The sequence below is a fragment of the Neophocaena asiaeorientalis genome, unplaced genomic scaffold, assembly GCF_003031525.2.
Source record: "Neophocaena asiaeorientalis asiaeorientalis breed wild unplaced genomic scaffold, Neophocaena_asiaeorientalis_V1.1 scaffold196, whole genome shotgun sequence".
Lineage (NCBI taxonomy): Eukaryota > Metazoa > Chordata > Mammalia > Artiodactyla > Phocoenidae > Neophocaena > Neophocaena asiaeorientalis.
In genome coordinates this window covers 2,752,645-2,814,503 of record NW_020173929.1, presented here as the reverse complement: position 1 = coordinate 2,814,503, position 61,859 = coordinate 2,752,645, and the positions used below count along the sequence as shown (strand labels likewise).

General features: G+C 41.1%; 2 protein-coding genes across 2 annotated transcripts; one reads left to right on the top strand and one right to left on the bottom strand.

Annotated features, from left to right (window-relative positions):
• Window positions 1-1,173: 1,173 nt before the first annotated feature.
• Window positions 1,174-40,565, bottom strand: CAT (catalase). The gene is made up of 13 exons (XM_024752613.1): window positions 40,394-40,565; window positions 24,522-24,693; window positions 23,372-23,482; window positions 22,262-22,392; window positions 21,696-21,800; window positions 20,970-21,095; window positions 15,184-15,375; window positions 14,576-14,728; window positions 11,574-11,712; window positions 8,733-8,863; window positions 3,764-3,871; window positions 2,177-2,260; window positions 1,174-1,861 (listed from the first exon to the last, which is right to left on the bottom strand). The coding sequence occupies exons 1-13, from the start codon at window positions 40,457-40,459 to the stop codon at window positions 1,796-1,798; spliced, it is 1,584 nt and encodes a 527-aa protein (XP_024608381.1). The 5' UTR covers window positions 40,460-40,565; the 3' UTR covers window positions 1,174-1,795.
• On the top strand, window positions 18,094-18,767 carry LOC112404580 (non-histone chromosomal protein HMG-14-like). Its single transcript, XM_024752614.1, has 2 exons — window positions 18,094-18,238; window positions 18,478-18,767. The coding sequence occupies exons 1-2, from the start codon at window positions 18,094-18,096 to the stop codon at window positions 18,636-18,638; spliced, it is 306 nt and encodes a 101-aa protein (XP_024608382.1). The 3' UTR covers window positions 18,639-18,767.
• Window positions 40,566-61,859: the final 21,294 nt, after the last annotated feature.

The window sequence follows — 61,859 nt, the reverse complement described above, 5'->3', positions numbered from 1 at the left end:
GCTGAGCCCGTGTGCCACAACTACTGAAGCCCACACGCCTAGAGCCCATGCTCTACGACAAGAGAAGCCACGGCAATGAGGAGCCTGCACGCAGCAATGAAGAGTAGTCCCCACTCACCGCGACTAGAGAAAGCCTGCGTGCAGCAACAAAGACCCAACGCAGCCAAAATAAATAAATTAAGTAATTTTTTTAAAAAAAGAAAAAGAGATCAGATTTTTGGTTACTATCAGGTGGGGGTAGGAGAGAGGGGAACTGGAAAAAAGCAGTCAAAAGGTACAAACTTCTAGTTATAAGATAAATAAGTACTAGAGATTTGCAGCAACAAAGACCCAACGCAGCCAAAATAAATAAATTAAGTAATTTTTTTAAAAAAAGAAAAAGAGATCAGATTTTTGGTTACTATCAGGTGGGGGTAGGAGAGAGGGGAACTGGAAAAAAGCAGTCAAAAGGTACAAACTTCTAGTTATAAGATAAATAAGTACTAGAGATGTCATGTACAATAAATATCATTAATGCTACTGTGTGTTACATATGAAAATTGTTAAGAGAGTAAATTCTAAGATTTCTCATCACATGAAAAAATTTTTTTTTCTAGTTCTTTAATGTCGTACAGTATCTATGTGAGATGATTAATGTTAACTAAACTTATTTTTTTTGTTTGGCCGCAACACGCAGCTTGTGGAATCTTAGCTCCCCAACCAGGGATCGAACCTGGGCCCCTGGCAGTGAGAGGACTGGGTTCTAACCACTGGACCACCAGGGCATTCCCATTAACTAAAATTATTGTGATAATCATTTCATGATATATGTGAGTCAAATATATACAGTGCTGTATGCCAATTATATATCAATAAAACTGGGAAAAAAAAAGGAAAAAAAATTTTTTTAATTAAAACTCATAATTAGATAAAGAAGTGAGCTAGTGAACAAGAGATCTAAGCAATTTTCAAAGCTGGGAAATTTGCTGTTTTCCCAATAGAATAAAGTTCTGGTCCCCTGTATCTCAGAGGCTATCTAAAGGCTATTGGTTTAAACAAATAACATACTACCCTTGTGAGGTCGATATTTTTAATTATACGGGTAAGTATCTGATAACAGATGACACTCAGATTCACAGTCTTGAGACATTCCAAGTTATATATGGAGCCTAAAGAAACCAAATACCAGTCTTCTATTTTTATTTACAGATTATTTTATTGTAAAAAGATAAGCAATTACAGATCAGCCTGTTGCAAAATCAATACTATATTAGCATAAATGTAATTCCAAGTTTTAAAAAATCTGATCAGTTCCAAGCAGGAATAAACATTAAGCCATGATGGTACTGAAGTTATTTTCAAAAGACACCAAATTGTGCTTCCTATAAGGAACTTAGAAAAATTTAAATTTCTGAGTGGATTATCTTTATCTTTTCTTCTTATATAATTACAGCCATATTTTTATATAACAGGCCATGAGATGATATGTAAACATTAATTTCACCAAGATTTTTTCTTATCAAATAAAATCGTATTTCTGCTAGAAACTTTCATTCTAGTCATTTTAAGTAAATAATCAGCTGTCAAAAGCAAATACACGTTTCTTTCAAATGACTGTTAAGCTCTAACGTTCATTTACCCCTAGGAAGATAGCATTAAAAGCCATTATTACGTTATTTGCTATAGAAACCTGGGATTATCATTGTACAGACATAAACTTGCGTTTGCATGTCTAGCGCAGGAGAATCTTCCATCCAGCGATGAGTGGGCATGTGTGTCAACATTACGCTTTGTTTCATAGGCGGACAGACGAGCCTCACAGATTAGCTTTCTCCCTTGCAGCCAAGTGAGACCCGGGATTTACATAGGTGTGAATCGCGCTCTGTTTCGAAAGACCAAGACCAGCAGGTTACTTAACTCACTTGGGCAGCAACTCAGTATTTATCTTAGCTTTAATCTGTGCTCAAATGAAAATAAGCATTCAGAATTTGTTCACCTTCGACTGTCTTATACTGCCCAGGGCTAAAACAAGGAGCATGTGCTTTCCAGGTGAGTTCTTTATATCTCAAATGAGATTCTGAACAGCTGCTTAGGAAACGGAATAGCTGTCCCTGAGGAGAATCATCATAAAAGGAAACCCAACTACGCCCATCCACGACACACCCCCTCTGCCACAGCCAGGATGCTCTGGGCTCACCTTAGGTTTCTCAGCATTGTATTTGTCCAAAAGAGCCTGGATGCGGGCCCCATAGTCAGGATGGACATCGCTGAAGTTCTTAACCTGTAACCAGGTGAAAATAATGTAAACATTACCCTAGCCCTCACTACACCAGTCCCCAGAGTCCGCCTCACAGGGTCGACTCCAGAGGGGAGGACAGACGCTTCCACGGGAGGCAGAACCACACAGCATTTACCAACACGGAGGAAGGCTTGCGTCCTGGACATATACTGGCTGAGCAACCTTGCCTAAGGCACTCATCTGAGCTTCAGTACCCACTCCTCATGAAATCAGTGAGATAACTAAATCTACCTCACACAGTTCATATCCACTCCCCAGAAAAATAAGTGGGATGATTACGTCTACCTCGTAGAGTACCGTGAGAAAAACGCGTTATGAGGTGAGCTACATTTACAGCAGGTAAAGAGCTGACCTCGGAGGAACACAAAAAGTTACAGCGATTTGCATTAAGAAACAGGCCCAGACACTGCCTGAATTTAAAGTGAGATGCACAAACACTAACCCCTGCTGGGCAACTAAGCACACTTCAAGCAGGAATTCCTGACCGCGGGCTGGTCCTGAGGTGGGGCATCAAGAACCCACAGGGGGCCTTGCAGCTTCAGCATATGTGAGAGGAGAAGGCCAAGGGTTCAAGCCCAGCCCTCTACTTACAAACGGTCTTATTCATTCTTATCAGTGAGATGAGAAAATACCCGCCCCACCTATCTCACAGAGCGACTGTCAGGCTCTCTGCCCCAGACAGCAAGAACGATTAGCGCCCAGGGACTTAAAGGGTTATCTTTCATACACGCCCTGGTGAAACACAGTTATAGAACCTTGCCTGCAGACAGAGCATCCAGCCTGCTGGTACATATCTCCGGGCCTTAGAACACATCCCAGACAGCTGCCCCCATGAACAGAGAAGCGGCAACCAAGAGACAAAGAAATAGCCAGGGTTCCTAAATCTACGAGAGGCTAACTCCCCTGCGGCAGGCCGGGAGACCACAGCAGAGCACACAACACAACGAGCTACCATCAGAAATACCCTGGGGCCTCAGCTCAAAAGTTCAGCCTGAGTCTTTGGAAGCAGCTCAGTTCTGACCCCAGAAAACGTGCACGTTTCTAGTTTCTTCCAAAGGAGGGTCAGGCCTCATAACATCAAGTAGTCAGGCTGACTTCAAATCACAAAAATGTAATCTGTATTTCTTATCACCTGAATTCTAAGCAAAATTGTGGCAGGACCCACATTTTGACATTGGACATTACCCTCTTACACAGAACTTGGCTGCAGTCAGACAACAGCATAGGAGACCATTCACCCTAAACTCAACTAAATTATTATACACTGGACAAAGAGCTAAGGATCAATGGACGTGGCATATATACTGGAGGTAAAACACAGAGAGAAAAGAATCAGAGGTTGATTGGGGATTCATACTAGTTTTTTTAAGTGTGCTTAGCTCAAGTGAAATAGAAATGACACTTCATGGAAGGGTTTTCTCACACAGCTGCACTCTCTTCCCCTGCCAGCAGGTGTCACCCTTCGGCTTACAAAGTATCACTCACCGCTTTCTTCTGGATAAAAAGTTGCGCATCTTTCAGATGGCCCGCTATGTTCTCACACAGGCGTTTCCTCTGCTCCTCATTCAGTACGTTCAAATAGAAAGCCCGCACCTGCTCATTGAAAATAGAATGCAGGGAATCAAATAACCACTTTAGCACCAACAAAACCCACCCAAACACCACTTTTGAAATGAAGATGCAAGATTTCTCATTGGTATAAGAATGAAAAAAGGTTTTAGAATTTAAGAATAATTTAAAATTATAGTTGAAACTGTCACGTGTTGAGTTCCTCACTTTTTATTTTATTTTAAGCAAAACAGGAAGATAATAGCTCATAACTTCTTTTTAATAATGTCCTTTGCAGTCACTGCTTATAAATCTCTTATAAATAGAAGGCAGTGTTGCCTACAATTAAAAATGCCACCACACCTTAATACTGACAAGTGCAGAATGTGCAAACCGTCATTAAATGTAAGCTTAATGCAATACAATCTTTGTTCAATTCACCCAGAACCAAAGGGGAGGAAAACACCCCAATTTATTAATTAGGTCTTTAGTTATTCAGAAGCCAAGATTTCTTGGAGAAAACAGATGTTAATAGTGATATTTTGCTTAGATTATTGGGTTTAACCTCTAAAATGACTATCAAGAAGTTAAAATAAAAAGTAAGAGCTTAGTATTAAGTATATGAGTCCTAACAGCCTCTGCTCATTTCTGAAATTAACCATTTCTAAGTTATGGCTATGATTCTATTCTACATTTCTTTCATTCACTCATTGAGCAAATACTTATTTCTCATGTACCTATAACACACCAGGCACTACTCTATGTACTGTTCTACTAATGTTTATAAAGTCCAAAAATATCCAATTATCCAAAGTAGCAAATTCATAAAATATCAAATATTCATAATTTTTCTGTTATCAAATATCAGAATATAATAATATTTCTTAAAATCTGAGCAAAGTCTAAATATAAGGGACTTCCCTGGTGGCGCAGTGGTTAAGAATCCGCCTGCCAAGGCAGGGGCCACGAGTTCAAGCCCTGGTCTGAGAAGATCCCACATGCCGCAGAGCAACTAAGCCCGTGCGCCAAAACTACTGAGCCTGCGCTCTAGAGCCCACAAGCCACAACTACTGAAGCCTGCAAGCCACAACTACTGAAGCCCATGCACCTAAAGCCCGTGCTCCACAACAAGAGAAGCCACCGCAATAAGAAGTCTGCACACCACAGCGAAGTGTGGCCCCCGCTCGCTGCAACTAGAGAAATGAGACGGGGTCTTCTCATTGTGGTGGCTTCTCTCATTACAGAGCGTAGGCTCTAGGTGCTTTACCCACTCCAACACTTTTACCACAGACCTTTAAGAGCAGGACCAAATTCCTCTAAAAGGAAAAGTGACATTTTTACCAGTCTATACAAAGTTAGAGAATGATTTTTTTCTTTTTAAGTGTAACATGCCTACAGTAAAGGGTACTAAACATAAGTGTGAAGTTCAATTATTTTTCAGTGGACACAAATGTGTCACAACCACCCAGATCAAGACAGAACATCACTCACACCCCAGAAATCCCACCATACTCCCCCACCCAGTCATTATCCCCTTTCTCCAACTGCCTCCCCAAGGGTGAATTTTTTGACTTCTAATATTATAAACGTTTTTTACTTCTCTTTCAAATGTACACAAATGGAATCATACAGTCTATATTCTTGTTCTTTTGCTCAATGTCATGTTTGTAAGGTTCATCTATGGTAATGTTTGTTGGAATACTTCTTTAATTTTCATTGCTGTACACTGTGGGAATATACTACGGTTTATTTATCCAAGCTTTTGTTGATGAACATTGGGTAATATGAATAAACAGTGCTGTACATGTCTTCTGCTGCTCATATGTACACATTTCTATTAAGAATCTATATAAGAGTGCACTTACTAGGTCAAAAGACACGTACATGTTTAGCTTCAGTGGATATTGACAAACAGTTCTCCAAAACACCTGAACCAATCTACACTCAGGTAAGAGTCAGAGTTGTTTCTCATTCTCGCAATACTTGGTACACAGTCTTTTTCAGTCTAGTCATTCTGGTGTGTATGTAGTGGTATCTCTTTTTAGTTTTATTTTGCATATCCCCGATGACCAGTGAGATAAACTACTCTGTGTGTTTTTCAGTCATTTGGATATTTTCTTTTGTGAAGTGCCTGTTCAAGTCTTTTGCCCATTTTTCTATTCATTTGTCTGTCGTTTTCTTATTGCTCTGCAGGAGTTCTTTACATGTACTGTATATGAGTTGTTTGTTAGTTAGAGGAACCGCAAATATATTTTCCCACTCTGTGGTTTGCCTTCTCAATCTCTAATTGGTTTCTCATAACAAAGAGAAGTTCTTTTGCTCTCTCTTCATGACTGAGTCTTGATAACATCTACTGCTCTATCCGCCAATTCAGTAATCTTCTCTTTGGCCATATTTAATCTCCTTTTAAGCTCATTTACTAAATGCTTAACTTTAGTTGTTGCATTTTCCAGTTCAGTATGTCCATTCAATTCTTTTTCTTTTTAATTTAATTTAATTTTATTTTATTTTATTGGCCGCATTGCACGGCATGCAGGATCTTAGTTCCCCAACTAGGGATGGAACCTGTGCCCCCTGAGTGGAAGCACAAAGTCTTAACCACTGGACTGCCAGGGAAGTCCCTTCCATTCTTTTTGGACAGATTCAAGTTCTCTTATTAAATTCTCCATGTTGTCAACTGTTTTCTGTTTTCCTGAACATATTATTTGCAGCTATTTTAAAACCTATATCTGACAATTCCACTATCTGGATCTTCAGTAGGTTTGTTTCTATTGCTAGTTGTTTTTTTTTTTTATCCCCCTCTTGCTTTTCAGATATAAGGTCTTATGTGTTGGGTATGCCTGATAATTTATTACTGAATGCTGGGCGTTTGCATATGAAAAAATACAGTGATAATTTGAGGCTCTATTTTCCTCCAAAGCCTTATGTTTGCTTCTGGAAGAGAGGATAGAGGGAGATCATCTTAATCCAGTCTGAGATTGGACTGGTATAAAACTGAGTCTCATTTTTTGTAAAGGCAAGTTGATTTCAGGTTTGCCCTTATTTCTAGGATGGCCGTTCAGGGATCCAACTGAGTGCCTGGGATGTTAACTAGAGGCCCTCTTCCTTAGCAGGTCCTGAACTCCAATTTTTATTCCCTCCAGACCCATGAAAACGCTGTAAACTCTGCTCAGTATGTTGGCCAATACTTACAAAGTAATAAATGCCTCATGAGAAAAGAAGAACGAATATCAAGCTCATATCTCTGCACTTCTTTTCTGTTCAAAATCTTGGCCCCTCAAATTCTTGCTGCTTTTATAGCTCTCCACAGCCTTTTTGTATCTTATCTAGCTTTCCAATGCTCTCCATGAGAGGATAGGTCTGACACAAGCTTGTCTGTCACAAGCCAGAAGCATGAGTCCAAGTGAATCATTTTTAAGAGTATAAACCTGGATCTTCCTATTTATATTCCATGTGACTCTTACAGTTATAGGATTATGCTATGAAGCTATAAACAGAATCTTGACTGCTTAAAAACTTGAGTTCTATATAGTGATAAGAAAATCTCTCAAAATAAGAATGATCATATAGTAAATTTTAATGTGTGAGCAACAGCCTCATTATCTAAATTAATTTTTACAGAGGTTGTATTAGCTAGCTTAACACTGGAATAGACTTCAGGTAGGTAAAATTTTATGAGAAGCAGGAATTGTATTGTAATATATTCATACTTGGTAACCTACATCACCAAGAATAAGGCAGTTACTATAAAAGGCTTTTAGGAGACATTTAGTTTCATCTAAAAATGGTTTATAAGGTACAATAATTTCTTTTTTATATACATGTATACATATAAGTGCCTTTCAAATAACGCTATCTTCATAGTGAATTAATTTATGTATTTAAGTATATTTTACTGGGAACACACATTTACAAATTGAAAGGCTAGAATAGGTCCCATTCTAATTTAAATATTGTTTAACACCAACTACCCAAGCAGAGATCTAAGACAACTATACTTTTTAACTTTATCCTTTTCTTACGTGTGGTATAAGTTGCACTGGGCACATTAATGAGGTGGCTGCTCTTCAGAGTCAAAGGGCCTCTTCCATGGCATCTACTAAAAGAACAGCCCCCAGGCAGCCATAGGTGATTAGAAAGAGGATGGGCGCTTCACCCCGGGCAGTTAACTAGAGGCTGGCCAAAGGCCAATGATGCAACCCACAGTGAAAACATTAGTCCATTCAATCCAATTTCCTCTCTCCAGAATCTGACTGTAGAAGTATTGAGAGAAGGAGTAAAAAAGGACCAAAAAGAAAAAAAGTAATACATGGAGAAAGAAGCCATGAAGAAGAAGAGTTAGGCCATGGTCATAGCAAAACCACAGCAATGTTAAAACACAAGCTATGAGGCAAAGAGGAGAAAAATAGGGAAGGACATGGTAAGAATGAGTAATTGGTATTGGAGAGCAACAGCAGACAGATGGAGAGTAGCTGAGTCACATGAATGGGGTGCCGTGCAGTGGAAACACGCACACCGTTGCTACTGGGCCTCCTAGTGCTATTCTGAATCCAGTTCTAGTCCCTTAAATCTGGACTGCCTTTCTCAGATTCTTAGATTCAGCTGTACTTAAGCTTTACTTGCCCATTTCTTAGATTTCCACGAGATCACTGCTTCCCCAATGGCTCCCACTTACATCCCGTCAATAAAATTTGGAGGAGCTGAAATGAGTCTCCATACCTTGTACTAAAAGGGCATAGTAACACAACTCTTCAACTCCATTTAATACAGGCACTGATTTATGAATAGAGATGTTGTCCCTGAATTCAAGTTAAGACGTATTAGACACTTTAAACGGGGGAATATATGCAGACGTTGACAAGGAGGATAACCAAGCAACTCGCACAGCAGACAAAAGAGCCACTACCTGAGTGACATTATCATCGTTGGCACTGTTGAAGCGCTGCACATCCCCAGAACAGTGGGTCCTATGTTCCAGGGCAGAAAGCTGCTGCTCCGGAGCACCAAAGCTGTTGGGGTAATAATTTGGAGCTCCACCTTTAACAGAAAACCACACAGATTCACTTGGGGAGATGAAAAATGAAGGAAGATTACAAACAGTCAACAAAATAAGAAATAAATTCAAGTGACATTTATACATACGTGTATACACACACATATACATGCCATGCACATATGATTTTTAACACCCCATATGTAGCTACAGGCAGTACTTGGATTCTTAGAGAATATGCCATCCGCCAAACGCTTGCGGTGGCTGTCTCACTCTGCGTCTTAATGAAGAGATCTCAAATTCCCTTTGAACACTTCAGACGGCCTCATCTCTACAATCTCCTGATACCTTCCGGTACGAATATATTTATATGAGCTTGGTTTGGTCGCCATAGAAGAAGAGACTCAAAGACATATTTCAGGTTGGAGGGTTTCATTGGGGCTTGGGCTCAGTTCAAAAACAGAATCACAGGGCTTCCCTGGTGGCACAGCGGTTGAGAGTACGCCTGCCGATGCAGGGGACGCGGGTTCATGCTCCGGTCCGGGAAGATCCCACATGCCACGGCGTGGCTAGGCCCGTGAGCCATGGCCGCTAAGCCTGCGCGTCCGGAGCCTGTGCTCCGCAACGAGAGAGGTCACAACAGTGAGAGGCCCGTGTAATTAATGAAAAAAAAAAAAAAAAAAAAACAGAATCACAGAATTCTTGGGAGCAACTCAAAGTTCTAGCTCTGCTCCAGCTCTGCTCCTTCAATCGCCAGACAAATGAACAGAGCCCTGAGATGTTCACTGAGTGCTGCAGGGTGATGTGGTGGTCAGTGGTGGATCCGGGATCTGGGATTTTTGTCCTCTCCATTCCAGCACGTACTACACTCCTATCACAGGATTCTACTTCACTATTTATTTCTTAATGGTGTTTTAAGATTCTCGGGATATCTATCCTTCCTATTGACCAAGACTTTATTCAGTTCTAGTTTCACTTTCACTTCTCTCTACAGATAAATTTTTAACAAATTTTTCTAAAATTTGATATTTCTAGTATGTCAGCACTCATTCATCTGGAATTAGGAAAAATAATGACAAATGCGATCAAAACATTTATTAAGATTTCTGGAATAAGTTATGAGGCTCTTTTTTCCTTTTGGCATGTTCATTTTCCCAACTATACCCTGCTTCGGCTGATGTTAGCAGAAGCTTGCATTACCTGAGTACGTGCTGCCTGAACAGGAAGGATGAGCTGGAAGCACAGTAAGTGGTTTGAACAAACCAGTCGGGATTAGAATTTTACCCAGCTCACTGCCAGAACAGATTATTCTGGGTGGATAAGCAGGAGATGCCTGTACATCACATTGACGAAGGAGCCAAATGCATGTAGGAAGAGAGGGGGCACCCTACTACCATGGAGCCCAGTTATCCACCTAAGAAATTCATTCCAGCTCAGCCACGTCCATGCGAAAAGCAAAGTGCTCCAATAACGAGCCATCACAGTGGTTTTCTGCACTAAGAATTAGCTCTTTGAAATGTGCCAATTGAGTAATTTTAAAATTTGATTTCCAAATTATCTCTACCTTTACTCAAAGTCGCAGCTGTCTTCAAGTCATTGACTACTGGGAACAATTAAGCTCTTTCATCAAACTGCAAGGGCACAGCCCAAATGGTCTACTTTTAAAATTAGGCAAAAGGTGTGTCAAAGTAGTTTTTTTCATACATATGCCACTATAATAGTAAACAAGAATGGCAAACACAAAGCATTTACTTATTAATGACGTTCCAAAATATACATGAACTGCTCTGATACAGCCAGTCTCAATAATGAAAGGACCGAGGGAGATTAATGAAAAAAAATCACTTTAGAATAAAAACGCAGAAGACAGACACAGAAGTATCAGTTACTTTGGGCAATAACACGCTCCATACCTTTGTAAACCTCAAAGAGCAGAAATATGGCAACAACACAATACAATCATTCAGTGAGCATGTAAACTTGTTAAATACTTGGAAAAGGCTTAATGATAATGGTAACAAAATGCAAGGCACAAAACTATATATACAAACTAATCTTAAATGTATAACAAGTATTCACAGAAAAGACTGGAAAGAAATACAGCAAATTGCAACAGTTCTGGCCTTTGGACACTGTGACTATATATGGGTTTTTCTTCTTTCTTCTCTTCTTTCCCTTATATTTTCCAAATTTCCTTTAAGGTACATGTATTATTTTTAGCATAGAAAAAGAAACTTTGTTTGAATATAGACATCTATGGCTATAAATATAAATCATCAGTAAAATTTCTGAAGGGATCATGTGTCCTTCAGACACATGTAGTATGGCATGTGTATGGCAACTCTTGGCTTTTGCATTTCCAAGAGGCTAAGTCCTGGTGACTTAAGAGTGATTTCAGGAATCGTCCACTTTGTGAAGAGTCTTTAAAACCCACTCCCTAAGTTGGATGATACCCTACAACAGCCAGTGTGGAAAAACCTTTCTCCCTGCCTTTCATAGATGCACAGCAAGTAAAATCTGAGGAGGGAACTCTCCATAAAACATATAAAATAGATTCAAGTATGGAGAGTCCTCAGGCAGTTTAAACCTTCATTGCTGGGCAACAAATAGGAGGTTGGCAGGAGCGGCTGCGGGGCCTCCACAGAGCAGCAGGTGCCTGGGCCAGCCTGGCGACCCCTGGGCTGGCGGGGCCTCCCGCGCCCTGCCCAGCAGTGCCCTCCACACCCGTGGGGTGAGCCACAGTCCCAGGCCTACCCTGATTGTCCAGCACGCACATGGGGCCGTCACGTTGGTAGCTGGCCACTCGAGCTCGGAAGGGACAGTTCACAGGTATCTGAAGATAGTTGGGTCCCAGGCGGTGGCGGTGAGTGTCGGGATAGGCAAAAAGGCGGCCCTGCAGTTACAAATGAAACAGACTTTGACGGTGTGCAGTAACATACGAAAGAGGAGTGGCCCGTGAACATCACTGTAAAGTTTCAAGCACAAAGCATCACAAAGCCCTGCCTGTCCTCCCAGTAAAGAGCAAAGTCTCTTCTCTCTCATGAAATGAGTTCTCCCTAACTGAACGGTCCTTACTCTTCCACCCCTTGGGGCCAAACAGCCACAAATCTTCACATCTGTTCTAGGTCATAACTCCTTTTTTCCTCAAGTAACAAGTTAGTGCCCAGGCTTGAATGATTTCCTATTCCCAAGGACACATTACATTGTGAAATAAGTTTGCTAGAACCCAACTAACTGGAATCATGAACTAATTCCACTCCTCCCTACTCTCTCACTCTAGGGGAGGGGTCAACCATTTGCTCTTAACAAAAAGAAGATTTCTACAAAACCAACCGTACGGGAAATCATTCCGAAAAAGCACCTCCCATGTTGCATTCTGGTGTATGTCAGATACACTTTGAGCTCTGAGACTTCCTAGATTTAAACAAAATACTACACAAAGAAAGCCACAGTGCAAAACGATGGCCCTACATTGCCACAAGGTCCTGAGTCAAAGATTAAATTACATATTTACCAAGGCAGGAGGTTTTGCCTCACACATATTTACCAAGGCAGGAGGTTTTGTAATTTCTTTCAGTTAGTGTTGAAACAAAAAGCTTTATGATTAACTCCGCATCAATCTTAGTATCCAATTATTTAAATATTCCCATTATTCAAAGCTCTATTACATAAGCAGAGAGAGTAGGAGTAGTTTTCTTTCATTACCTTCATTACTGGCCTTGAATCTGAATGAGTATTCTTATGTCCCTAATTCTATGGGCCAAAATACAAACCAAGTTGAACAGGACAACTGATGTGATTATTTTGTACCAAATCACGGAGGCCAACGTGCTCAATCCCGTCTCGCCATTCTGTCGATAATTTGCTCTGGGCTGAGCGACCCTGCCTCCCATAATCATTTCAGATAGCCCCTAAGGTAACGTTCAGATGACTGGTCATGCAGCCGTGCCCAAGACCACCTACACTTTGGAAACTGGTTGCCTCCTTTTACCCAAAACAGACTAACTTGTGCTCTAACTTTACCAATAGGACAGAAGATACAGTTGAGGCAAGAGCAGCTCCTGGATGTAGCCTCATCATGTAATTCTGGCCTTGTGTCACCTTAGGTTTATAAGGCATCACTACCCCACCTGCAGGTGGAGACCTTCAAAGCTAAGGCTGTGAAATGGGCACAGCAAGGCCATACCCTGACCCCAACTTGAATGCAGGCCTTACCCAAGGCCCTGTGTCCAAGCTCCTTGCTGGGCCGGGGTGAGAAAGCAGAGCAAAGCTCTCCCACTCAGTCAGCCAGGCCAACTTCTCCTCTCCCAGTAAACTGTGGAGTGTGGGAGAGAAGAACGGCTGCACCTGCACCACCAGGTACTCAGGGGACAGTCTCTGACTTGCTATTATACTACTGCCTGCTTTTCACCATGGTCTGGCTTACACTTTGTATCCCAAAGTTTTAAAAGTTAATAATCTGACCTGGTTGAAAGGCAACTGAGAACACTGTTCGTTACTGTACAACCACTACCACCTGAACATGCATTAGTTCTCATCAGGGTAGTTTCCAAGCCCTCCGAACAGGCCCTCCACTTCCAATCCCTCCTCCAACGACATCCTACATATTCCTGCCGAAAGACTCCTCCTAAAGTCCCATGCAGATTCTATTTCAAACCTACTCAAAAAAGCTTGGACACTGGTCACCAAATGGCTAAATAAGTACAACAGTCCTTCCCTACTGTATGGCCTCCTATTTTAGCAGCCAGGACAGTCTATCAATAGATAGGTATTCAATTTATAGTAAACTAAAAACTAATATAAACTTTCTTTCTATAAAAGGTTCAAATGTTCCCAATGTCAAAGCAAAAAGTTATTATTTAAAAAACAAAGAAAAATAAATAAATAAAAAATAAAAAAATAAAAAACAAAGGAAACAGCTTGCCTCCATGGAGAGTGACACCTGAACTGGAATCGGACACTTACATAAGAAAACAGCTGTCAGTCACTGTGGTCTTTAAACTTTGTATCATGGTCAGTCCAAGAACATGAAAGATTGATTTACTCAATAATTATTAAGCCAGTTATTTTCCTATTAATTTCTGATCCAAATAAGAGTTTTTCTCTCTTTGTACTCCTGAAAAAGCATACTGGTGAGTGGTGAAAAAATACTGAATGCCTAGGAACATTACCAAAACAAATGGTTAAATTAACCCACTGGCTTTAATCAATGGACACATAAACTGAGTTTGTAAAAATCATCTCTGGGGGGCTTCCCTGGTGGCACAGTGGCTGAGAGTCCGCCTGCCAATGCAGGGGACACGGGTCAAAAAAAAAAAAAAAAATCATCTCTGGGTCTCTTTCTACATGTGGCAAAATTCAAGCATCACCATAGAAGAGGAAATGAATAAAGTTATGCTGACCAAGCGTTACAATCAATTAGTGACAGTCCTCCATCCCACTGATTACAAATTGAAAAAGAATATTTTACCCCACAAATACCTAAGGTATTTCTACTATAACTTCTTTTAAATTAAGAGCCTAAATGTCAAAGTCTTACCATATTGAGGGACCTACAATGAAATTTGTTTTACACTGTAATGCTCATTTAAGGATGTTTCAGTCAGTCCCACAGGAACTAAGGACCCAGACAAAAGTTTAAGTGATGTTCTAGTTAATTCTTCATATAAAGGTCATGCCAAATTACACTCTGCGCGCGCACGTGTGCGTGCGCGCACACACTCCCGCCTCAGAACCTCTCAATCCACCAGGTTTACCTGAAGCATTTTGTCAGGGCTGGGCTCAATGCCAGGCGGCATGTTGCTTGGGTCAAAAGCCAACTGTTCAACCTCAGCAAAGTAATTAACTGGATTCCGGTTTAAGACCAGTTTACCAACTGGGATAAGAGGGTAGTCATTGTGAGGCCAAACCTAAAAATAATGCCATATTCACAATTACCAGACAACCAACAGAAGGAAATTAAAGTACCCATAAAAATATCAGCTTTCAAATACAATGAAGCCAATGATGATAAGTGAAAATAACATTTTTGAATCCAACAAAATGATAAGAACTTAAGGTGAGTGCGTTGGTTAAAACTTTCACAACAGTAAACATTGAGTCTTTCCCTGGGCAAAAGTACATCAGCTCATCAAAATTTGTTCCCTGCTAATAACAATATATCAGGCCACCCAGATGAACTTAGTAAACTCATCAAACAGGAACTGGAAGGGAAATGCTGGTGAGCCCTCACGCACAGGCTAGGAAACTCTTAAGTGGTACCACTGTGTTTTGTATACAACTTGCGAATGCTTGACCACAATTTTTTTTAATTAGTTGCAAAGACACTTAAAAAGGAAAACAGTTTAGTTGTTAACTGACTCACCTTGGTAATATCAAATGGATTAAATGGGAAGGTTTCTGCCTGTTTAAATGTCATGACCTGGATGTAAAAAGTCCAGGAGGGGTAGTTGCCTGTGGCAATGGCATTAAAAAGATCCCGGAGGCCATAGTCAGGATCTTCCTGGGCAAGTCTTGCTGCATCTTCAACAGAAAGGTTTTTGATGCCCTGGTCAGTCTACAGAATGAAAGAAAAGAAGCTCAAACTGAAACTTATTAGCAAAGTTATCGAACTTTAATCAATAATTCATTGAAGGATTATGAGTAACACCAACCAAAGACTGGATTTTCCTTCTAACAGTAATCCTACTGTTCAAATCTGATACAAGTATGAATTTATCACTAAGAAATTCTACTTGATTATCCTGATTCTTCTCAATGTCCAGGGAATCTGTCTACACATTTTATATTTAAAATTAGTCTTTCTTTCCCTTTATGTATTCTATATTATTTGAATTTTTAAAATTGTTGACACAGTTTATTTTCAATTTTTCACTCATAGAGAATGCTACATTACTGTCTTCAGACAAGCTAAAACAATTTTTGCTATAAAATATACATAACAAAATTTATCTTTTAACCATTTTAAAGAGTCCAATTCAGTGGATTTCTTTGAGGACATATCTTAAAATGGAACTGTTGGGTCATATGGTAATTCTATGTTTAAATTCTTGAGGAATTTCAAAACTGTTTTCCAGAGCGGCTATTATTTGAATTTTTATACTCATGCCATTTTCAGATCAGAAAAAAAAATTAAAATATATATATTTTTTTCTTGTCTGTGTTGGGTCTTCATTCCTGCACGCAGGCTTTCTCTAGTGTCGAGCGAGGGCTACTCTTTGTTGCGGTGCGCAGGCTTCTCATTGTGGTGGCTTTTCTTGTTGCGGAGCATAGGCTTTAGGTGCCCGGGCTTCAGTAGTTGCAGCACGCGGGCTTAGTAGTTGTGGCTCACGGGCTCTAGGGCACGTGGGCTTCAGTAGCTGTGGCACATGGGCTCAGTAGTTGTGGCGCACAGGCTGTAGAGCACAGGTTCAGTGGTTGTGGCGCAGGGGCTTAGTTGCTCTGCGGCATGTGGGATCTTCCCGGACCAGGGATCGAACCCGTGTCCCCTGCACTGGCAGGCAGATTCTTAACCACTGTGCCACCAGGGAAGTCCAAAATATATTTTAAAAATAAGCAAATGATTAATGAAATTAAAGGACTTTCCCTTTTTTTTGCGTGAAGTAATTTTTTAAATTCCCTGTTTTATAATAGCTCAAGTCAGTTACTGAGATTGTGCTGAGCTAGTATCCCTCCACCCCAACTGTCTTCCTTTTTTCTTTTTTTTAAGAAATCACAGAGTCACAGTTTGTAGAGCTGAAAAGAACTTCAGTACAGCCGCTCTAAAGCAGTTCTCCGAGTATGAGCAACTAAAATCAGTATTCTGACCTTCTAAACAAGCCATTAAGACCCAAAGAAGTTAAGTCACTTTCACAAGCGCTCCTATTCTCATCCCATCCTGCTCTTCAACAGAGTTCCCACCGGTGTCTTATTCTGAAAGATCCCCAACAAGTCAGGCACCATGGAAATATTTCTTTAGCAAGTCAACTCTGGAAGGCTGGTCTATTTCTACCACAGAAATCCCAACTCTTTCTAGCCAGTGGGAAGGTTTAAACTCTTCTTACTATTAGATCTTCAGGATTAGAAAATGGAAGTCACCATCTGCAGATCACCCAGCTAATACGGTAAACTGTGCAACAATATTTCAATACCTTTCTGATTTTAACTGAATCCCCTGGGTTTAGAAAAGAATAATCTGAGGTCAGAATAATCCAGATTGATGAATCTATGTAGATCTCATGCTACCTCAGAGCCCTCTGCTGAACAGACCCATAAGGAATCCAATCTTTCCAGGACCGCTGACAGCTGGGACTATTACCCAACTTTACTGTGACAGAACTGGAGCTCAGAGAACTCTTTATTTTAAATAAATAAATTTATTTATTTTTGGCTGTGTTGGGTCTTCGTTTCTGTGCGAGGGCTTTCTCTAGTTGCGGCGAGCAGGGGCCACTCTTCATCGTGGCGCGCAGGCCTCTCACTATCGCAGCCTCTCTTGTTGCGGAGCACAGGCTCCAGACGCGCAGGCTCAGTAGTTGTGGCTCACGGGCCCAGTTGCTCCACAGCATGTGGGATCCTCCCAGGCCAGGGCTCGAACCCGTGTCCCCTGCATCGGCAGGCAGACTCTCAACCACTGCGCCACCAGGGAAGCCCCCCAGAGAAATATACCAAGTCACAGTTCTCTAGAAGAGGGAAGATTTGAGTTCAGATTGTTTTAACTACAAAGTCACAACATGCTAGCTGTCTGAGATACGATCATTTAGTTCTGCTCTAAGTGACACTATGCTGCTCCTTTTGGCAATTACAAGCCAACGGGTCAACTGTTTCCTGCAACCGTCCCTTGCCAAAGATTATAGATCCGAGTCGTAAGTATAAAGACAGGTGACAGTTTTCCTGTTTGATATACCCACACAAGTTGTTCAGATAACAATTAAAACAGGACAGAAGAAAATAGGTCTTTGGGATATCATTAAGGGGGAGCCTATATTTGTCACGTGTCCACTTCTGTCTCTGCTTATTTTAGCAGTAGTATTTGGAAACAAGTTCTTAGGCAACCAGAGGATTTTTAATAACCTTCTAGAGTTCTCTGGCAATATTACTTATTCTAACCAATGCCAAGATCATACTAAGAGAACCCTTTAAAACACCTCAGTTAATTAAAAGATTCTCAAAAACTTCCCCAAAAGTAACTGATCTGATCTGATTGTATGAAAGCACATGAAAAAAACAAATTTTGGGTGGGAGGAAAGCAGCAGCCAGGCAGCCCAGCACACCCCTCCAACCCCCGACTGCTGCCATGATGCCCAAGAGGAAGGTCAGCTCTGCAGAGGGGTCAGGGAATGAGGAGCCCAAGAGGAGATCTGCAAGGTTGTCAGCTAAACCCGCTCCTGCAAAAGTGGAAATGAAGCCCAAAAAGCCAGCAGGAAAGGATAAATGTTCAGACAAAAAGTGCAAACGAAAGGCAAAAGGGGGGCTTCCCTGGTGGCGCACTGGTTGAAAGTCCGCCTGCTGATGCAGGGGACATGGGTTCGTGCCCCGGTCCGGGAAGATCCCACATGCCGCAGAGCGGCTGGGCCTGTGAGCCATGGCCGCTGAGCCTGCACGTCCGGAGCCTGTGCTCCACAACGCGAGAAGCCACAACAGTGAGAGGGCCGCAGACCGCAAAAAAATAAAAAATAAAAATAAAAAATAAATAAAAAAGGCAAAAGGGGAGCAAAGGGAAAACAGGCCAAAGTGGCTAACCAAGAGACTAAAGATGATTTACCTGCAGGAGACGGAGAAACTAAAAACGAGGAGAGCCCAGCCTCTGATGAAGCAGGAGAGAAAGAAGCCAAGACTGATTAATATCACACACCCGGTCCTATCAGTGGTCCCTGTCTGCCTTCTTGTACAATCCAGAGGAATATTTTTATCAACTATTTTGTAAATCCAAGTTTTTTAGTAGCTTTAGAAACAGTTTTAAGAAGGAGGAAATCCCACCTCATCCCATTTTTTAAGTGTAAATGCTTTTTTTAAGAGGTGAAATCATTTGCTGGTTGTTTATTTTTTGGTACAACCAGAAAATAGTGGGATATTGAATATGGGAGGCTTTGATTGTCTCAGGTGTCAGCTTAACATTCCATAAATGGGGATAGCTTTTATATCCTATAATACAAAGCATACCAAATGGCAATTTGGAGTCAGTTGTGCACTTAAACGTCTTGAACACTTTAAATTATGTCTCTTCCCATGTTGTTTTTGGTAGAATTGTTTCCTAAATCGAACCACCCCTTGATCTTGGCTCTCCTGGTCAGAATTTTATGCACTCTGCTACATCTTTGGTCGTGGTAGTCCAGTTTTCCTAGTAACTTCATTAACAATTAAAATTCGAGTACATAGTGTATATATGATATTAAATCGTGAATTAGTGGGACTTATGATGTAACAGCACATCAACGTTGGAAGATACTGGTACTTGATATTCCGTTAAGGAAATTTTGCCTCCAAATTTTAAGCTGGAAAGTCACTGAAATAAGTGACTCTGTGTAGTTGTGATTTTGTTTAGAAAAGAATCACAACTACATGATTTTTGTAGATTTTTTTGTACATATGTTAAGAACTGTGTACAAATTGAAATGTCTGTGTACTGATCCTCAAAACAACCAATAAAATCTCAATTATGAAAGAAAAAAACAGAATTTTTGTTTTCTGACATTTGTAACTGATTTTTCTACATGCCTTATTCATGATATATCCTCAATAAATCCTTAAAAATGGATGGATGGGACTTCCCCTGGTGGTGCAGTGGTTAAGAATCTGCCTGTCAATGCAGGGGACATGGGTTAGATCCCTGGTCTGGGAAGATCCCACGTGCCACGGAGCAACTAAGTTGTGTGCCACAACTACTGAGCCTGCGCTCTAGAGCCTGTAAGCCACAACTACTGAAGCCCGTGTGCCTAGAGCCCACGCTCCGCAACAAGAGAAGCCACCGCAATGAGAAGCCCGCGCACCGCAAGGAAGAGTAGCCCCTGCTCGCCGCAACTAGAGAAAGCATGTGCAGCAATGAAGACCCAACACAGCCAAAAGTAAAATAAATTAGAAAAAAAATTATATAAAAAAATAAAGTTCTATTTAAAACAATGGATGGATGAATTAAAAAGTTAGGAGAAATGTTTTTGGAAAGATAGCATCAGATGTTGAAAATGAGAGTGAGATTGGTATTACAGATAGAAATGCCCCAATTCTGTCTTAATCCCCTCCTGAACCCCAAAACCATATATGCTCAGAACAATGTACTCAGGGCTAGGAAAGGCAAAGCAATATAACACTTTACTGTTTGCTAACACTTGACTCTAAACTCCAACAAAGAACTCTAGGCTAAACCAGGTAGGAATTTCCTTTTACCTAGCTTGGAGACCTGTATTATCTCTTTTTTTTTTTTTTAATAAATTTATTTATTTTTGGCTGCGTTGGGTCTTCATTGCTGTGAGCAGGCTTTCTCTAGTTGCGGTGAGCGGGGTCTACTCTTCGTTGGGGCGCGCGGGCTTCTCATTGTCGTGGCTTCTCTTGTTGCGGAGCACGGGCTCTAGTCGCGCAGGCTTCAGTAGTTGTGGCACGTGGGCTCAGTAGTTGTGGCACACGGGCTTAGTTGCTCTGCAGCATGTAGGATCTTCCCGGGCCAGGGCTCGAACCCGTGTCCCCTGCATTGGCAGGCGGATTCTTAACCACTGCGCCACCAGGGAAGCCCTATCTCTTTACCTTTGATCTAAAACCTTAGATCTTCCTTCTCCAGAGAGAAAATAATATCAACGTGCACCTGCCGGCACCAAAAATATTAAACCAGAGAGCAAGCACAAAATGAGCATTTTCCCAAATATTCATGGCAGCGCTCCCAGGGTCCAGAAGAAGAAAGCTTGATTGCTGATAGTAGCTGTGTGCTATTACCTTCCAGCCACATGAAGAGACCAAAGAGAGACTACACACAGTTCTTCTAATTGGGCAGCGTGAGTCTATTCACTCAAGCTGTGGTCAACACAACAGTCATGGTCTTACTCAACCAGATCAATACTTGTCATCCTTGAGGGCAGAGGTATGGCTAATGTGGGGAAGGCCTTGATTCTTGCCCAATCCTCAGAAGAAGTAAGGATACGTGGGTGGTGGGAGCCTTCCACCGCACTTCCCAAAGGCATCATGTACCTTATAATGGAATTTGCAGTAAACAGCCTTTCCATTCGCATCAACCAGTTTGAAAGTATGCGATCCATATCCATTCATGTGCCTGTGTCCATCTGGGATCCCTCGATCACTGAATAGGAAGGAAACCTAAGGAACAGAAAAGTAAAGTGTAAAATTTTTCAGTTTAAATCAAAACATCTTATATTTTTAAGACATTCCTAAGTTTCCATAAAAATCTCCTAATGACATGGAACATACTAGCCAAGTGCCCACAGGAAAGGTTACCATTTGTAAAAAATGACAAACAGAAGAATTTTAAAGCAGAATGGTATATAAATCATTAACCTCATGGCTCAAAATTCTATAAAGAAACGTTAAAACAAATCTGAAAACTAGCCTAACTTGCTATTCAAATTTTAATTTAATAGAAAATTTGTTTGGTACTACTTTCCCCTCATTTCCCTAATACAAAGAACTTTACTCCCTACTAGAAACTGTAATCCTTAATATTGCTAAATATCAATTGATAATGATTCTAGAATCACGTAAGGTCTATGAATGGGGAAAGATTAAGAAAATCAATCATTATAAAACCCTTCAAGGATCAATAAATCTGAGGAAGACTCCCAAAAAGAAAGTCAAAAACCAATTCCAATAAAATAGCCAAAACGGGATAAAAACGTATGAGGCATAATTAAGAGTTCCATATCAGGTGATATAACATAGCAAAAAAAGAGGTGTTCCCACCTGATGCAGAGACTCAGGACGCAGGCTCCAAAAGTCCCAGACCATGTCAGGATCCTTTAGGTGCGTTTGAGGGTTTCTCTTTTGGCTGTGGATAAAGGATGGAAACTAAATGGAAAAAGAGAGAAAAAAAATCCAAAAATTAAGTTTACAGGAATTACAGTGTCTTATACATTGCTTAACGCTAGGTTTACAGAATATTATTTTGAACAATGTAATCCTAGAATTTTAAGCTGCAAAACCCTAAAATGAAATTTGCCCTCTACGTGTTTCTAGGGCAAATTGCCTCTTTTTATTCATCTTCCAAGCTCTGCAAGGAAAACTGGACTATTCCCATAACATCAGTGAATCCCGAAATGCCAAACTAAGACCAATGATAACTGTTGTTAGTTGACCTTATAAAAAGATATTAAATACAGAAAAATTTTTAAAAAGGCAATCTAGCCAATCCAAATTCTCTTCTTTCTGCCCTTCCCAGGGCTTTTCCTCAAATGCCAATCTATACAGAGTATTTGAAATCAATTTAAATCAACAAATATCTGCAGAGTGCAAAATACTTCATCACCTACCAATATGGCATCCCTGATGAAGAAAATGGGGGTGTTATTTCCAACAAGATCCCAATTACCATCCTCGGTGTAAAATTTCACTGCAAACCCTCGAGGGTCACGAACAGTGTCAGCTGAGCCTGATTCTCCAGCTAGAAGATTCAAATGAGAAAAATGAAGCCTCCACAAGAGTACTTTGCATCCAAGAAGCCTAAAGTCATAAAGAAACACTGGGATCTATCCTTTCCAATTCGTTTTCTAGAAGTAAATTAGGTATTTAAGTGCCTGGGTTATTATTTCTACTACCCACCAGCTAACTCAGACTAAAAAGTAAACAAAAGAATTAACTGAGAGAAATGAGAGAGTGTTATGTTAACAACAGCTGAAAAGATTATCCACTTAACATAAAAAGATAGCTTTGTTCAAACCGTTAATTAAAATTTAAATTAAGGGAAGAGAATAATTATGAAGATTAAGGTAGTGAACAAAGAGAATAAGTGAGTGTCAAAATTATGAGGTTAATACTAAGAAAATGAGTCAAAACATAAATTCTTATTCTTAATTTCATTTACTTTTGCATTCCACAGTATTTTTAAAATGCACAAATTCATGCAGAAACAGAATTAATCAGGCATTGTGGTGTGTTGAGATGCAGTTTGATAGCTCTAAGTCTTACTAGCTCTGTAACATGAGGAAAATCACTTACTCTCTCTGAAATAGAAAGAACCCCATCTTGCAAAGTACATCTACAGACTATAAACAATGTCAGTAAAGCACCAACCATGGATAGCATAGAGTTAATTCTCAATAAAGGGCAACTGTTATCATGGCTACTGAGTAAGATTCCCACTTCATGCAACCACTTGTAGGAAAAATTCTTTCCAAATGTCACAGGATTGCAGAGGCGGCCTCTGCGTAAGTATGATTTCCTAAGACCTCAACAAACAGAATTATAAGTAACTTTCTACATGTCTTAAAATATTTTTTCTACTGTAAAACCTTGCTATCATTTGAAGAAGTGCTTGTTTTCTATTGTCTGGTAAGTTTTTTCTTGAAATTAAGTTATAAATGCCCCAGATAAGATACACGGTTGAGTTAAGCAACACCAGTAATGCAAACAGACCAACTTACCAACAGTGGAGAAGCGAACTGCAATGGGCGTCCTCTTTCCAATGTGCTCAAACACCTTCGCCTTGGAGTATCTGGTAATGTCATGCGTGACCTCAAAGTAGCCAAAAGCCCCTAAGGAAAAAGACACAGAAATCCTCATCACAAGACCGTCACTCAGGCCATCAGGCCCTCAATAGGCATCTGCGTGAGAGAGAAACTGGTGGCTTAGCACTGGCCTTCTGGGAGCTTCCAAGATGATGGGAGAAGGGGAGATAACCAAACACAAAATGATGAGAGCAAAATGCAAAGTCCTAGGTCACTTAGTACTAAGCTGAGTGCTACACAGCTGGAGCCAAAGAGGAGGGGGAGATGGGTGGGACCAGAAGGAACAAGCCAAGGTTGCCACGAGGACACGGCCTGAGAGGCCCCTGAAGTAGAGGCAGGACCTAGAAGAGAAAGAACAGGGTGGAGAGGAGGAGAAAACACAGGGAGAGAAGGACTGAGCACGTACGAAGGTCGCCACAGAGCCAAACAACAAACTGAACAGCATATCAAAATCCTGAGGGAAAAGACACGCAAAAAAAGCTGGAGAAGATGGAAGAGCAAATAAAGAAATTGGGAAGTCCTAACTGGGAGTCCAAGTAAGCAGCTAAAACAAAACAACTTCCTTTGTTTTTCCTATTGAGTTTTTAGTTTTCTTTTAAACACCACCCCCATCTTTTGTTTCTCTAATAAATGCAAGATAAAAGTTTTACAGAAGTTTTCAACAGAAAGGAAAAATCACCACAAACCCACCACACTAACACAACCGTCATCGATTTTGCCCAGTTCATTCCAGTGTTTATCCAGTTAAGTGCACCATCTAAACCTAATTATAATTACAGTATGTCTGTGTCGGTACTTCCACATTTTTACCTCTTCAGTAAACTGCAAAATGGACTAAAAGGAAGATTACTTTTATTTTCAGTAAAAAATATTTTATATATAATGTGAAATCCAGGGAAATAACCATCATTTAATTATTGACTCCTCTATTGACAGACATTTTTTCCCTTCCCCCTGGAATGGAGATTTGGCACTTCTATTAAAGGAGCTCTGATCCTTTGAGAAGGAATTTTTAACCCAGGTGTTATGAAACAGTCCTTTTACAACAAATGAACACAGTTCTCACCTGCTCCTTTGGCGTGCACGACTCTCTCAGGAATTCTCTCCCGGTCAAAGTGAGCCATTTCATCAGTGAAAACCACATCCTGAACAAGAAGGGGCCCGCGGGGCCCTGCTGTAAGAATATTGAGTTTGTCTCCTATCGGATTACCCGCTCCGGTGGTCAAGACATCAGGTTTCTAAGTGAACATGAGAGGAGAAGAGTGCAAGAGTCAGTACAATCACACACTTAATTTCCGCCATCACAGGGCACATCGTTTTGCATTTTTTATACCTTCTACCCAAACTCTTTTTAAATTTCCTGTGACAAAAGTACTGAAATACTCAAAATATGCAATTGCCTGAAATTTATAGTCAGGTCGCAGAAATCCTAAGAAATCTGCTCTGAGCAGCAGGAAGATGGCTAAATAACTCGCCAGCTTGCTCCACCCCTGCTCCAGCTACAGCCGCCGGGCTCCACACAGGAAACCCCACATACGGATCATCCCAAATGGATCATATGTGCTGAACGTGGAACGTCCGACCTAATAGTGAGACGATGGTGCCCACAGAAGCTATGCCTGTAAATGCTTTCCTCAATCTTATAAACTCTTCCTGACTGCTGCAGAGGTCACGGCGGGTCATCCTGTACAATGCATTCATTTCTCTCAAGCAGTGTGTACCAGCTATTTGCAACATCTCTTTTCAATTCCAAGAAGAAAGAAAAAAAGTCAGTGGCTTTTGTTGTCACTGATAATAAACAGTTATTGGTAAGATGGATTATAGTACTAATTTTCTTTTTTCTTTTAAACTTCTTTTATTAATTTATTTTATTTATTTATTTTTGGCTGCATTGGGTCTTCGTTGCTGTGTGCAGGCTTTCTCTAGTTGCGGCGAGCAGGGGCTACTCTTCCTTGTGGTGTGCAGACCTCTCATTGCGGTGGCGTCTCTTGCTGCGGAGCACGGGCTCTAGGCGCACAGGCTTCACTAGTTGTGGCGCATGGGCTCAGTAGTTGTGGCTCACGGGCTCTAGAGCGCAGGCTCAGTAGTTGTGGTGCATGGGCTTAGTTGCTCCGCAGCAAACGGGATCTTCCCGGACCAGGGCTCGAACCCGTGTCCCCTGCCCTGGCAGGTGGATTCTTAACCACTGCGCCACCAGGGAAGTCCCTATAGTATTAATTTTCTAAAGATGCCAAATGTCTCTGAGATGAGATAGGTTGTTTTATGGTAATAAAGAATTCGTTTTCATCCACCCAATTCTCCCATTTCCGTTACATCAGAAGCCTCTCAGCTGTCCCTTCTCTAGAGTGGGGACAGCACTTTTAAGCCTCACATGATCCTGGGCAGCTCCCAGCTGTGGTCACACTCTGCTTTTGACTACAGCCAACTCCCTCTCCCATGACCTCCCCTGGTCACTAGGAAATCAGGGGAGATGCAGAGCTAAGCCACCTCCAACTGGGTGGGTCCAACCCCCAGCCTTGCCAATTACCAGATGTGTGGCTACTAGCAAGTTACTTAGTATTTCTGAGGTTATTTTTCATCTGAAAAATGGACAAAAAATAACTACTTCCCAGGGTTAACACATGGATTAAGAGAACTGAATGTACACAAAATAAAGCCACACACCAGGCAAATACATGTTACTGCTGTACTGGCCATGAGAAAGTGACCTGATACCAGAAACAAAGCATTTCTGGCTTTATTTTTCTAGAAACCATGACAGATGTGTAGGTATCCATCCAGACTCTCTCGCCCTATTCCCTGCCCATCCGGCAACAAACCCTTCCAAACTATATGAAAGTTTACGTGTCCAGTCTGTGGTTACCACCCAATCACACCACCCCCTTTGGAAGACACACATGCGCTAATAAATGTGACACTGTATACTCGTTTAAAATCTAAACTAGAAAATGAATCAGAGAAAGAAAGAGTGAAATTGCACAACTTCACCTTTAGTTTAAACCTAAAACCTTGACTTTTCAACCTTGGATGTCACTGGAATCACCTGGGAACTTTTTTTAAAGTTTTTTTTTTTTTTTTTTTTTTATATATTTTTGGCTGTGTTGGGCCTTCGCTGCTATGTGCGGACTTTCTCTAGTTGGGGCGACCAGGTGCTACTCTTCGTTGCAGTGCGCGGGCTTCTCACTGCAGTGGTTTCTCTTGCTGCGGAGCACGGGCTCTAGGCATGCAGGCTTCAGTAGTTGTGGCACACAGGCTCAGTAGTTGTGGCACGCAGGCTCAGTAGTTGTGGCACACGGTCTTAGTTGCTCTGCGGCATGTGGGATCTTCCCAGACAAGGGCTTGAACCCGTGTCCTCTGCATTGGCAGGTGGATTCTTAACCACTGTGCCACCAGGGAAGCCCACCTGGAACTTTTTAAAGCACTCGGATGCCTGGCCATCCCCCCCTAGAAATTAGTGATACAATTAGTCTAGGTGAGGCCCGGGCTGTTATTTTTTTGAGCTCTCCAGGTGATTCCTAAGTGAGGCCAGGATTAACCACCACTAACCTAAAGCTTTTGGATGGTCTACAATTAAAATTGTAAAAAGTCTGAGTAAACTAAGTCTGTCCACCCTTTACATGCTCTTTTCATCACATAATCAAGGCACTAAAGGAAACCTAAAAATGGCAGAGGGGGGTGGAGGGGAGGAACGTCCCATAAAGGAGAAGAGTATGAGGGAGAATACCAAGCTTAGTAAAAGGAAAGGTAAACAGGTCAGAGTGTCATTTACTTTTCTGCATCCCCTAATACAGGAAGGAGTTGCTGCTGAGAAACAAATGAGAGCACACCACAAGACCCCTCCTCATGACCAGGTCAGTGTGATAAAGTCAAGCATAAAAACCATGCCCAAAGGAGGCAGATCAGAGTAAGCCGGATGAGCGAATGAACGAGTGAAGAACTAAAGAATGAGATGGTTTCGCCTGGTGACACTGAATCATGGAATCTTCGCTTGGCAATGCTGGAACATTGCCACCACTGGGCCTCCCTCCCCCCAACGCAGGAATCTCCTCCATAACACCCACCCCTGGAGAAATGAAACCTGGGTTTGTAAGTTACAAATGCAGCATTTGTCATCTCTTCTTATTCCCTGGTCTAATAGATCAATTGTTCTCACTTTTAACACCTTTCCTCACACATGCTAATGGATATGTAATTTGCTTTTAAAACGAGTGTGGCAGGGAAAGCTTCAACGTGGTCAGCAAGACAGAAGGGAGGCCAGTGGGCAAAGACTAGGGAGGAAAAGATCCCTGACTTCAGGGGGTGTTTAGGGCAACATCAGATAAGAAAAACTGACTTCAAGCAAAGATAAGAGTATTTACTAGATGAGAAGAAGGACTCAGTATGTTAGCTGAGATGGAGAGAGTTAACGCAATGACGCTTTACTGAAAGTGAGGGTGGAGCTGGGAAACGGACCTCGAAAGCAAATTTTTAAAACTCATTTCTGAAAAAAAGCTAGCTCCATGCAGCGAGCATTGTGATCAGCCCCAGTGTAGACACAATTTGTTTTTGTTTCCGTTTGAGCCAAACTTCCAGGAGTCTCAAGCATTTAGAATAATTTTGAACTTGAAGCAGAAAGCAGTGAAAATCAGCCCTCCAGGGCTACAAGCAATGACAAAAATGTCCTGGAATGGCAAAACTTGGAAGATGATACCTGCTTATATGAGTACAGTCCGATGAAGCCACTCCCTGCACCAGCTGGGAAGTGTGGGGGTGGGCAGGGGGGGTGGATAAGGGAGGGAAGAAGAGAAAAAATGAAAAGTCTACAAACAGCAAAGGCAGCAACCATCTGGCAGCGAGGATAAGAGCAACAGCATGGCAGACTTCAGCCAGAGGCTGGGAGAGAAAGGGCTGGAGGGAAAAATAACTCAGAGCTTGTCTGCAGGTCAAGGACACAAAAAGCAGCCATAGCACACCTGGGTCACATTAGAAGTTCAACAATCCCAAGGTGGACCCCTCTACAGGCTGGATGGTGAGGGGGGCGGCGGCAGGTGGCAGTGGAGCAGGGCATGTGGATTTAGAACAAGGGTCCCTCAGGCGACTCATCTCAACACTCACACATTCACCAGCCAGGGTCCCTGTCCTCCCCGTCGCCACAGACCACAGAGGCTGACAAGAAGCATCCCTGTGTCCTGCACACACAATGCTATGGGTCTGCAGTCTTGGAGGAGGGTGGACAGAGGGCTCCTGAGGGCAGTGAGTGCCAGGAAAACCATAATACAACCACATCCTGTAGCCTGCGCCCCTGTTTTTCACAAGCATCAGACAAAAGAAACAACATCCCACAATGCAAGCTCTGGGCTTTCTCTAGGAATATGATGGAGTGTGGTTACTGCTGGTCCAAAGCTAACTAGAAAGGACAAACACAGAATCAATGCAGTTGACAGAACTGCATATGTTCTGTATATGTTCCTCATTTCCCTCTGTAACTTCCATTTCTCAAGCACCTGCCATACGCAAGGCCTTATCCTAGCTACCTTCATTCAAGCCTCCCAAGAACCCAGTGAGATAAGTGTCATTACTCCCATTTAATGGGTGATGCTACACGCTCAGAGAATTTAAGTAACTTTACACAGATTTCAACGTGGCAGCACACATTTACCTGCAACATGTAACAAGTATGGAAGGGCAAAGATGTACCTGCCTACTTGCTGATTATTGGGGGGTTTCTGTTTGTTTGTTTTTTAACTCAGTGCAAGGTCACTTTACAACTAGAATTTTTTAAGACAGAAGAGCTTTTCTGTTGCTGGACAATTCTAAGAGCTCCCTCTCTAGAAAAGCAGCATCAGTACCTGTTAATGTGTTTACATCTTTCTGGCTGCCAATTCCTCATGACATTCACACATGCTTCTCCTGGACCACTCTTCCTGCCCCGCCCATGCCACCCCATGAGCTGGGCCAAGGGCAACTTCTTGTGCCCCACAGAATAAATATAATAATTATCTGTGTACTTCACAGTTTTTCCTCTCTAGACAGCACACTCCTTTTGCATCTATAGCCCTGACACCTGCCACAGTGCTCTGTTACCAACAAGTGCACAACCAATGCTGTGCATCCAACATGGGAATGAATTAAACTATGGACCAATATGAAATGGCCAAGAAGGATTATTTCTAAAAAGGAGGAGGATACAACAATAGTCTATGCCTCTCCCTGTACCTCCCCTCCAAAAAATAAAAGAGAAATATTTGAACTTATAACTCCATATTCTGATCAATCACCTTCAGACAAACTTCTTATAAAGACTGCTGCAGAAATAGGCAAAGAAGTACTTTGGCCTGGCTAAAAACTGGCACCATGATTAGAAAGAAGGACTCAAAGTTAAAGTAAGGGCTTCCCTGGTGGCGCAGTGGTTGAGAGTCCGCCTGCCGATGCAGGGGACACGGGTTCGTGCCCCGGTCCGGGAAGATCCCACATGCCGCGGAGTGGCTAGGCCCGTGCGCCATGGCCGCTGAGCCTGCGCAAAGTTAAAGTAAAATTCCACTTTGGCTTTGCTGTTTGTATTTTTTGGCTCAAACTAAGACACGGATGAAGAAATTTTCCTGGGAGGAGTCAGGCTGGCTTTCTCTGATGAAATATTTTATCAACCTAGCTTCCACTGATTAGTGCCCACTGCTGACACAATTTCCAAGAACTTGCTATCCATCTTAGTTTTCCTTTTCTAAATTGAAAAACAGTGGTCATGCAAACCATCCCCAACTTTCAATCCCAACAGTCATAACAACAGCTTCACATTCCCAGAGGTCAATACAGAATATACCTAGTATTTCTAGCAAATCACTGTCTATGACACACCCGTGTACAGAAAACCAAAGACAGTCCTGGTCCTCAGATTTCTTGGTGCTCCAGGCCTCTGTCCTGATCCAAAGAAGGAGGGGGGGGGACTTCCCCTGATGGGGCAGTTTAGGAAAGGGACCCAGGCCTGCACAGGGCTCCACTCTCTCCCCTTTGGAAACCAATGGCTGCAGGCAGCAGCCATTCCTCTGGTCATCTCCAGAGCTGCCTAAACACAAGGGGTAAATAAATTCAGCTCAGGAGAGCGGTCTCAGCAGGCCCTCTTGGCCAAAACTCCTAAGCCACATTCTCCAGTCAAGCCTCTACCGATAATAAAGGTGATTCTGGATTCCTCTCATGCCATCGACTCCCTGCTTCTCTGTCAGCTTAGGTGTGCAACGTGTACGTGAGAGGCCTAACCTACTAGACTCGCTCAAGCCTCAAAACAACAAACAACAGCTTGCTCTGCGGGCGCTGTTCTAAACTCTTTACTCGGTGATCACATTTAATCCATCTCTCCGAGGTAAGGACTATAATAATCTCCATTACACGGAAGAGGAAACTGAGGCACCAAGAAGTTATACAACTTGCTCAAGGCCACCCACCTAGAATGGGGCAGAAGCAGAAATTGAACCCAAGCAGACTGGCTCGAGGACCCAAATCTTACCCACACGCTATAGCACCTCTCAAAACAACATAGCTAACGTCTCCTGCACATATTCTTCAGGCTGGGTAATTGACATGTATTCATCTACACACACCTTTTAGATAAATGAATTCTCACAGCAATACTGCAAAGTAAGGAGAATTATTATTCCATTTTCAATATGGGAAACCAAAGAGAAGGGAGGTGAAGTAACCTAGCCGGTGGTCAAGCCTCAATTTGAACCCTGTCTGACTATAAAGCCTGACCCCTCACCTGACCCCCTTAAAGTTTAAGCCACATAAACTTCGTTTACAACCACCCTAGGGAGGAGAAAGACGGACTTAAGAGACATATCAACCAATGTAGTGTGTGAACGTTATTTGCATCTGACTTTGAACAAAGTGTTAAAAAAAGAGAGACGGACAGTGTCAGGGGTCCCCAAGACCACCCCGGGTTCAGTGATTCCCTAGAACTCACAGAACTTAGCATCTAGGCATACTCAGGCCGTTATTTATTACAGCATTTAGGTACAAAGCAAAATAAGCAAGGAGAAAAAGCACAACAAAGTCCAGAGGAAACCAGCACAAGCTTCCAAGAATCCTCTCCCAGAGTCATGCAAGACATGCCTAATTTCCCCAGCAAGCTGTGGCAACTCCCGTGAAATGCTGTCTCACAGGGAAGCTCGTTAGAGACTCGGCACCCAGGGTTTGTACTGGGGGCTGATCATAGAGACACCCTCTGACTCCCGGAAGGAAAGCAGGTGCTCAGCATAAACCACACTGTTTGCACAGATGGCTTAGGCACTGTGAGCCACTCTTACCAGTTAGGGTGGTGGGAACCCTCCAGAAAGCCAAGGTCCGGATGCCAGCCAAGGGCTAACCTTGCCAAGAGGCCTTTCAAAGGGCAGCAGTCTCAGGCCTGCATGGAAACTCTTTTCTGCACAGAGACAATCTGGGAAACTGATCATGCTACTTGGAAATGTGAGGATGTGAGGTATTACTGTTCATTTTGTAGATGTGACCACAGTATTACTAAAAAAAAGTCTTACCTTTTGGAGATATATCCTGAAATATTCACAGATAAAATGATACAGTGCCTGCTATTTGCTTCAAAAATGGGGTGGGGGGGAGTTGGTGGGATAGAAATTCATTATTGAAGCTGAGAGACAAGGCACTTGGAGGTTCGCTAAACTATCCTCCCTATTCAGTTCTGGTTTGAAATTTTCCACAATATAAAGTTTTGGGTTTGTGTGTTTGTTTTTCCATGAAGAATCAAAGAGAAATGCCTAAGAAAAGAAATGAGGGAGAAGTTGAAGCAAGGGAGAGAAATAGGGGGCCGCATCATACATGAGTGGTAGCTCTGAGCAGGCAAACTCAGCACTGCACTCAAAACATACAACAGACCAGGTGATGAACGCTGGCTCCTGCCCAGACAGGGCTTACCGTCACTAGAAAAAGTGGAAAACGCTAACTTCCATGTAGGCCACTTACTCCTCAACTCTGGATTAAGTCTGATGTGCTTTTCATTTTCAGCATCAGACAGTGACTCGCCTCAACACCACATCACGCTGAGGGGGTTTTCTAGCACACAATCAGTGAACTGACAACGCTAGGAAATTTTTCTGACTGCCTGAAACACTGAAAACTACGCTTTCTGGGCTCTAAGTGGACACTTCATCACTGAGATATACTTCTTTTTGTAAGTTGACTTCATCATGGTTAAGCCACTAAGGGTCTCAGTATAAGTCAAGAACAGTTAGTCATTCTAAGCTCAAGAGGCGAGAAGGAGTTTTCATTCTACTTTACTAATTGCCTAAGTTATTCTATACCATCTGCCTGGAGAACTGCCATTCAGTAAAATACTAAGTAATACATAATGGAAAAAGTGAAATCCAATACATGTAAGAAAAGATCAAACTGTGTTTTTCATCAAGAACCAAATGGGTCCTGTTGGTACTAAACAAAGTATACTAAAGTATCACTGAAGTGACAACAGGCCATCTCAGCAGTGTGCTAACTGGTATGGGATACAGCCTTAGGCTGACAACAAACAATACACTCACTGCTCAAGGAACAATAGGATCTCACAGGCGTAAGTGGCGCTGGGAAAACCGGACAGCTGCACGTAAAAGAATGAAATTAGAACACTCCCTAATACCATAGACAAAAAAAAACTCAAAACGGATTAAAGTCCTAAATGTAAGACCAGACACTATAAAACTCTTAGAGGAAAACACAGGAAGAACACTCTTTGACATAAATCACAGCAAGATCTTTTTTGACTTGCCTCCTAGAGTAATGGAAATAAAAACAAAAATAAACAAATAGGACCTAATGAAACTTAAAAGCTTTTGCACAACAAAGGAAACCATAAACAAGATGAAAAGACAACCCACAGAATGGGAGAAAATATTTGCAAAAGAATGAACGGGCAAAGGATTAATCTCCAAAACATATAAACAGCTCATGAAGCTCAATATTAAAAAAACAACCCAATCAAAAAATGGGCAGAAGATCTAAATAGACATTTCTCCAAAGAAGACACACAGATGGCCAAGAAGCACATGAAAAGCTGCTCAACATCACTAATTATTAGAGAAATGCAAATCAGAACTACAATGAGGTATCACCTCACACCAGTTAGAATGGGTATCATCAGAAAATCTACAAACAACAAATGCTGGAGAGGGTGTGGAGAAAAGGGAACCCTCTTGCACTGTTGGTGGGAATGTAAATTGATACAGCCACTATGGAAAACAGTATGAAGGTTCCTTAAAAAACTAAAAATAGAACTACCATATGACCCAGCAATCCCACTACTGGGCATCTATCCAGAGAAAACCACAATTCAAAAAGACACATGCACCCCAATGTTCATTGCAGCACTATTTACAATAGCCAGGTCATGGAAGCAACCTAAATGCCCATCGACAGACAAATGGATAAAGAAGGTGTGGTACATATATACAGTGGAATATTCCTCAGCCATAAAAAGGAATGAAACTGGGTCATTTGTAGAGACATGGATGGACCTAGAGACCATCATACAGAGTGAAGTAAGTCAGAAAGAGAAAAACAAATATCGTACATCAACACATATATGTGGAATCTGGAATAATGGTACAGATGAACCAGTTTGCAAGGCAGAAACAGAGACACAGATGTAGAGAACGTACGGACACCAAGGGGGGAAAGTGGATCAGAGCCTGTGCTCCGCAACGGGAGAGGCCACAACACTGAGAGGCCCGCGTACCGCAAAAAACAAAACAAAACAAACAAACAAAAAAAGATCTCACAGGCAAGCAAAGAACTGCCTGTCCTTGAACTGCATGGGGGCAAGAGGAGCAAATGCCTGAAGAAAATAAAAAATTATTCCAAGGATTCCAGGGAAGAAAACTAGTGGGTAGTGTTTTTTCTTGTTTAATTAATTAATTTATTTATTTATGGTTCATTGGGTCTTCCTTGCTGCGCACGGGCTTTCTCTAGTTGTGGCAAGCGGGGGCTACTCTTCGTTGCAGTGTGCGGGCTTCTCATTGTGGTGGCTTCTCTTGTTGTGGAGCACAGGCTCTAGGCGTGCGGGCTTCAGTAGTTGTGGCTTGCGGGCTCTGGACTGCAGGCTCAGTAGCTGTGGCACATGCGTTTAGTTGTTCCGTGACATGTGGGATCTTCCCGGACCAGGGCTTGAACCTGTATTCCCTGCACTGGCAGGCAGATTCTTAACACTGTGCCACCAGGGAAGTCCCTAGTGGGTAGTTTATTTTGTTCTTTTATTTTATCAGTAGATATTAATCCAATGCTATCAGTAATCACTTTTTTTTAAAGTAGGTCTGGATGGACTCCATTGACTGTGCTTTTGTAAAAAATTTTTATTGAAATATAGTTGATTTATAATATTGTGTTAGTTTCAGGTATACAGCAAAGTGATTTATATATATATATATATATATATATATATTAGATTCCTTTCCACTATAGGTTATTACAAGATATTGAGTATAGCTCCCTATGCTATACAGTATACAGTAGGTCCTTGTGGGTTATCTCTTTTATTTATAGTAGTGTGTATATCTTAATCCCAAACTCCTAATTTATCCCTCTCCCCCCCCCGACTTTCCCCTTTGTTAACCATAAATTTCCTTTCTATGTCTGTGAGTCTATTTCTGTTTTGTAAATAAGTTCATTTGTATCATTTTCTTAGATTCTAGTGGATAGTTTTAATTCCAGAAAAAACTAAAAAGTTGCCTTCTACAAGGAAGATAAATAAATGTCAGACTTCAAGGTCACATGGTTGGATGGCTGAGCTCAGACTGACTGAACACACCTCCTCTCTCACTCAAATGGGAAATGTTTGTTTTTACAGCAAGGCTCTTTTGTATTATTTTTTCTAAGAGGAAACATGTCACAGTAGTTGCTAATATTTTTCTCCTCTCTTCTTGGTGAGTTGTCCACGTTTCCAGCAAGACATGGTTAAAATACACTGCTACTGCTTTTCAATAATAAGCAAACAGGGCTTCCCTGGTGGCGCAGTGGTTGAGAGTCCGCCTGCTGATGCAGGGGACACGGGCTCGTGCCCCGGTCCAGGAAGATCCCACATGCCGCGGAGCGGCTGGGCCCGTGAGCCATGGCCACTAAGCCTACGCGTCCAGAGCCTGTGCTCCACAATGGGAGAGGCCACAACAGTGAGAGGCCCACGTACCGCAAAATAATAATAATAATAATAATAATAAGCAAACAATTAGAATAATCCCACCAAGAAAAGAACCTTGAAAATACACAGAATAACTACTGCAAAAGAGGTTTTCTCTGTCTTGAAACTGACTTTACTAAATAAATCTGATAGCACTGGGAATTGCTCTGGTCCTTCAATTTTTCAAAAAAGTAGGGAATAAGAGGAGAGAAAGGCTCAAAAACTGAAGGACAACTGATCCACAAATATAAAAGATTTCGCTAGTCTTTGTAGTAGAAACTACAGTAGTCACAGTACCAGAAAGAAAATAAAGAACCAAAGTGAGAAAATAAACAAAAATAAATATTTGCTTGTTTTATGTTTCGCAATCAGCCTCTCTTTTCTTACCAGGAAAAAAATACAGAGTGGTCTAGGTGTTGGCTAAAAGAAGTAAAAGCTTAGAAATTTTAATTCAACTTCTCCTAATGTCCATCTGTCTCTCTTTCTGCCATACTATGTCCCACTCCTAGGTAGTTGCCACCAGAAATGAAAGCACGTGTGCACAAGAAGTTACTGAGTCACCCCTTCTCCAGCCTGAATGTTAGCAGTGTAACATCAATGCAGTTATTATCACGTTACCCTAAAAAATACATAAACCCTCAAAGGCTCTGTCTTATGACTCATTGACAGGAATGGATGGGATAAGACTCCACCTCTCTCCCAAGTAATAAGGGAACTGTTAAAAAAAAAAAGGTTCCCTTGAAATGCTCAAATTCTCCAGTTTTTAAGGGATCAGAGGCTACCAAGTACCCTAAGTATCCCAAAGGAAGAGACAATGGCATTCTAAGCAATGAACGACAAAGTTTCCATCTAAGTTCCATTCAGAGTGACTGGAAATACATGGAGAACCACCTCCCTCCCTTCAATGTATTTTGACAGAAAGAAAAATAAAGTTTTTAAGAAGATCCAAGTCATACCTACGAACATATTTGATTCATTCATCGCGCTTATTAAAGTTCACAAAGGTCCCAATTCAGTTGTCAGCAACAAAATATTCCCACAAGGAGAGACGCCCAAAAAATTGCTTTCGTGCTGGCTGACACGGGTCTTAAAGAAGGAGACACGCAGCTTGACATTCGGCATCTAGTTCTTGAGGACAGAGACAGCAGGGTGCCCTCCAACAGTCGTTCCATAACTTAAAGCTCTCACAATCCAGAAAAAATAAAAACAAATTGGGGGGTGGGAGGCAGGCTACTGACACAGAGCTGCCCACTTATAAAAAAAAAATTTGCCAAGCAAGTGGAGATTTTTTTTAAAATACCACCCTTTACTGTCATAATTTTCTAACAGAAAGAATATTTTAAAGTCAGAAAGTAAAAAGGACATACCCTTTTAAAAGTGATTATGTCTGTTTGCCCATCACCACATCACAAGAAAATGGCTAGAGAGGTTGTCACCACATGGAACGTATGTTTGGATACAATGTAGTAGGGTTGGCTACCTAGGCACAGAGGTAGACTATGTTTCCCAGCCTCCCTCACAGTAGGTGTGGCCATGTGACAGGGTGCTAGACAATGGAAGGTGAGTAGAAGTGACCTACACCACTTCCAGCCTGGCCCCTAAACCTCCCTCATACTCTCCTCCATGCTTTTAACCTTCTGTGACTAGACAGTGAGGTGGAGGGCAACATTAAGAAACCATGTGTTGACAACGGGGAGTCCTCCTTCAGCCTGCAGCCCTCGATAACTGTGGGCCGCAGAGTACTCACTACCCCCTTCTTCAACCTCAAACCACTTTGGCTAATCATGTAAGAGAGAAATAAACTTCTAATATGTTTATGCCATTATACACTTTGGGATGTATAATATTATTACAGCACCTGGCCCATACATGACTGTACTTAAAATATGGGCTATGAATTAAGGATAATAAGACAAACAATCCAATGTTTTAAAGGACAAAAGATTTGAACAGATACATCAAAGAAATATATACCAATGGTCAAATAAGCATATGAAAAGATGCTCAGCATCACTGGTCATCAGAGCAATGCAAATACCACTTCCTACCCACCAGAATGGCTTAAATTAAAAGAATGACAATACCAAAAGATGACAGGATGTGGAGCAACTGGAACTCTCAAACTCAGTTGATGCAACTGTAAAATGGTACAACTGCATTGGAAAAAGGCTTACAAGTTTCTCACAAGACATTCAATTACCTTATTCACTTACCCAGCAATTCTACTCATAGGTATGTTTTAAGAGAAATAAAAGCATATGTGTACAAAAAGATTTACATAAGATTCTTTATAGAACCTTTATTCATAACAGCCACACACTGGGAATAGCCCAGGTGCCCAGCAACCGGATAAACATGTGGTGGTCTAATCATACAATGGAATACTACCCAGCAATAAAAGAACCATGGATACATGCAATGACGTGAATGAAGTCTAAAACATGTTTTTAAATCTTAAAACATATTTGCTGAATGAAAGCAGCATTACACAAAAAGTACATAAATCGACGGTTAAAAAAGAAAATCAACATGGCTGCCTGAGGCAAGACTGCAGGGGTTGCAGGAAAAGACTGGAAACAGCATGAGGGAACATTCCAGGGTAATGAGAATCTTCTGTACCTTAATAAAGGAACCGGATGCACAGGTGTTTATATTTATCAAAAAGCAGAGAATGGTGCACTTAATATTTGTATACTTCCTTGTATATAAATTTTGCCTTAAAAACATAAATAAGCATTGAATTCTGTTAATTTGCACACTTACTGTTCAGGGGTCAAGTCTGCTGATGTCTACAACTTACTCTGAAATGCACCTCCAAAAAACAGGTTAAAAGATGTATGAAGGGACAGACAGATGGAAAAACATGCAATAAAAAAATACACAGCAAAAAATATGTGGTGGATATATGGGCATACACTACACAATTCTTCCCACTTTTCTGAATGTTTGAAAATTTTCAGAAGAAAGCACTGAAAAATTACAAAGGCCATGTGATATATGCAAAATTCCGTTTGGTGGGGGGAGTCACCTCAAAGAAATAAGCAGTTTTCACTCAGAGCAGCTCAAGTAAGAAACAACAAGACATCAATGTGACGGCCAATCAGGACAATGTAAACAGTGCACTGAGATGCATGGGCAGAGGAGACAGCAGTATTTCAACTAGAAGTACCCAAATTATAGATGTGCTTTGCGAGCCAGCTGTTTCTCACATGGGTGACCAGGTGGGGTAAATCACCAGCGAGGTCATAATGACTTAAAAACAGTTAATGATTCTCCCAAACAGTGAAGAGGCAAGCTAGTCTCAGGGGAGTCCTTTAAAGAGAATAAATTTTGTTTTATGAAAAACTCACTACATTGTCCATATTTTTTTCAGTTCACCAAGTATTCATGAAAACCTCCATGTGAACCAGGATGCAGCAACCACTGGGTATGGAGAGAGTCCTGGCCCCAAGAAGCTGAGTTCTAACCTTGACCCTGCCACTAACTAGCTGCCTGTCCTTGATTGATAAGATGCTAAGTCTCTCTGGGTCACTTTGACTAAGAACTCATGAAAAACTAAATACCCTAGTAGCATATAAGGAGGAAAATGATAAATTTTCCAGGCTCTTAGAAGAGAATGGCAGCCTTCCCACAAACAGGGAACTATAAGGCAATCCATGGGAACTCAGCATTAATACTAGTTCATTAACACTAACCTGGTTTTAAGAAAGAGCGCTAGACATGACTCTAGTCCTCTCTCTGCCATTAACCAGCCACCATGGGAACTGGGCAAGTCCCTCAGACTCTCTGGGCCAATTTGACAAAAGAAGACTCAAAGCAGAAACTAACACAGTATTGTGAAGCAATTATACTCCAATAAAGATCTATTAAAAAAATAATAAACGCTCTCATCCCATCCAACCTTCTCAGAGATGCCCTTCAAGGCTCTGCACCCCAGGGTACAGGCCAGGAATGCCTGGCCCACCACCACTGGGCTGAAATCCTACTCATCTTTAAAGCGCTTGTTCAGATGTCAGCTGCTTTGAGAAGCCTGCCAGCCCAGTTGGTCACTCCCTGTACACTCTGCAATTAACCTATATTAGCGCCTTCACCACGTTGGATGGTAATCATTTGTTTATCTGTCTTGTCTCCCAGACTGGACTCGGAGCTTCTGTGTGGTGCAATTCTGGCCTCATTGGAATTTGTACCACTCACCCAGCACTGTTCTTAGCACATGCTGGCACTCAAAGCATATGTGTAAATAAGTGCATTAATTAATCACTAAGGTCACTTCTAGCTCTAAAATGCTAGACTTGATGTTTTTAAGTGCAAAAGAAATCATGGGTGTAAACATCTTTTTATTTAGTTGTTTAATGCTGTGTGTACGGTGCTGCGGACGTCGACATGATAAAACACGGTTCCTGTCCCCCTGGTACCCCACAAATATGAAAGCTGGCAGTCACTGAGCAAGGGCAAAGCTAGAGCCTGTTCCGACTTCCCCCCTCACTTCCTTTCCTGCAGCTGCAGCTCTCTGCCTCTTTCCACGTGAGCCTTCACTCCTGCCTCAAGTTGCGACCTCTGACCCAGCTGGCAAAAGCGCAAAATTATAAGCCAACCACCCGCGACCTGCGACCCGCGACAAATCCTGCACACACACACCACACACACACCACACACACACACACACACACACACACCGCCCGTTATCTTGGTACAGCCCTACCGAACCGCCGCGCTGGAGAAACAGGAGCGGTTACTCGCGGACACCTAGCTTTCTGCGCGGACCGTAGGGCCGTCTCAGTGAGCGCAGGGTGTACCTGCACGGCTCGCTGCTCCTTCCAGAGCTTCATCTGGTCGCTAGCTGGATCCCGGCTGTCCGCCATTATGTCTGGCGCTGCAGAACGCTGCAGGGTACCTCTACTCTCGCGTCTCCAGCCCCGCGGCTAAAATTGGCTACTTCAGACTCCGCCCCTCAGCTCCGGCCCTTGTCCCGCCCCCCTTGGCGGGACCGCCTCCTGATTGGCCGCTCGAGCGCCAGGCGGGATGGGATTGGAAACCAAATAGGGGTGGGGCTGGAACTCGGAGGGGGAGAGGTTGGGGAGAAGCTGGGGAGGGTTTGGTAAAGGTGGGGAGACCCGCGGCTCAGACCCCCTAACCGCGGGATTAAGGAACCTAGGGCCGGGGCCCCGAGTACCAGGACGTGACTCTCTCCTCGGTTTATCAGCATCCTTCAGGTTGCCCTGGGACGCAGCGGTTGGTGGACTGCCAGTTTTGTTGAGGGAAACCTTAGGTCCTGCTGGGTGCGGCTTTGAACTCTGTAAATATGCTCTCAGCTCTTAAAAAAAAAGAAAAAGAAATTCTGGGTTGAGTTCATCTGTGCAAAATGAAGTTTTGTCATGTTCTAATGTTAATATTGTTTACAACTGAAGGATTGATGGAATTTGGAATAAATGCATACACTGATTCTGCATTTAAGTATGACCAGTGGTCACACTCTCAAATGTTGCATTATTTCTTCTTTGCTACAGATTATGCACAGAAAGACATGCCTTTTTAAAAAACACAGAAAAGCAAAAGTATTGGCAAGTTCTAAATGATCTTAATAGTCTAAAATACATAGGAAGAACATTCAACCTTTTAGACTCCCTTTTTGGTTCAGAAGCTCCCCATTTTTGAGTGTCTACTATGTGCTAGACATTGCTGATGGTTGCCAGACTCTATCACTTAATCTTCACAACAAAAAGACATTAAAGATCAATGAAGTCTCCCCACCATGACAGTATAAACAAGAATCAAGAGGTTGGCTTGCTCCTGATGTAGAATAATTAACTAAGTTAACTAAGATGCTCAAACCCACTATTTATTAGTAGAAATGCTGGCATAGAGTTTAGAAAATCTCTTCAGTAAGTTAATGGGGCTGATTTTTGAGGTGTTCGAGCAGTGCATTTTAATAAGTGAAATAGCAGAATATATTTTGTGATATTCCGGAAGAAAGTTGCTCAAGAGTTCAAAGATGCAAACAAGTTCTATGACTTATTCTATGAAAATATCTTCAGTTGGTGTTTTACTCATGTCAAGATGCTTAATTAGATGAAGTGTGAAAGGAGGACTTGCTTGTCCCCAGCTAGAGAGATTGTCTACAAAGTTGGAGACAATTGCCTTGGCATAATAAAGCTAGGGGAAAAAATGGGACTCCTAGACCTCAACAGAGATCTGTACTCCTACAACTTCTCATCCTGAGGCCACATCATAGATTTTTCTTCCACTCTGTGAACCTCCCACTCATAGGGCATCACACTTATTCTTCAGATCTTCCCTTCCCTCAGTTGTTTCCATCCTCGTGTGGTCAGGGATTGCCTTATTCCAGACAAGCTGTCACTCTTTTCTTTTACTTGTGGGTTCATATCACTTTTTATGTTTGAGCTTGTCTTTGAAATAATAGCATACTGTTAGGACTCTAGTTCAGTCACATTTGTATGAAAAAGGATTTTTGTGAATAGAACTGGAAATCTAACCACTGTTTATAACATTATTTGCATGAGAATAAGTCTTTCAAGTTTAAATTAAGTGAAAGGAGCTAGGGAGGGCTACCAAAACCTTTTGCCAAGCCACATTACGATTACCAGACCTATTAGAAAACCCTAAAGTAAGAAATAAAAACACAGGGCCCGTAGACAACTTCCAAGTATTCAATAATGTACATGATTTCTCCGGTGGTTCTGTGTAAATCTCATCTCCTGTACCCACTGATGCATATGTCTCCTTATTTTAAAGGCCCTTTGTTTCCTGGGCCTCAGCTGCTCAGCGGTAGGACTTTTGATTCTTTCCAGTTTTCACCATGAGTTGAATCAAATGCAATTCCCTCTCCAGATCATCGCTTAACTTATCTGCTTCTCTTGAAAAGTAGGCATTTTTTTGTTTGCCTCTCCAGATCCACTCTGCACCCTTCTCAATCCTCATCTGTACTCCAGGAATCTTGATTTTTATCATCCACTTTTCCCCATGATACCCTGCCTTCTTGTTGAGTTCAGCCAATGGTGGGCCGGCACGAGATGGGAACTTAGGAGGAGAGAGGGGCCAAAGTATTCATTACATCAGCTCCAAAGTCGGATTTACCACGAAGTTAATGAAGCTTAAATTTTAGAGTTCCTCACCTACACACGTTCCTTCCAAACTTCTGAGAGGTGTCCTCACAATGTGCTTACGTGCAATGTGTTTTCATAAAATTCGAGTGAGATATTTAACCATGATTGAATATGACCTCAGTCTCTTTTGATTCTGAATTCCCCTCCATCACACTACCTCTCTTATCAGGTGTCATTGGAGTGACTAGTTATTTTTGGCATTCTGTTAAGGAGACATTGAGCTGGAGATTCATTTAGTTGGGTTTAGTGGAATACAATTAAGTGACTTGCAGTCTCTTCCACGTATAGTTAGTTATTATTCGTAAAGTTTCACAGGCTAGAGAGTGGCAGAGTTATGTCTGACTCTGATACCAAGTATCTGTGTGGCCTTTTCTCTGTCTGGTGAGCCTCACTGAGCCTTTGATTCCTCTATCTAAAGGCACAGTAGCCCATCCTCAGCCTCTTGCCAACGTTTGACACTTTTCTCACCTCCAGCACACTTTGTTGTCTTGTCACTTGGTCTTTATCTCCCACCACTGCCCTATCTGTACTCTACACTCCACTAAGCTAAGATTCTTGACTTTGTTGAACCTTGCACTGCTCATGCTCTTCCCTTGGCCAGAAATGGTCTTCCCTAATCACACTTGCTTAGGTTCCTATTAATTTCTTGCTGGTTTGACATTAAAAAAATGATGGGGCTTCCCTGGTGGCGCAGTGGTTGGGAGTCCGCCTGCCGATGCAGGGGACACGGGTTCGTGCCCCGGTCCGGGAAGATCGCACATGCCGCGGAGCGGCTGGGCCCGTGAGCCATGGCCGCTGAGCCTGCGCGTCCGGAGCCTGTGCTCCGCAATGGGAGGGGCCACAACAGTGAGAGGCCCGCGTACCGCAAAAAAAAAAAATTTTTTTAGAGATGTGTCAGACTGTTAATGAAATATTATGCTATTTTGGGGGGATTCTGTGATGTGTATGGTACTTATCAGATTATTCAAGTTTGTAAGTTGTGATTTCTTTTACCATTGTAAATAAAGGTTGATTTTTGTGCCTAAGTATATGTTCTTTTCCTTAAAGAAGCAGTGCAAATTATATAAGCTTTGAATCCCACAAGATCGGGATCCATTCCTACCAAGCTCACTGCTGGCCTACCCTGCCAAGATTCCTTGATTTCTTGGAAGCAGCCATTTCCTACAGCTACAGGTATAATTGGTTCCAGAAACCACTCTTTTTCTTTGCCTCTTCAGACCCAAGAATTGCACAGCCTACCTGACAGTCACAGGTGCTTCACCCTTTTTGTACAGTCCCTTCATGAAAATTTCCACAATTTTCCCTTCAGAGTGTGCTATTTTTTGCAGGAATTCTGACTGATACAAATCATAAAAAGCAAAATAATGTGATGCATCTTATTTATTTATTTTTTATTGAAGTACAGTTGATTTACAATGCTGTATTAGTTTCAGGTGTATGGCAAAGTGATTCAGTTTTATATATATATATATGTTATTACAAAATATTGAGTATTGTTCCATGTGCTGTATAATAGGTCCTTGTTGGTTATCTATTTTTTATACAGTAGTGTATATATGTTAATCCCAAACTCCTAATTTATCACTCCCCCCCTTTGGTAACCATATGTTTGTTTTCTATGTCTGTGAGTCTACTTCTCATCTGTAAATAAATTCATTGGTATCATTTTTTTTTAGATTCCACATGTTAGCGATATCATATATTTGTCTTTCTCTGTCTGGCTTACTTCAACGTGATGCATTTTAAAGGACACATTCTGTAGATATTACAGCACTGTGTTGGACAATACTTGTCCAACCAGCATGGTACAGGGCAGTAGTTCTCAAACTTTTGACCTTAGAACCCATTTACACTCTTAAAAATTATTGAGGACTCCCAAGAGCTTTCTTTTGTTAATGTTAGAAATTATTGAAGCATCCAAACAGAAGAACTAAGAATATTACTAATGTTAAAATTCTTTAATTTGTAATTTGTTTATGAAAAGAAATAATAGCTGTCTTCGAGTCACTTTGGAAGTTAGCTAATGAGATGTCAGTATGGCCCACGTGAACGTTAATAGAAGCCAAGTTCCATGGTGTTGAACCTCACTTCTGAAGGCACATATCAGAAAAATAAAGAAGGAAAAAAATGACAATATATCTAACTATGACTTATTTATTGAGAAATTAATATGCATATTGGAACTCTCAATCTCAACATTGCCAAACATCATCTAAGATAGAAGGTGATTATGATGAGGCAAGCTTCCTTGGAAAATTGCAGTGGTTTCCAACTTTCCATTGGCTAGGAAATGAAAGAATCGCAAACCTCAAAGATACTTGACGTGAATATTTTGAGCTCTAAAACAGAAAATTGTGAACAAAAAAATATTATTAAATACTGAGGGCCGAAGTCCTCATATTTTTGAGAACTGAATTTAGAAACAACAATCCCTCTGCTGCTTACTGGCTGACCTGAACTAAGGGCAGGGATGGCTTTTGTAACTCTCCCCACCCTTTCTGGAACATGACCAGCCCGTTGGGCAGTCTTATTATAGAACACACAGTTAACCTGGCTCCCCGGGGGTGGAGCTGAGGCTGCACTTTGCCAGTCTGAGAGTAGTGTGTACCAACAACACAGTCCCTGCCTTTCATTAATTTTTCCTGGGGCTTGATCTTCTATCTGAACCCACAGAAAACTGCCACTGGCATGGGAGTGGTGATGGTAGTAGGTGCCAGGGAGAAGGGGGAAGAAAAAGCATCAGGATCCACTGGAGAAGCCAGTTATTTTTAAGTGGGACAACATTAATACAATAGACATCTGTTCCATTGAGAAAAGACCTTTGTTTAACGTATGGAGCTTTCAGTATAAATCACAAAATGATCTAACCTGTAGATGGTAGGCTGGACTATTGGAATCCTCATGCCTTACATCAATGGGAGCTGTCATTGCAGAATTTAGTTCCCTTTGTGGTTCCCCCAAATGTGCACTAATTATTAACTTTTAGACTTATAGCTTAAGAGCTGTAAGTAGAGCTAGCTCTGAATTGAAAATTGAATGCAGCCAGCTAGTAAGCCCTCAGTTGTTCAACATTCAAAAGGTTTTTATTTGGTATCAACCTGGGCAGCCTCTAGGGTTCAACAATTCATAAATTGGTATGATTCCTGCCCTTTGGACCCTATCATCTAGTCTTTCTCAAGCTAACAAGATCACAGGTTCAGGAATTAGTCAATCAACTGTTCCCGAAGGACAATCGACTAAGCTGGAAGGAACCAACCAACCCCTACAAATTAGCAATTTAAAAATAAGGGGTTAAAATCTAAAATGCATAAGGAACACCTACCACTCAATAGCAAACAAACAAACAAAAACAACAAAAACAAACAAACAAAAGCAAATAAGCCAATTAAAAAATGGGCAAAGACCCAAATAGACATATTTTCCAAAGAAGACCTACAAATAGCCAACAGATATAGAAAGAGCTGTTCCACATCACTAATCATCAGGGATGTGAACATCAAAACCACAATGAGGTGTCACTTTATACCTTTTAGGATGGCTATTACCAAAAAGAGAAGCAATAATAAGTGTTGGAGAGGATCTGGAGAAAAGGGAACCCCTGTACACTATTGGTGGGAATGTAAATTGGTATAGCCATTATGGAAAGCAGTATGGAGGTTCCTCAAAAATTTAAAAAGATGTTTTAAAAAAAAAAAAAATTTAAAAAGAGAACTCTCATATTATCCAGCAATCCCACTTCTAGGTATATATCCAAAGGAAATGAAATTAGTATCTCCAAGAGATGTCTGCAACCCCATGTTCATTGTAGCATTATTTACAATAGCCAAGTTATGGAAATAACCTAAATATCTGTTGACAGATGAGTAGATAAAGAAAATGTGGTGTATATATATACACACACACACACACACACACAGTGGAATATTATCAGCTCTATGTAAACACACACACACACACACACACACAAAGGGAAATCCTGCCATTTCCAACAACATGGATGAACCTGGAGGACATTATGCTAAGTGAAACAAGTCAGACACAGAAAGACAAATACTGTAGGATCTCACTGACATGTGGAATCTAAAAAGATCAAACTCATAGAACCACAGCATTGAATGGGGTTGCCAGGGGCTGAGGGGTGGAGGAGATGAGGAGATGTTGGCCAAAGGGTACAAACTTTCAGTTATAAGATGATTAAATTCTGGAGATCTAATGTGCATCATGGTGACTATAGTTAATAATACTGTATTATATACTCGAAGTTTGCTAAAAGAGTAGATCTTAAGTATTCTCATCATGCACGAAAAATGGCAACTATGTGAGGTGATGGATGTGTTAATTAACTTGATTGTGGTCATCATTTCACAACATACACATATATTAAATCATCTCCGTTTACACCCTAAGTATATACAATCTTTATTTGCCAATTATACCTCAATACGGCTGGAAAAAAAACAAATAACTGAGGTCCTCATAGATTATTATATCCATGCATCTGTAGTTCAAAACTAGTTAGAAACCAGGACTAGAACCCAGCTCTGCGGACTCCCAGACTTTTCCTCTTTGGCGATGTTTACTTTCCTTCCCACTTCCCCACACACAAAAAAGCCTAGTTTCACATTTTAGAATCCTTATACCAGTAAATATCTGAAGACACACACAGGAAATCAATGGCCATTGACTCCTGGCCATATTGCAAAAGCAATATGTTGTTTGTCTTGTATATTTGCCAACTGCTAGAGTACAGTTGTGACATAAATTTGTTTTTCATGAAACTTTCTCTATTTTTAAAACCAAAGTTCAACAGAAAGCTGATCACATGAGAAGTACGTCACATATAACTTTGGTTGATAGATGGACTTAAATGATAAATATTAAATAATGGCATTTATCTCTGCTTCAGTAAAGTCCCATCAAAGCTTACTTTTCATAAACATGTACTATTCCTTTAAGTTGGCTTTTCAGATTTCCAAAAGGATTTAGCATAACCTTTGTCATAGTGATTTTTTTTTCTTTAAGATATATTTTTAATTAAGCAAGTAATTCATGAGTACTTTATTGTGTTAAAACAATCAAACTATACAGAGGTAACTAGTTAATGAAGTCACTTACAAGTCAGTATGTAATAGTGATTTTTTAATGTAATATTGATTTTTAAAATATGCTAGACTGAGGAAAAGTTGTGAAATATATTTAGGAGTGGAAAGGCAGAATAAAGTTCCCTGTTTCTTTCTTCTTCTTTCAGGCACCCAGTGGGTTCAATGTCCTTTACCTTGGTGTACCATGTAGAGTAGTTAACAACTGTTCATAAAAAAATTGTCAAGTAGTTAATGTTCTAGTTATCACCCCAAACAATTCATTTAAAAAAGAAGACCCAGGAAAAACACTATCAATACAAAGTATTGAATGCTTATAAGGAATTTAGGCAACACCCAGAAAGTGTATTTTGCAGGGGTAGAGGGGCTGGAGGGAGGAAAGAGAGAGAAGTGGGGAGATGGGAAAGAAGTATAGAGTAAAGGGATCTACCATATGCACAGCACTGGAGTTACTTCTACAGGTTGTCAATCCAGTTGGGGAGGATACTGATAACATTCCTCAATCATGGACAAGGAGACAAAGTTTGCATTTGTCACTTTCCCAATGTCAGATGACCAGAAGTACAAAGCCTGATCTGATTTATATTCTCTTTATTATAAATCCCATGTGTTTTCTACTACCCTGGCATTGCTGCTCTATCATTGTGCCAGGCGTGGCACATACAATGCTATGTTTAATTCTCACAACAACCCCATGGGATAGATGTTGTTCCCAATTTCAAAATTAAGAAACTGCCTCAGAGAGGTTAAGTCATTTTGCCCAAGGGCCCACAGTAAAAGAGAGCATTTAATAGATAGGTGAGTGCAAAGCTATGCCCTAGTATTTCAGTGTTTCTCAAACAGACCATGAGAGTCTGTGAACCTATTTTTAGAGGCCTGAAGAGCCTCTTCAAGAACTTTTAAATTTTGTATTTTTGGGCTTCCCTGGTGGCACAGTGGTTAAGAATTCGCCGCCAATGCAGGGGACACGGGTTCGAGCCCTGGTCCGGGAGGATCCCACATGCCGCAGAGCAACTAAGCCCGTGCACCACAACTACCGAGCTGCACTCTAGAGCCCGCGAGCCACAACTACGAAGCCTGCGCGCCTAGAGCCCAACCTCCGCAACAAGAGAAGCCACCACACTGAGAAGCCCGCGCACTGCAACGAAGAGTAGCCCCTGCTCACCGCAACTAGGGAAAGCCCGCGTGCAGCAACAAAGACCCAACACAGCCAAAAATAAATAAATATTTTTTAATTGTATTTTTATTTTTAAGATAACATTTAAAATTTAATAGAAACATATTTTGTATAGCAAATGCAGGGGAGGAAAACTTTTCCCTTCTTCCTTCTATGTTCTTTGGCTGACCTAATAATTAAATTGACATAAAACAGATTAACAGGAGAAAAACAAATTTAATTTCACAAGTACAGGAATCCCCCCAAATATGTGGCTCCCCAGCAGTCTGGCAATTAAGGCTTATATGCCATCCTGAGCTAAGGAGAAGGGGGTAGGGGCCTGGCACTTGAAAGGGGAAGAAAGCAATTCACAGAAAGATGGGAAGAGCAAATGTTTGGTAGATAAATGTGTGCTGGGCCACGTAGATAGGTCTTCCTGATGAAAAAGGTTATCTCTGCTAATAGCTCTTTCTCTGGTACAAGCCTCTTATCTAAGAGATAAAAGGAGATAAGAGATAGAAATCTCTCCTGAGTCTCTTGAGCCTTGATCTCTTCAGTTTGAAATCATCCACATGCCAAAGTGACAGTTTTGGGTAGCCTGCCCTGAGCCCCATCACCAAGTAATGCAATGACATTTCAGTGCAGGCATTTATATTCACATTTATAATCATCATAACCTTTAAAGTCTTGGTAAACATGTTGAGTTGCCACTGGATTGGTGTGTCCTCATGTCCAAATGGCAACTCTCTTTCATTTGTACCTAGAGTTTATTTTTTTGCAGTTATAAGACCATATTTCTTTTCTGCAGTGATAATTCATAACTGAAAAATTATTAAACCATTATCTGATATATCAAGACTGTTGCAGCTCTGCAGTTTCTATGTAGGAGAGACTTTAATGGCTCTAGTGGGTTGGAATTAGGAGCAACAAGAGTTGTCTTGAAGCTTCATTGACAAGGGAGTGATTTTCTTTTCTCTTTTTTTAATAGATCTTTATAGGAGTATAGTTGCTTCACAATACTGTGTTAGTTTTTGTTGTACAACAGAGAAAATCAGCCATATGCATACACGTGTCCCCATATCCCCTCCCTCTTAAGCCTCCCTCCCATCCTCTCTATCCCATCCCTCTAGGTCATCGCAAAGCACCGAGCTGATCTCCCTGTGCTATGGTGCTGCTTCCCACTAGCTATCTATTTTACATTCGGTAGTGTATATATGTTGATGCTACTCTCACTTCGTCCCAGCTTTGTCCTCCCACTCCATGTCCTCAACTCCATTTTCTACGTCTACCTCTTTATTCCTGCCCTGCAACTATGTTCATCAGTACCTATTGTTTTTTTTTTTTTAGATTCCATATATATGCGTTAGCATACAGTATTTATTTTTCTCTTTCTGACTTACTTCACTCTGTATGACAGACTCTAGGTCCATCCACCTCATTACAAATAACTTACTTTCATTTCTTTCTATGGCTGAGTAATATTCCATTGTATATATGTGCCACATCTTCCTTATCCATTCATCTGTCAATGGACATTTAGGTTGGTTCCATGTTCTGGCTATTGTAAATAGTGCTGCAGTGAACATTGTGGTACATGTCTCTTTTTGAATTATGGCTTTCTCGGGGTATATGCCCAGTAGTGGGATTGCTAGGTCATATGGTTGTTCTATTTTTAGTTTTTTAAGGAACCTCCATACTGTTTTCTCTAGTGGTTGTACCAATTTACATTCCCACCAACAGTACAGGAGGGTTCCATTTTCACTACACCCTTTCCAGCATTTATTGTTTCTAGATTTTTTGATAATGGCCATTCTGACCAGCATGACATGATACCTCATTGTTGTTTTGATTTGCATTTCTTTAATAATTAGTGATATTGAGCATATTTTCATGTGCCTCTTGGCCATCTGTATGTCTTCCCTGTTGAAATGTCTATTTAGGTCTTCTGCCTATTTTTTAACTGGATTGTTTGTTTTTTTGATGTTGAGCTCCATGAGTTGTTTGTATATTTTGGAGATTAATCCCTTATCTGTTGTTTCATTTGCAAATATTTTCTCCCATTCTGAGGGTTGTCTTTTTGTCTTGTTTGTGGTTTCCTTTGAGATGCAAAAGCTTTTAAGTTTAACTGTCTCATTTTTTTATTTTGTTTTTTTTTCCATTACTCTAGGAGGTGGGTCAAAAAAATCTTGCTGTGGTTTATGTCAAAGAATGTTTTTCCTATGTTTTCCTTTAAAAGTTTTATAGTGTCTCGTCTTACATTTAAGTCTTTAATCCATTTGCAGTTTATTTTTGTTTATTGTGTTAGGTAGTGTTCTAGTTTCATTCTTTTACATGTAGCTGTCCAGTTTTCCCAGCACCACTTATTGAAGAGGCTGTCTCTTCTGCACTGTGTACTCTTGCCTCCTTTGTGGTAAATTAGGTGACCATATGTGTGTAGGTTTATCTCTGGGCATTCTATCCTGTACCATTGATCTATATTGCTGTTTTTGTGGCAGTACCATACTGTCTTGATTACTGTAGCTTTGTGGTATAGTTTAAGTCAGGGAGCTGGATTCCTCCAACTCTGTTTTTCTTTCTCAAGATTGCTTTGGCTATTCAGGGTCTTTTGTGTTTCCATATGAATTGTAAAATTTTTTGTTCTAATTCTGTGAAAAAAGCTATTGGTAGTTTGATAAGGATTGCATTGAATCTATAGATTGCTTTGGGTAGTATAGTCATTTTCACAACATAAATTCTTCCAATCCAGGAACATTGTATATTTCTCCAACAGTTTAGGTCGTTTTTGGTTTCTTTCCTCAGTGTTTTATAGTTTTCTGAGTACAAATTTTTCGCCTTCTTAGGCAGGTTTATTCCTATGTATTTTATTTTTTTTTGTTGCAGTGGTAAATGGGAGTGTTTCCTTAATTTCTCTTTCAGAGTTTTCCTCATTAGTGTATAGGAATTCAAGAGATTTCTGTGCATTAATTTTGTATCCTGTAACCTTGCCAAATCCACTGATTAGTTCTAGTAGTTTTCTGGTGGCATCTTTAGGATTTTCTATGTATAGTATCATGTCATTGGCAAACAGTGACAGTTTTACTTCTTCTTTTCAAATTTGTATTCCTTTTATTTCTTTTCCTTCTCTGATTGCTGTGGCCAGGACTTCCAAAACTATGTTGAATAAGAGTGACGGGAGTGGACATCCTTGCCTTTTTCCTGATTTTAGTGGAAGTGCTTTCAGTTTTTCACCATTGAGTATGATGCTTGCTATGGGTTTGTCATATATGGCCTTTAGTATGTTGAGGTAGGTTCTCTCTATGCCCATTTTCTGGAGAGTTTTTATCATAAATGGGTGTTGAATTTTGTCAAAAGCTTTTTCTGATTCTATTGAGATGATCATATGGTTTTTATTCCTTAATTTGTTATTGTGGTATCACATTGATTGATTTGCATATATTGAAGAATCCTTGCATCCTTGGGATAAATCCCACTTGATCATGGTGTATGATCCTTTTAGTATGCTGTTGGATTCTGTTTGCTAGTATTTTGTTGAGGATTTTTGCATCAAAAATCATCAGTGTTCATCAGTGATATTGGTCTATAATTTTCTTTTTTTGTGATATCTTTTTCTGGTTTTGGTATCAGGGAGATGGTGGCTTTGTAGAATGAGTCTGAGAGTGTTTCTCCCTCTGCAATTTTTTGGAAGAGTTTGAGAAGGATCGGTGTTAGCTCTTCTCTAAATGTTTGATAGAATTCGCCTATGAAGCCATCTGGTCCTGGACTTATGTTTTTTGGAAGATTTTTAATTGCAGCTTCAATTTCATTACTTGTGATAGGTCTGTCTATATTTTCTAATTCTTCCTGGTTCCCTCTTGGAAAATTGAACTTTTCCAAGAATTTGTCCATTTCTTCGTGGTTGTCTATTTTGTTGGCATATAGTTGTGTGTAGTAGTCTCTAATAATCCTTTGTATTTCTGCAGTGTCAGTTGTAATTTCTCCTTTTTCATTTCTAATTTTATTGATTTGCATCCTCTCCCTTTTTTTCTTGATGAGTCTGGCTAAGGGTTTATCAATTTTGTTTATCTTCTCAAAGAACCAGCATTTTTTTTTTTTTTTTTAAGAACCAGCTTTTAGTTTCATTGATATTTGCAATTGCTTTCTTCTTTTCTATTTCATTTATTTCTTTCCTTCTACTGATTTTGGATTTTCTTTGTTCTTCTTTCCCTAGTTGTTTTTTGGGTTGTATTTTTTAATTTCTTCTTTGATTTCTTCAGTGATCTCTTGGTTGTTTAGTAGCACACTGTTTAGCGTCCATGTTTTTGTGTTTTTTACAGTTTTTTTCCTGTAACTGATTTCCAATTTCACAGCGTTGTGGTCAGAAAAGATGATTGATACGATTTCAATTTTCTTAAAATTTCTGAGGCTTGATGTGTGACCCAAGATTTGATCTATCCTGGGGAATGTTCCATGTGCACATGAGAAGAAAGTGTATTCTGCCTCTTTTGTGTGGAATGTTCTATAAATATCAATTAGATCTATCTGGTCCATTGTGTCATTTAAAGCTTGTGTTTCCTTATTTATTTTCATTTTGGATGATCTGTCCATTGGTGAAAGTGGGGTGTTAAAGTTCCCTAGTATTATTGTGTTACTGTCCATTTCTCCTTTCATGGCTATTAGCATTTGTCTTATGTATTGAGGTGCTCCTATGTTGGGTGCATAAACATTTATAATTGTTATATCTTCTTCTTGGATTGATCCTTTGATCATTATGTAGTGGCCCTCCTTATCTCTTGTAACAGTCTTTATTTGAAAGTCTATTTTATCTGATACGAGTATTGCTACTCCAGCTTTCTTTGGATTTCCATTTGCATGGAATATCTTTTTCTATCCCCTCACTTTCAGTCTGTATGTGTCCCTAGGTCTGAAGTTGGTCTCTCATAGACAGCATATATATTGGTCTTGTTTTTGTATCCATTCAGCCAGTCTGTGTCTTTTGATTGGGGCATTTAATCCATTTACATTCAAGGTTATTATCAATATGTATGTTCCTATTGCCATTTTCTTAATTGTTTTTGAGTTTGTTATTGTAGGTCTTTTCCTTCTCTTGTGTTTCCTGCCTAGAGACGTTCCTTTAGCATTTGTTGTAAAGCTGGTTTTGTGGTGCTGAATTCTCTTAGCTTTTGCTTATCTGAAAAGCTTTTGACTTCTCCATCGAATCTGAATGAGATCCTTGCTGGGTAGAGTATTCTTGGTTGTAGGTTTTTCCCTTTCATCACTTTAAGTATATCCTGCCACTCCCTTCTGGCCTGCAGAGTTTCCACTGATAACCTTATGGGGATTCCTTTGTATGTTATTTTTTTGTTTTTCCCTTGCTGCTTTTAATAGTTTTTCTTTGAATTTAATTTTTGTTACTTTGATTAATATGTGTCTTGGTGTGTTTTTCCTAGGGTTTATCCTGTACAGGACTCTCTGTGCTTCCTGGACTTGATTGACTATTTCCTTTCTCATGTTAGGGAAATTTTCAACTATAATTTCTTCAAATATTTTCTCAGACCCTTTCTTTTTCTGTTCTTCTTCTGCGACCCCCATAATTTGAATGTTGGTGCGTTTAATGTTGTCCCAGAGGTCTCTGAGATTGTCTTCAATTCTCTTCACTCTTTGTTTTTTATTCGGCTCTCAGCAGTTATTTCCACCATTTTGTCTTGCAGCTCACTTATCCATTCTTTTGCCTCAGTTATTCTGTTATTGATTCCTTCTAGCCTATTTTTCATTTCAGTTATTGTGTTGTTCATCTCTGTTTGTTTGTTCTTTAGTTCTTCTAGATCTTTTAAAAATATTTCTTGTATTTTCTCAATCCACGCCTCCATTCTGCTTCTGAGATTCTAGATCATCTTTACTCTCATTACTCTGAATTCTTTTTCAGGTAGATTGCCTACTTCCTCTTCATTTTTTTGGTCTTGTAGGTTTTCACCTTGCTCCTTCATCTGCGACATATTTTTTTGCCATCTCATTTTTTTTTTTTAATGAGTGGGATTGTGTTCCTGTCTTACTGGTTGTTTGGCCTGAGGCTTCCAACACTGGAGTGTGCAAGCTATTGGGTAGAGCTGGGTCTTGATGCTGAGATGAGGCACTCCATGAAACCTCACTCCAGTGAATATTCCCTGGGGTCTAAGGTTCTCTGTTAGTTCAGTGATTCAGACTCGGAGCTCCCATGGCAGGAGCTTCGGCCCGCCCCCGTGTTTGTGAACCAAGATCCCACAAGCCACCTGGGGAGGCAAAATAAATGAATAGCAAAATAAAAAATAAAATTAGACTAGGAAACTAACAGATATGTTAGGAAAAATATAAAAATAAAAATAGATGAATCAACAACTGGAAGGTACATTAGTACCACAATAGTAAAAAAGAGGAGGAGGGAAAAGAAAAAAAACCAAAAAAAGGGCGGGGGGGTGGTCCTTGGCTGTGGAGGGCGGAGCCTAAGCAAGGGTGAGGTTTGGGCAGTAAGTGGGGCCAATGCTCAGAATCCACAGGGCTGTGGGAGTGTGGGGTGTGGGGCTTAGGCTTAAGGAACAGAAGGGGCCCAGGTGTGCCCCCCACCCCTGGTCTCAGAGGGCAGAGGACCTCACCTGGGAGCTCAGCAGGCTTCCTGGGCTCAAGTGGGCGGGGCAAACGCCCTCCTCTCCTCTCCTGCTCCTCTGGCCTGGGACGGCCCCTCCCGCCTGCCTCTCCTGATCTCCCCGGCCTCCCTCAGATGCCTCCAAGGACCCACGCAGCCTGGATGGGGCTTTGGATAGAGGGGAAGCGGCTTGGGAGCTCAGCAGGCTCCCCTGCCCGAGTGGGCCAGTGGATCGCCCTCTGCGCCTCTCCCACACTTCCCGGAGAGTCCCTCCCACCTGCGTCTCCTGATCTCCCTGGCCTCAGGGGTGCCGATCCTGTCTGGCCTCCACTTCTTCTCCCCCCTCAGTCCGCCTACGTCCTACCGGTTCACTTTGGGGTTCCTCCCGTCTCCTTGGGCATCAAAGTCCCCCACCAGCGGCCAGCAGGCGCCCTAGTTTTGGGGTGACGCTAACTCCACTCTTCCTACACTGCCATCTTGACTCCGCTTTGGGAGTGATTTTCTACAAATAAATTGAGCCCTCTACAGAGCATAGTTCTCTCCAAGAAACTCTTTTAACATGTTCATAAAATGATCATTATTCAATTACTACATAATGTTTTTCACTCTTGCACTTGTTTAAAATAAAGTGCCTTTCCTCCAGAGCCTTATGTAATTCCTTTGCTAGTAACTTTGTACCTTTCCTGATTGCTTAATTTAAATGTAAGAAACTCTAAAAATTCTTAACCATGGGACATGGATATAGCGCTGATCAGAGTTTTGCTCTCAGTAGTTAAATCAGCATTGAGTCTGGACTGCCAAATGAATTAGGAATAGTACAGATTTTAATGGCTAAAGTCACAGTTAGCTATGTAGACCTTTTGATTTCAGCACTTTAACGCACAAGTTCCTCTTGTTATCCAAATTCACTCTCCAAACTCTCTGAACACAGGAACCGAATTCATTTGGATCACAAGGAATAATTTTATAAAGAATAAAACATGCCCCCCAAAGTTCTTTGTCCTTAGACGTCTCACCCAAGGAACCAAGAAACAATACTGACTGATGTTATTCATTCCATAAGAAAACAGAGATCAACATTTCCTCCACAGGATCTTTTTGTGCCTCTTTAACATGTCTTGAAAACAAAGAATCATTTGGCTCTGAAGTGAGAAAAGAAGACATCTATACCAATGGCATTTAAAAATAGTGTATCTAGAAATGCAATTAAAATTAAGGACTATAGCAGAAAACCATATACATATATGAGATTCAAAAGTTGAGCATATCACCAGTACAAAGAGGAGGTTTTAGCAATTAGATGTATCTTTAGCGATGAATGATTGTAAGAAAAAAAAATTGCAAGCTATGAAGACATGGTTAATTTGAAGAAGTCTCTACTCAGCCTTACCTAGTGGAGGGGAAAACAATTAGTATTCAAAACCTTAACTAACTGTCCCCTCTTTTGTCTGCTAAGATTGTTGTGGGGAGGCACAATTTATATCCATGAATTATAATATGAGTGATTCTATCTCTATACCACACCCACGCACTTGCGGACAGTAACAGGAAGAGAAAACCCAGCCTAGGGTTTAGGAAAGACATCATTGAGTCCTTAGCTAAGTATTAGCACCCTGCAGCTGAGTTTGGGGGCAGTGGAGTGAGCTGCATAGTAAAGCAAAAGGGATTTTAAGTTGTTGAGGTACAGTGGTATGGGGGTCAGAAAGGAAGAGTCCTAGAAATCACCAAGGGAATTTTGAAGAACAAGAGAATCTGATTCCGTTTTGTTATGGGCTGGATAGAACTGCAGCATAATCCTCCTTGCCCCTTTCTCCAAAACTTTATACGTCTGATTCTACAAATGACTTTTTTTTCCTCGTGGACGATAACAGGAATCAAGAAAAACATGATTGAGTCACATGTCAAGGTCATTATTGAGGCAGAAAAGTAACAGCAAAAGGCAGTATTCCCTCTAAACTTGGGCCAGATGGACCTGGCCCCAGACTCCAAGCCCCAGTCTAAAGCAGTGCTATTCACACTGAAGTGGGAATGGAGTCCCCAGTGGGGCTTGTTAGGTGTTCAGGGAGGGCTGAGATTCTACAGTTCCAACAAGCTTCTAGGTAATATTGATGCTGCTGGTCTGAGGACCACGCCACCCCCTTCCCAGACCATGCTCTGATACCCTGCCCAAAGGACCCCAGCCCATGTACAGGACTTGCACTAGCTTTATCCCTGGATCCATCCTCTTAATGACAGCCCATGTTGCTGGTGTGCATGCCACTAGGACTAAGGTTTGCCCCAAGGAGTGGCTATTTGAGGGCAAGTGGACAGAACTTAGACATGCTGGGATGTCCACAGCTGCACATGAGACCTCTCGTGGTGTAAGATGGTGGAGGAGGGGGCACGGAAGAAAACAAGAGGGTGGAATGGGAGTGGAGGGGGGTGTTGATTGGCAGGGTCCAGTTCTCCCCACACTGCCAATTTCCAGGGGTAGACCAAAAGTCCAAGAATTCTAAATTTCAACTTGGTCTTCTATGTTGTTGAAGGCGTATTTATCAAGGTAGGAGGACAGTACAAAATTTCATTTTTAATAAATTCATTTATTTTATTTATTTATTTTCGGCTGTGTTGGGTCTTCGTTGCTGCACGCCGGGTTTCTCTAGTTGCAGTGAGCAGGGGCTACTCTTCATTGTGGTGCGCGGGCTTCTCATTGCAGTGGCTTCTCTTGTTGCGGAGCATGGGTTCTAGGCACGTGGGCTTCAGTATTCGTGGCTCATGGGCTCTAGAGTGCAGGCTCAGTAGTTGTGGCTCACGGGCTTAGCTGCTCCGCGGCATGTGGGATCTTCTGGACCAGGGCTCGAACCCGTGTCCCCTGCATGGGCAGGCGATTCTCAACCACTGCACCACCAGGGAAGCCCCAGAGGACAGTACAAATTTTATTTAATAGTTTGTTAAATATCTAGACAACTGTTAGGTGAGCGTCCCTTCTTACTTCTGCCCTGCCCTGGGCTTTGTAAATATTAGGGGCAGGTCCCTACAAAGGTACATGCCTCAAGCCAGAACAAGAGTTGTGTGGGAGCTGGATCCAGCCAGAGTGAAATTTCACCAGAAATGTGCAGAAATCCTGCAAGGATGTGCCTTGGGAGGCTTGAGCTAACATCTGGGTTACATTTAAGTGTTTGGAAGTTATCAAAGTATGAAAAGGCTATCCTCGATAAAAAGTTGGCCTCATCCCCAGAAAACTTACAATAACCTTCGAGAACTTGTAAACAAAGGCAAGTAATACATTAGCCAGTTTATTTCACATGTTGAAGCATGAGAGGCGACAGTGAACAATCAAGCAAATTAATCTCTAAAACATTGAAGGTATTGTATCTTTTTTAGTTTTCCAGCTAATAGAGAAATGGCAAAAGCTAGAGAGAATTACCAAATATATTTCAGTGGTTCCGTACATGAACTTTCAATGTGAAGGGTTACAATAAGATTATAAAACAACACTCACACTTCTGTGTACACAGAAGACCAGAGTGCTAATATTCTTTTCTTCACGAGGCCATAGGAAGTCCTGACCAGTCAATTCAGAAAACTTGCTTTTTTTTTTAACTTTTTAAAAAAATTTTTTAAATTTTATATTGGAGTGTAGTTGATTCACCATGTTGTGTAAGTTTCAGGTGTACAGCAAAGTTATTTAGTTATACATTTTCATACATATTCATATATAGAACGCACTTGCTTTTAATACCCTTCAGATTTTCTTTCTCATTGCCTAAATTCTGTGGCTATTAGAGACCAAGATCAGCCAGGTTGGTTAGGGGTGGCATGAAGTGTAAAGAGTGTTGGCCCAGGAATCACAGACCCCTGGAGTTTAGTCTCAACTCTAGCCTCTAACAAGCTGTGTGACCTGGGGAAGCCGTTAGACCTCTCTGTGACTCGTCTTTAACATAACTACAAGGGCTTCAGCACACACATTCTAGGGTATTGATGGATATAGTATCTATTTTCCCTCTTAAAGTACTGCTGTTGATGGTATTATTTTCTACCACTGGAAGAACCAACATATCACAAAGAACGAAAGAGGAGACATATATCAAATCTCATTTTTACTGGTGAGAATACTGAGGCTAAAGTTCAAAAAGAATCTGTATCAGTTAAGGGTCACTTAAGCAGAAACGGGGAATTTCTTGACTTGCAATTATGAAGTCTGTGGCTAGGCAAGGTTTTCAGGTGGACATCTTCCCAGGTTCAAATTCAATGAAAGGAAATTGGAGGACCACTCAGTCACTCAATCTGCATTCTAGGATCTTGTTTTAATTTCCCAAGAATCCCTTGAGGTAAGTATTATTATTTTCCTTATTAAATGAAAGTATCTATTTCGTGGAGCTGTGAATTTAAAAGAAAACCATGCATAAAAAAAGTCCTCAGCACAATCCCTGGCACAGAGTAAGAACAAGAAATGCCAGCGATTTCATATATATTTACTTATTTCGTATTTTACTATACATAATGGATTACATATATTTTATTATCTACACTAGAGGGTTTTAAATTGTGCTCTAAGGAAATAAAAAATTTCACTAACAATGAAATATTTGGCACCAATAATGAGGATTACTAAGTGAGGAGCTCATTTCTTGATTTTTTAAAATGTATTTTATATATTTGTATGTTCCATGTAAGACTTTGCTTGAAAAATGTGTTTCACTGCTAAAAATAGATTCAAAAACCTCTGACATATTCCAAGCCATTAATTTTACTGATGATAAAACGGAAGCACAGAGAGCTGAGATTCTTAAATTCTCATCTTTGAACACCTTAATACATCTGTTAGGATGTACTTGGTTGCAAATATGTAACAGAAAATCCATGTTAAGCAGTCTAAATAATAAAGGGAAACAATCAGTCACATAACTAACAGGAAGGCCCATCAAATAAGTAGGGCTTATTTCAGGGTTGATTTGATTCCACAGCTCAAGTGGTATCACCACTGTCTGCTTGTCTTATTTGCTTTTGCTTGTTGGCTTTATCTTGCACCTGGCTTCCCTCATGGATGCAAAATGGCTTCAACTGTTCCACATGTGAAGACCACCCAGGCCATTCAGAAACAGAAAGAATGTTTGCATTCCAAGTGGGAACTCTGATCTTTCACACTCATTGGACTAGTTGGGGTCATGTGACTACCTCTGAACCAATCACTATGTCCTGGGGGATTGAACATACCATTCAAGGTGCACTCTTGAAGTTGACTGGAATGCTGTTCACCTTTCTCCAAAGATGGGGCTCTCCAAAGATGGGGTATATGCTCAAACAAAAAGCTGGATACCAAGACTTCCCTGGTGGCGCAGTGGTTAAGAATCTGCCTGCCAATGCAGGGGACACGGGTTCGATCCCCGGTCCGGGAAGATCCCACATGCTGCAGAGCAGCTAAGCCTGTGCACCACAGCTGCTGAGCTCGTGTGTCACAACTACTGAAGCCTGTGCACCTAGAGCCCATGCTCTGAAACAAGAGAAGTCACTGTAATGAGAAGCCCATGCGCCACAACAAAGAGTAGCTCTCTCTCACTGCAACTAGAGAAAGCCCGTGTGCAGCAACAAAGACCCAAAGCAGCCAAAAATAAATAATTTTTTTTAAAAAAGAAAAATAAACGGTTTGACCAAAAAAAAAAAAAAAGACATGGATACCATTAGGAAGAGAGGAATAGGAAACAGGTGCTCGATAGGCAAGCAACAAAGTGCCTTTAACTGTGTGACTCTAAGTTACTTCCCTTCTCTCTCTCTCTTTTTTTTTTTTTCCTTTTTTGGGCCATGCTGCGAGAATTGTGGAATCTTAGTTTCCCGATCAGGGATGGAACCCGAGCTCTCTGCAGTGAAAGCTCGGAGTCCTAACCACTGTACCGCCAGGGAACTACCCCCTTTCTCTTATAAAATAAGGTGTTGGATTTGATCAGTGATCTCAAATGTTAATATGCATAAAAATAGCCCAAGTTACTCATGAAAAACTGTTAATTCAAAAATCCCATGCTAGGCAGTTCACAATTTTTAATAAGCACTGTAGATGACTGATGTGGGTGGTCCCCAGACCTCACATAGAGAGACACCAGATGAAATCAAGGCTACTCAAAGTGAGGGCCAAGGACGTGTGCCAGTTCATGAGCTATGACTGCTCTGGGATGAGGTAAGAAGATTGCCCCAGAAGACAAATCAACTGAACTCAGCTGTGGCACTCAGCACTCTAATTCAGCTATATTCTTTTTTTTTTTTTTTTGAGTATCTATTATGTGCCATAACAATTCCTGGTACTTATGGTGCATC

What these genes read in the sequence shown, in the direction of transcription:
- LOC112404580 (XM_024752614.1), top strand. Translation starts at nt 18,094, where the DNA reads ATGCCCAAGAGGAAGGTCAGCTCTGCAGAGGGGTCAGGGAATGAGGAG. An exon ending in AAAGGATAAATGTTCAGACA is followed by an intron (nt 18,239 to 18,477) that starts AAAAGTGCAAAC and finishes AAAAATAAAAAT; the next exon opens with AAAAAATAAATAAAAAAGGC.
- CAT (XM_024752613.1), bottom strand. Translation starts at nt 40,459, where the DNA reads ATGGCGGACAGCCGGGATCCAGCTAGCGACCAGATGAAGCTCTGGAAG. An exon ending in ACTGCAAATTCCATTATAAG is followed by an intron (nt 15,376 to 20,969) that starts GTACATGATGCC and finishes TTCATTCTGTAG; the next exon opens with ACTGACCAGGGCATCAAAAA. An exon ending in ATCCATTTGATATTACCAAG is followed by an intron (nt 14,729 to 15,183) that starts GTGAGTCAGTTA and finishes CATTATTTTTAG; the next exon opens with GTTTGGCCTCACAATGACTA.